A 72089-nucleotide genomic window follows, 5' to 3' on the forward strand; every position below is an offset into this window, starting at 1 on the left:
ATTGGTCATTTAGTTTATCTATTAAAGTACTCCAGGGGCTAAGTACTATACATGATGTTTTTCCATGTATTCGGATTGAAAAGTACCTAAGCGATGAGGCAACGAAAGTACTAGTAATGGAGGTACTCATAGAAAACATGCTTGATATCATAAATAATTCCGTATAGATAGTAGACGTGAAAACTAAACAGTTTGGACACACCAAGCTTTATTGATTAAGATTAAGTGGAATTCACAGCGAGGACCAGATTATACCTGGTAACGCGAGGGTGAATTCTGAAGGAAAAACCCCCACCTTTCTCTCGGAAGGGGATAGTGGGCGTGAAAAATTTCGAGGACGAAATTTCTTAACGGGAGGAGAATGTAACGATTCCGATGAAACCAGGCATACCCTAACCGGTAGACAATAGTTACGTTATATTTAATGTCGGGTACATGAATTACCATAGTAATTATACGAGAATACATGGTTCACTGTATTGATTGTACGTGAATATATAATTCATCGTATTGAATATGCGATTAATCGATCGATAGTTATTGAAACCCGAACGAATCGAGGGTTCAATTATAGACGATATCTATAATATTTAGTGATTTTACGAAGCATTAATGCTTCGGGATAAGTAAAATACGGCACAGAAAAAGAATTTCGATTTAATGGTACGTCGGTAAATTAAACGAAACCTTTAATACCAAACCGAGCAAGAGACGATCGATCAAGCCGAAAAAGATGCGCAACTATTAATAATATGATGTTCTAAGATAATAAATGTCATGGTTTAAGTTTTTAAAGTTTTTAAATCGGTTTTAAATAAACTTCTTTTTTTAAGCCGAAAACGACCGTTTTAGCCTCGTTTTAAGCCGAATTAAATATTTAACCGAAAAACAAACTGAACCAGATTATCCAAAACATTATCCAGATCTCTGATATCCAAATGTGTGGCTAGGAATGAAGAAGTGGGTCCCACCCCACCCCTTTCTTGATCCGATCGGAATAAGGGGGTGTATCCCCTTTTCCTTTGTTATTTTTTCACACAAACAAACCAACATTCATCACTTTCTCTCAACTCCATGAACTAAAAACCGAGAATTGTAGCAAGAACAACGAGGTAAAGATCGAGTATTTACGTGTTCATCTTCGTTTCTTGAGTTTAATTGCAAGAAAATGAGGTTTCAAAGATGAAAACCGATTCTTGCATGATCAAGTGATGTATACGGGTTATACAAGGGATCTTGGTCCAAGAAAGGAGTTAAACGAACCAAAAACGAATTTTTACGGTTAAATCTTTGTTTTTAAACCATAACCGAAACCATGAAAGAAATGGCTTGATTGTGAGTGTAACTTGCTTGGTGTGGTGTTATTGTGCTTGTAGGTGTTGTATCTAGTTGTTAGCAAAGGCTAGAAAGCGAGATCCTTGCGATTTGAAGCTAGAAACACAAGGTAGTTCGGTTTTTGTACGATGTTTGTGATTTGGACAGATTGTGGTATATTTAGAGTTAGGCTACGAAATTTCACAGAGATGATCTACACATTGAAATAAGAGATCTGTGAAATTTTGGTAATTTTTGGACAAAGGATGAATATTTGGTGAATTTAATGCTCGGTTTTGGCTAAAAATGGTGAAAAATAGTTAAATATCATGAATAATTCTGGAAAATTCCAGATAAGCTTTTTATAACATGTGAAAGTCACACACAAAATTTTAGGTCCGTTGGAGAAGTCTAAGTAGGCTTTTCGGTTATACGAGTTCTAGGGTTTCCTAGCTCGGTTTTAGTGAAAATGGCATGTAAAAAGATATTTTGGTTCTGGAAAAATTACAGGGGACTATGGGGATGGCAGGGGTCATCCAGGAAAAATTTGGGATTTTTCTAAGATCGTTTGGTATTTACGACATATTTAGTGTTTAAATGGTGTTTAAAAATAGATAAATAAATTTTAAATATAAAAATTAATTCTGGAAATATTTTTATAAAATTCCCCACTGTCAAAAAGTGATTTGTGAAAAATTTCAAGATCCGAGATTAAACGGATAATTATTTGTGCTAAAAAGAAGATAAAAACAAACTTTTAAAGCTTAAAACGCGTAAACCGGTAAAGTTCGCCTAAGCGTGCTGACTGGTGTATAAAAACCCTAAAAATGAACTATTTTCATATAATTGAGTTAAACAAGTAAAAATGAATCATCCGAAAATAATTCGGATGATTTGAGTAATTTTTACCCGATTTAACAGTTCCGGTGCACTAAAGACGGAAACGGGCCCCGCGGCCAAACTGGGCGTCTAAACCGAGCTCTAATTTCACAACTTTAATTAAATTATCAGTCAACAACTATTTTCGGTTCGTATGTGACCAAACTCATTTTTGAAACGTAAAAACGGATAACCGTGCTAGGCACGCAAAACGGGAAAAACGACTAATAGTAATTTTAACTAGTGAACTCTAAACGATATCACAATCTGAGTCCGGAGAAGTCTTTCTGGGTTAACATTGCCCCCGGAACGGTTACAGTACTGGGTTAACAGTGTCCCCAGATGTACCGGTTAACACGGTTAAAGATTATATAAACTATAATTGTATAATAACGATCGTAGGGATCATATTACAGATTGGACGTGTTAACTGATAATGATTGTTGTTACCTGCTTGCATGTGCTAAGGTGAGTTTCACGAGCCCCTTTTTTTCTGAATGGTTTTTAAATATTTTCTCGGGGCGGAAGCATGTTACTACTGAAATGTTTAAGTACATACTGAACGCATGGATTTGCGTGGATTTATATATATTTTATTGTACGGGAATCGTACGGAAATGTACTAAGATGGTAATTGTCTGAGTTGCTAACATTCTAAGGCCCCGGAACACGAGTGATTAACTGAAAGCCGGTAGAGTGTGGATAGTACTATTGGTCTGACAAACCCAACTGGTCCGGCATGGATTTGCTGATGTTTCCCAGCCAGTTGCACATGTCTATTTTGTTGTTCTATATATTTTGCTATGTAATGTTAGGCATAGCGGTTTGGGGCAGGTCCGTGGGCGGAGTATGCCACGGGGTTGTGTGTGGATAGTCAGAGGTTTCACTTGTGGGCTCAGCATAATTACATCGATAATATTATATTATGATATGGATTTATCATGGTTTACACGAATTGTGAAACTCACCAACTATTCGTAGTTGACCCATTTTCTCACATGCTTTTCAGGTACAATTAAGATGAAGTGATTGCTTACGTGCTAAGTGCTTGATATGTGTAAGATTTGCGTGTGGGATGTTAGGATACATTATAATAAATAGAATTATGTATCGTATTGTATGATGTGTGTATCACCTAGACGGTAATGAAATACGAGATAATGTAATTTGAAGTATATTAATGTATTCAGTTTTCTTTATAAACAATGTGGTTGATATCAGAGGTGTCTGTGGCGCCCCGTTTACGTTTCCGCTGCGGTTACGGGGTGTTACACCAGCTGTGATTAGCTGATCACGTTACTTTCCGTGTCTTATACACTCCCCTTTATGAGTCTATTTGTGTTGGTTCTACTTAAACAGTTAGTCAATCAAGATGATCAATTAATCCTATCCCTATCATTCACATATTCTTTTCTTTCTCATTAACATATATCATTTAATCATACACTTTACATTTACTGATCTTGCTTGAGCGACACATGACATTCTTGAACTGGCATCTTCTTTCTTTTCTTACTTAAATCCCATTCTCTATTTGAGTCTAAGCATGTAGGATGCTTAAATCTCTCGAACTTTGCTCTGATACCAACTTGTAAGGCCCCGTTACCGGTAGCCCTACTTTCCTGTTGGATTTACTCATAAACGCAGTTCTAAATATCATAGTTAATTAAAACATTCGCGTAATATAAAAGCTTTCATAAAACATTTCATAACAAAACACATCTTGTCTTAAAACGTCATCTTGTCTTTCAAAATAAACAAAACATTAAACTTAAACGTCTTGAGTCTTCCGATGCCAGCCTCTTATTCAATGCCACGTGTCTCCTCAAGCGAGCTGCCTCATCCTACTCACCTGCGTGCATACTAAAAGTCAGCTACGCTGAGTGAGTTCTAGTTAATCATACATTATACAATACACATAAACTTATATTCTTTCATTCATACTTTCATACTTTCTTTTGTATTAACTTACTTTCATATCTTACGTTATAAAGAGCATTACGCCCTACATTCCTCGAGTATTATTAGGGCTAGGTACCCTCCTTCCTCGAGTATTATTAGGGCTCGGTACCCTCCTTCCTCGAGTATTATTAGGGCTCGGTACCCTCTTTCCTCGAGTATTATTAGGGCTCGGTACCCTCTTTCCTCGAATATTAGTAGGGTTCGGTTCCCTAGTTCTCGAATATTAGTAGGGTTCGATTCCCTCTTCGTTACCATACAACCATACATCATACCTCGAGCATTATTAGGGCTCGGTACCCTTTTCGTAACCATACAACCATACAGCCATCATTTCCTTCTTTTATTAACTTTATCACGTTCATACATATAAGCATACATATCATACTTACCTCATACATAGCGTTACAACCCGACAGTACGTGCAATATCCGAAGATCGTTCACGTACCATCAAGCAATCATTCATACATTTCACATTATTCACATAAGACATACACTTATCTCTTAGGATAAGCGTATTAACAAACATATTGAGTATGCACACAGCCCCGAAAAGATAACACATAAATGGGGCTAGAAACTCACCTGAATCCTGTTACGCTCTCCGTTAATCGTTATTCCCTTCTTGAGCTGTGCACGGCTAACTGTATAATATTTACATGTATCAATTAACTACTACTACTCATGTTGTATATCTATCTTTATATAACCCACAACGAACGGGGGTCCGGGGGCAGCGCCCCTGGCAGCGGGGTCTAGGGGCGGCAGCCCCTAGCAGGGTCCAAGGGGCAGAGCCCCTGGCTGGGGACGAGCTGCCAGGTCAGCTTGGAAAAATTTTATTTCCAATAACTGTCTTAACACATTTTCCATTAGCATTTTGAATCATTGAATAATATGTTACTTAAAAGTTCAAGGGATGAATTGTAATTAATTCATTCTTTTTCTAAGTCCAGGGACTGTTCTGTCATTTTATTAAACTTTCTAGTTCGTTATTCAGTCTTTAACGAATTGACTTATCTTAGCGAACTGGTCATTTGTAACGAACTGAACCCTCTAACGAACTGGACCTCTGACGAATCCGTCCTTGTACGAACCAGTCCACATAGCGAATCAGTTCAAGTAACGAATTGGACCTTCTAATTCGTTATCTCCTTTAACGAATGGCTATAACGAAATGGGGGGGTTAATTCGTTATCTTTTCCTTAACGAATCAGGACACGAACTAAGGCTAGTTCGTTATCTTTCCTCAGCGAATCTACTTAACGAATCAGGACACGAACTAAGACTAGTTCGTTATCTTTCCTCAGCGAATCTACTTAACGAATCAGGACACGAACTAAGGCTAGTTCGTTATCTTTCCTCAGCGAATCTACTTAACGAATCACCCTTAATTCGCTAAATTCCCGTTAGCGAACTAGGGTTAGGTCAGGGAATGTCAGAACATTCCCTGACATACCCTTAACCTCGTATTACTTTTCCGGCGCCGCCTTTCCGGCGCCGTCATTGCCGGAAAGCCGCCGGAAAAACGCGAACTCACCGGAAAAACGATTCTTAACTCGTTTTTCACCGTTTTTCGCCCCGTTCGATCCAGATCTGAGCTAGGGTGATCCCTAAGCTCATCATAGGTTCGGTTTATACCCGATTCCACCCGGATCTCGTGATTTAAACGGTTTAACGGTGTTGGCTCGTTGTTTCGCAACTTTATCTAACGGGTTAAGCTCATACAATATTAAACTATCGTTACCTCGGATCGGTGCTCGGTTTCCTTCTTGATTTCGGATAGAGATAAGGAAGAACTAGAGAGAAATCTTAAGTGTGTGTTTTGGGTGGTGTATGGAATATGTGTGAATGAGGATTAAATGGATATTAAGGGTTTATATATTTATGGATCATGGGCTTAAGCCCATGGTCTTTCCTTCTTTCTTTCCTAACCCAAGTCCATAACCCATATTCATTTACCCAGCACTGGCCCAACTCGTATTCTATTTATCTAAACCGATAACGACCCACTATGAAATAACGAAATTTATTTTTATTATAATAACTGAAAGTAGGATGTTACACGTAGTCCTTCTTTTCAGAGCAGTCTTTCACATCAGCAACTGTCTCAACCTTAGTTTCTGTCTTAGGTTTCCAAAGGAAACCTTGTGGTTCATAACCATGTTTTAATAAGAACTTTTCATCACCTGTCAGTTCTGTTGATTTCTTTCTTGAAAAGACACCTTTGTTTCTTATCTTTTCATTTCTAGGTGAACCTTGAGATTCTTCAGATTTGACTGATTGAGTATCTTGTTTGATTCTTAAAGGCTGAAAGTTCTTTTTGGTCAAATTTTCATGTTTCTTAGGAGACATACTTCTTCTTACTGATTTAGTCACTTGTTTCTTTGATTTAACTTCAGTTTTCTTCTCACTTCTTGTCTCTTCAGCTGATTTCAACTCATCTTTCTTTGTGGTGTCATTTTCACATACCTTTCCTTTTCCCATGTACGCTTCATACTTTTGCTTGTACTGAACAAAGTCTTGGCCATACTTAGTTTCATCTGGGACATGAAAGGGTTTGAATTTGAATCTTTCATTACATGAATCTGTGTGATGACCATATTCATCACATTTTTTGCACCAAACCTTACCTTTGAATATTTCATGCTCTTTTGGTTTCTTGAACCTTTCACTTGGTTTAGGTGACTTGACTCCAAGAGTCTTCTGAGTCTTCAGACTATCAAAATCAATAGAGAAGGGAACAAACTCCTCAATTTTGATATCTTGTCTTTCAACTTTGCTTTTAACAAAGACAATTTTCTCCATAATCATAGGTTCCTCATCACTGCTCTCTTTATGTCTTGACTGTCTTTTCTCATATTCTTCCATGGTTTCCACTTCACCAACATCTAACACTTCATGACTAGAAAAGATTGTATAAACAGGGATAAAATTTTTTGAATCAACTTCTTCAGCTACTTTATTCTTTTTATTTTGTTTTATCCTTTCCAACACATCCTTGCTTGGTAGCTTGACAGCATTGTAGCTTACCTTTCTCTTTTCATAACTGTCATAAGACACATGCTCTCTTCTCATTTTCACATTTTGTTTCTTCATTCTAGGTGTTACAGGTGGATACTTAGGAAGTTTGTCAATGGATTCTGGTTTTTTGTATCTTCTTCCTCTTTCAGCTTCTTTGATCTGTTCATATGTGATCTGATCACTCAAATCACTCAAATCATCTTGAGTGAGATCATTAGAATCAAAGTCATCCTCAGATACTTGAACTCCAATTGACTTATCTTCTTTCATTTCTTCTTTCACAACAAATTCACCTTCTTCATTTACTTCAACATTTTTGTATAGATCAACAAAATCTTCTTTATCTTGAAAGACATCTCTGAACTGTTGCAGGTATGCATCTCTTTTCTCTTTGTCAACTTTGGGCATAAAATTGTTGTTGAATGGAGGTGGAACTGCTTTGTATTTGTCTTGGTCCTTTACTTGGTTTAGTATACCACATATGTTTCCTGTTGAGACCAAGTTCTTCAAAAATTCAGTTTCAACTTGCAGTTTAGTGTTCTGCACCTTTTCTTCAACTAACATCTTCTTTAATCCATCAATCTCAGTGATGTATCTGGATTGAGCTCTGTAACTGATCATGCAATCATCTTCCAAGCTTTTAATCTTTTCTTCACTGATCATCTCACTAGCCTCATACCCATTGATGATACTCTGTTTCCTAAAACACTCACTTTCCAGCTTGCCTACTTTTGTTTTCAATTCATTGATAATTTCATTTAAATCAACAGTAGGAGAAGAGTGTACCTGAGATGATGATCCAGATTCTTTCTCAATTATGGCCATGAATGCCACATTTTCTTTCTTGATATCATCTGCAATATCCTCTTCATGATTGCTCCAATCAAAATTTTCCTCATGCTGTGTAGTCACTGCCACATTTCCTTGATTTCTGATCTGATTTTGGTTGGCTGGAACAGTGTTGTTTGGAACATTTTGAACTGTTTGAAGGTTTTGATTGTTGTTCATTTGAAAACCTTGATTTTGTTGCATACTTTGTTGTTGATTTTTCATTTGAGGCTGAAAGTTGTTGAAGTTGGGGTTGTAATTGTTGTTGGGATTGAAGTTGTTGTTGTTGAATCTTGACTGATTTTGTTGGTATTGCTGCTGACCTCTTGACTGTTGATTCTGGAATTGATTCATCTGAAAGTTTCTTGGTTGATTGCATTCTCTTGCAAAATGACCAGGTTGCTGACAATTGTAGCAAATTGCTTTTGACTTGTCAAAACCAATCCTGTCATTAGGACCAGAGACCTACCAGTTCTGTTGTACAGCCTTTTACTTCTCAAAGCTAACATGGCAACTTGCCATTTCAAATCCATGTCTTCCAAATCATCTGCATCAATTTGCTCCAAATCATCTTGTACCCCACTCGTGTGAATTAAATTCTTTGCAACAAAGGCATTATATGACTCAGTGAACATAGACAGCAAGGCCTGTGTTTCACTGCCTTGACCATTTCCACCACTAGAATGAGGTAAATTCCCACTTGCCATAGAGGCAGAATCAGTGTCATCAATCAGTTGCACATTGAACATCTGCTGATTTCCTTGATTACTTGTGCTACCACCAATGAAAGATTTTGGTGTATCAGCATTATGTTCAACTGGTTCTTCAACAATGGGAATTTGTTGTTGATTCTTGGTAGTTAGATTTCCCATGGGTGCAATTAATGCACTTGAAACATTGAAGCAGGGTTTTTCTTCCTTAATCATTTCATTCTCTATCATTTCAAGTTCTGCAGCCTGAAGGAAGCACACTACATCATCCAATTTCAATTCATTGAAATTATGCTTCTGAAGGATGAACTTGCAAGCAGTATACCATTCCTTTGGCATTGAATTGAGTAACTTTGTATTTAAATCAAAGTCATTCATTACATAATCAGTTGTCATCAACTCATTCACAATAGCTAGAAAACGTTCTAGAATTTATTTTAACCTTTCTCCCTCCTTATAATTGAACCTTTCCAACTGTTGCTTCAATCTTTGCTTCTTTATATTCTTCAACTCAGTATTCCCTTCATACATTTCAAGGATGGCATCATACATTTTCTTGGTAGTTATGTGATGTGCCACCTTGGTTAAAATATCCCAAGACATACCTAGCTTAATCATAGCTAAGGCCTTGTCATCCACCTTTCTCATTCTTTCTCTCACAGCAGCAGTTCCAGCTGTATTTGCACCTTCCTCAACCGCAGCTTGTGGACCATTCTTGATGGAGTTCCACATATCAACATCATTATAGCATACGGCTGCTTCAAAAAGCACTTTCCATTTGGTAAAGTTTTCCTGTCCATACAATCTTGGTATCTTGTTAGTAGACACCTCTTGTTCCTCATATCCAGACATTTTCAAAGATTTAAAGTCAGTTTCTTTGTAGAAAGCAAAGTTTTAAAATAATCAGATCTGAAAACAGGTTGTCCAGATCTGATGTGTCTGATATGATTAGAGCAAGATTTATATATAAAGATTAAAGCTTTAATTGAAATAAGGAAGAGAAAACACCGATAGATTGTAGATCTGGAAGAAAAATGAAGAACAGAGCTGCTGACATCACAAATCAATGGAGCAGTGGTCTGCTTCCGTCATCTTTCTTCAAATCTTCAATCAGCAATAAGAATCTTTCCAAAATAGCAGTAACTAGCTCTGATACCACTTGTCAGGTCCCCGATTTCAGCTGGATCTTACTCAAATCATGCCATAACTCACACAAATAGATGTGTCGACAAGGGAGTTAATGACGGGTTGCTATTTAGAAAGATTACTGTTTATTAAAGGCGGAATCAATAATAAATAGGGTAGTTGCAATCAATAATCAAAGGTAACTAACACAAACAAGATTCACTCAAAAGATTTCTATTTATTTAATGTTCATCATACAAAGGGTAATCGATTTAGGGTTTCTTGAAGGAAAGTTTTATCCGTACTATACTAAAACAGCCGTCACACACAAAAATATTCTCTCTGAATTAATGTGTCTGTCTTCCTTGGCCGCCGCTTTTCAGGTGTGCCCTAATTATTCCTTTTATAGGCCTGACACCCTTAGACAGCTGTCATTCCTTCTAGAAACCCTAAATGATAAGATATACTCAAATTACATATTCAGAATTAATCCTAAGTGTAAAACAAGTCTTCCGGGTAGGCTTTGCATCAATTTTGTCTTTCCGAGTATGCTCTGTCATCCTTCATAACTTGGTAACATAGAGGTGTGCTTGGAATCAGTTTCCGGGTAGACTTTACTTGAAGAGTATTTTACCAAGTAAAATACTCACCGGGTAGACTTCAATCTTCTTGACTTTGCCAGACTTTGCCCGACAAACCCTTACGAGCAACCTTGCTCTTCAATGGTCCCTTCAACTCTTTGTTAGAAAATAACTTAATAGCAAAGTGTGCTCTGTAGCACAGTTCCTTGCTTGAGTTAAACCTTGCCCGATGATACTTAGAGATATATCATTAAAATATCAAGCATACTTGGACCAACTTATTTATCAATACCTTGCCCGGTCTTCCAATTACTTGGCTTCATGAGCTTGGTTAGCCAAAAGCTTACTCGGGAGTGAGCTTTACTTGGCTATGAAGAACAAACATGCTTGATAAAGTGCTCCATGCCCGGACTTGCATAAACTAGTGAACCTTGCCCAGTAATACACTAATTTGCAAACCCTGCCCGGATTTCCACTAAAGAAGACTTCAAGAAGATAACCCTGCCCGATAGACAGAATATAGTACTCGGCTAAGTAAAAGCTTGCTCGGAAGTCTAAGGTGTGCCCGGATCCATACTTAGCGAATTCTGAGGAGGTTGAGAAGATTCCAATCTTCCATATGTTCCATAGAACCAGTCTTTGACTTAACAATCTCCCCCTTAGGTCAATTGCATGACTCAACACTTTTGTCCTATTATGAATTCCTTAAAATTTCCTTCCATTTCTCTTATAGAACTTGTTTGTTCTGATTGCCAACAAAGCCAATACATGAGTTCAAAATCTCCAGATCCACTAGATCTAATACTGCAAACCATCCATGATGAAGGATAAATTGTCAGACATATTTTGAGAGTTCTCATGAGCAACAAATGCTTGATTGTCAAACACTGAACCAATACCATTAGTTATGTCTATACGATAGCCATAAGATTGGTCAGTAGTTTGATTGGACTGAGTTTGTAGGTAATTTTTTTGTAACATTAAATTAATGTTAATGAATGTAATTTTATTTATATTTAATTCTTGAGTTAAGCTATATCAAATTAACTTTAGTTGTATAAACATTATTATTTTATTTAAAAAGGGGAGGGGAGTGATAAATTGATGACCATTTTTTATAGTATTATAGAAAGAATGGATTAAAATGAGTATAATGTAAAGTAGAAAATAAAATGACATCCATATCCTTTAGTCGAATGATACCCGTAATCTGATGTTCAGAGAAATTAAACAAAATGATTTAATTTAAAGGTAGATTTAGACCCAACTTTAGAGGAAAAAGAAATTTGATATATAAATAATGAGTAATATAATAATTCAATAACTTTTTGGGTCGTCTTTTAAAAATGATTTGAAGTAAAGTCAAGTGCTTTAAGATATCTTAGTGAGGGCGACAAACATAAAAACTTGCAACGCTAAGGAAGCAACACCGTCAGATTCTAACATTTGACTTTACATAGAACATATACATAGAATCATCCTCCACTTTCTGTCGTGTGTAATGTCTGTCTGTCTATAAAGTCCATCTTCATACATCTTCCATTTTGTATCTATATATATCCTCTCCATTATATATAGTCAGATCCAACCTCGTTACTTAAGTCCACTTTATTTTAAGACCAAAAATATATATATATATATACTTAACCACTAAGCTATCTGACACCTATATATAGAGTCACAGCAAGTAAGTCGATGATCATATTATGAGAAGTCGGTTGTCGTGAAATAATAATATGGAAAGTGGGGATTTACCAGAAGGGTTTGTAGCCCAGGCTTTGTCGTTGACAAGTCCTCAAGATGCTTCAAGGTTGTCTTTGGTGTGTTCGGTTTTTCGGTCGGCGGCGGATTGGGATGCTGTTTGGGAGAGTTTCTTGCCCGAGGATTACCGCAAGATTGTGTCGCAGGCGGATGGCGGGTGTTCGTTGAGCTTGTGTTCCATTTCCAAGAAGCAGTTGTATCTTTGGCTTTGTGATCATCCGGTTATTATAGACGCTGGAAATAAGGTAAATTAAGTTACTTTTAACAAATTATATATAAGAAAAGAAACAAATTAATTGTTGAATTGAACAGAGCTTCTCACTTGAGAAACAAAGTGGCAAGAAATGTTACATGTTGGCCGCAAGGGACTTATCGATCGTTTGGGGCGACACTCCAAGGTATTGGAGATGGATTTCATTACCAGAATCAAGGTAATTAACCTTTAATCTCATTCTAATTAATTTCCTTCCAGTATAATAACCAAACGCAAATTAATTGTATATATGTATAGGTTTAACAAGGTGGCAGAGCTCATAAGTGTTTGCTGGTTTGAAGTCCATCAGTACTTCAATGCTATCACCAAACACTCTTTACGTAGCATATATCGTGTTTAAATCGACACCAGAAACCCACGGGTTCGATTACCAACCCGCTGAGGTTTCAGTTGGGATAAGCGGGGGGGCTCCAGACCCAGACTGTGTTTCTTGGCCCTGAACCAGCAGGAAGGCCTTACCCTGTGGTCCCCAGAAGACGAAGAAACCACAGGGGATGTCCGAACCCGAATGTGATCCCACCAGTGGGCCCGAGGCCCAGGCCGGAGCAAAGGGAAGACGGGTGGATGGAGATTGAGCTTGGTGAGTATTTTATCAAGGGAGGGCCTGATCAGGAAGGTGAATTGGAAATGAGTTTGACAGAAGTCAAAGGAGGGAATTGGAAAGGTGGCCTTGTCATCAAAGGGATTGAGATTAGGCCTAAACATTATTATTATTATTATTCTAAAACTTAAAGTTGAGACTAGTAGTTTACTCCTTTTTTTTATTTTAATGATTCATTTTCTTTTTCAGTTTGGTGGAAAATTAATATCAACTAACTTAAGTTATTATGTGCCAACCTATTTATGTTCTTGATTTGCTTCACTAACAATGGTAAGTTTGTAACCAAACCATGATGACATCTTACATACTAGACAAAGATTAATCATTGTCTAGTAGGTATTTTTACAATCATACATACAAATAATAAAATATAATAAGAGAGGTCTAGTACGTAAGTATTCTAAGAAAATCAAAATGATTTTATATATGAGGTGAAGTGGACTAATCATACAATCAATTATGATGTCACATGGAGTCACAATTACGTAGTGTGTACCTAGATTAACAGAGAATCACATACATGTATAACATACTAGATGATTGTCCGCGCGATACAGCGGGAAGTACAGACCTTGGTAGTTACATACTTACATAGATTTATAGGTGTCTATTGTTTTGTTTGTAACCGTGAAACCATTTATTGTTATAAGTAGATTCATAGTTTCTATTTTAAACTGAAGAAACACTAACCGGACCCCGGGCAGATTACGGGTAACCTGGGGGTTAGATAGATGTTTCCCACGAGGGGTTAGACCCAGCAAAGATGGTTCTTCTGATAACCTGCAAAACAGACACCGTGAGCTTGTCACTGAGAAGGGGGGTTCCTCCTTGTGACCACCCTCCGGCGTGAGAATCAGACTAGATTGCTCTTTAAATATAAATGTATATTAAGAGATTGCTAGAGCAGATATCAGGTATAATATGATAATATGATAGGATGAGATGATCATACCATTTGGGGTATTTATAGCCGAAGGTAGGTTTCCAAGGAGGTGTGGCCGGCTGAATAGTATTCCTGTTCCACCAACTGTGGCCTACGCACGTGCCTGCTGGTAGTTGGTGGGTAGGCAGCGGCTGACAGTGACCAGGCCTGCTGTGTACTATTCCTTTCCACAAACTGCCGGCTATGCACGTGGTATGACAGGAGTTGGTGAGTAGGCAGTGGCTAATAGTGACATACAGTACAGGAGCATGCTGCTCGCCATACTGTTGTCAATAAGCTGTCGTATCTTTAGTCAGATCTTTTGCCCATACCTCGTCAGGTACAGTACAGAAGATCTTCCCGTATCGTACGGACTGGCTTAGTTGGGCGGGAGTATTCCCCCTCCCGCCTTTGTGCGGGATTGTTCCCGGCTTTGCTCATTCCTTCAGGTGACACTGAATGATTGAGAGCTAAGTGCCTTGTGCGTGTAGCCTTGCTGCGCGGGTGGCCTTCTCTGATGGCTTGTATCCGCATCTGCGGGAACAGGCAGAGTCCTTCACCATTGGGAGGCATTTCCTGCGGGAACAGCTTGCGTACTGCGCGTAAGGACGTCACGTCTCTGAGCATGGTGGGTCCTGCGTATCCAGTTGGTTTCTGCGCAGACGTCTCTTTTGAAGGTGAGTCTTGCGGGTCCAACTGGGCTCTGCTGGGACCTACCTCTTCAAGTCCCCCCAGTCCAATGTTCTTCTCATGAATGTTTAAGTGAGGTGAACTTTTGGACTTTAAGCAAAGGGTTTTGAAAAGGGTTTTTTAAGGTTTTCCATGGGGATTCTTCCCGCGGAAGTCCTTGTCACTTGCAGAAATTCCCGACTTTCCTGCTTGATCTTTGGGTATGATGCGGGTAGGTCTGTAACCTCCTCGCAAGTCAGGAGCGTTGAGTCCCACTTGTGTGGATTCTCCATGAGGTTTTGGTAGTTTTGAACATAGTGATCAATTATGTTAAAACCACCAATTCCATCCTGGAGCTTCAAACAATGTAGTTCTCGACGTTCCCGCTATGCGGGGATGTTATTTCCGTTTCCGCAAGCATTGCCCAGAAGATCCTTCTTGGTTTCAATTCCCTGCGGAGCGCTAGGTATGTGAAGGGTTTTGCCTTAACACTGTACCCGCGCTCGTCTTACGGTTACTTTACTTCCCAAGGTATTCCTGGCGTCAATTCCCTGCGGGTGCTAGGTATGTGAAGGGTTTTGCCTTAACACTGTACCCGCACCCGTCTTATAGTTACTTGGTTGCCGAGGTATTCTTGGCTTCAATTCCCTGCGGGTGCTAGGTATGTGAAGGGTTTTGCCTTTACACTGTACCCGCACCCGTCTTATGGTTACTTGGTTGCCAAGGTATTCTTGTCTTCAATTCCCTGCGGGTGCTAGGTATGTGAAGGGTTTTGCCTTTACACTGTACCCGCACCCGTCTTATGGTTACTTGGTTGCCAAGGTATTCTTGGCTTCAATTCCCTGCAGGTGCTAAGTATGTGAAGGGTTTTGCCTTAACACTGTACCCGCACCCGTCTTATGGTTACTTGGTTGCCAAGGTAAAGGGTATTTTCCCGCTTACTTTTGAATCTTTTTGAATTTTTTTTTTTGAAATTCGAAGAGTTGATGAAAGGTAAGAACAGTCCAAACCTCTGAAACGTCGTGCGACGGTTTCTTCTGACTGTGTCAGGACGTGCAGGAAGTTATGGTGACGTGACAGTACATGGTCATTCCAGACGCTTTTTCAGGCGCGTGGGCGCGATTTTTCGGGCGCGTGGCCGCGAAATTAATGGTACGCGTCCTTTCAACAGCTGTTGCCAGCTTGCTTTTCGCCACATATCATAGTTTCATTGCACCTTCGATTTCTCTCTCCTCCGCATTAAATTCATCTCATTAATTGCGATTAGTATATAAAGGGGGAGAGGGTTCTTTGTAATTCACACTTTTCACTTTTCTCTTCATCTTCTAAACGATTTCCGGCGAATACTCACCTTTCCAGGCAAGCATTCTCTTGAAATCGTTTTCTTCTTTCATCTGTAAGATGTCTTCTCATGATCTCGAATCTACAGCCGATGACAAGAGTACTGCTGGCGAGTGCCAGTGTGCTCTGCCCGTCGATCTGTATCAGTACGTCGTCAGGAAGTTCATGCTCGAGTCTCTCGAGCCTGAGTTTCCTGAACCCCACCAGACGGTGTATGATGCCCCCAGAGGCAAGATCGGGGTATATGCTGCATTCTTTGTTTATGGGAATCTTAGGTTCCCATTGACAAAGTTTGTGTACCGTGTCCTGGAGAGGCACGGCGTGCACCTGACAGAGGTGCATCCGATGGCGATCGCCAAGATTCGCCACTTCGAGTGGGTGTGCCGGATTCTGGGCATTGAGCCCTATGTCGACCGCCTGATGACCTTCTACACTTGGAGGTGCATCCAGGGGTGGTATACCCTGATAACCCGGATTAAGGGTTTGAAGATTTGCGCAACCGAGCGCAGTCTTCGCTCGTGGAAGCGGGAGTTCTTCTACATTTCCGCTCGCGCCATCCCCCTTGCCATGAAATTCAAGAATGGGCAAGCACTTCCCAGCCTTCACGCCTCCAACTACCAGGAGGCGGAATGGTTTTCGAAGATATCCCGAGTCCAATCTCCGGTTTACCGGTTTGCGGAGTCCGGGATGGTGATGCTGGGGATGAGCCGGGTGTGGAAGGATGCGGATGCGCAAAAGATCCCAATCGTCCTTGAATACGGTTCGAACTCTGTTCCTTACGGTATGCTCTGTTTCTTTTTGTTGATTTAGAATTTCTTCTAACTTCTTTCCTGTTTATTTCAGAGGGGAACGACTTGCAGTCGCTCATGTACCCGCGGGAGGCTGACGGTCCCGCTCGGATGGGTACTCGCGCTCTAGACGAGAACGAGTTGCCCATCCTAGAACAAACGGCGGATCGGTTCGTGGAGGTCTACCCACTAGGCCACGAGATCCTTAGCGCCAGGCGGCCAGGTAAGGCGCTATTCAACCCTCGACCCCTCAATGTTGAAACCTCTGCTGGAATTCCTCTAATCGTATGTTCTGATGAGGAATCCGCAGATGGTCCTCCGTTGGTGCGGAAGAAGAAGGCTGCCGGCGGGAAGGGGAAGGAGAAGGTGGCCTCCACTGCCGATCCGGTGCCTCGGTCTGACTCGGAGACCGAGAGCGAAGAGGTGGCGGGGAATCCCGGTGGTGATAAGACCACCATTCCGGAGGCTGTGACAACTGTCACCGGAGAGCCCAGGATGACAATGGTGAGCGGCGTGAAGAGGCCGGCTCCATCGGGTTCATCCCCGCCAGTCCGTACATTTAGGCTCAAGAAAACCCGTAAGTACAAACTTCCTTTATCTTTAACTTCATAGCTTAATATCATTAACACTTATCTTCTTTGTGCAGGCGTGGATGTTGACGCATTCCAGGGTGGAGCGCAGAGGAGTACCCCTCCGCCCATGACGGTAGGCTTGGTCAGCCTACCTGAGGCGACGACCCAGGCGGCTGCGCCTGCGCCTGCTTCCACTGGTTCAGTTGCTCACTCCGTTGAGCCGACTGTTCCAGCTGTGATGACCTCACCGCCGGCTGTCAGTGCCATTTTTACCGCATCTTTCACTGAGCCGGCGGTTACTTTTGCTGCGGATTCCGCGGCGGCGACCGCGGCGGCTGTTACCATGCCTCCTCCGTCATCGGCAACGACGGCCGAACCTTCAGGTATGCATGGGGCTTATCGCCAACCTCTGCCTCCTTCCCATCTGCCTGACCTCTTGGATGGATTTCCCTTGGGTTCAGGTGATGGGTTTGGCGGCTATCGGCCTGTTATTGACCCTACAGGTGCGTAGGGTTCTTTTGGCCCATTTTATATATTTTTTTATCATCTTTTCCTAACTGCTTTTTGTTTTTTGCAGTGTCGGATTCTAATGAAGTGTATGTTCCACGATGGAACATCCGCCGTGGAACAACCCTTCGCACCCCTGTGGAGTGCGTGGAGTGGGCTCGTCACGCTGCTCCCAGTGGTGCGTTGGGGGAAGCCATGGCTAGCTACCAGGAGGGTAGGCTAACCAATGAGCTTCGGGTTCTCCTGGCCCGGATGCAGCCGAGCGTCGAGCTGCTTGGTCGTGAAAACGACAAGTTAAAAGCAGCTCGCCTTCAGGAAGTAGCTCGGGCGCGGGCTGTCCGGGAGGAGAACGTAAAGCTTACCGCAGCTGCTGCGGAAAAGGAGAAGGCCTTCAAGGCCCTCGAGGTTGAAGTTCAGGCCCGACTCGAGGCCCGTTCCAAGGCTGCCCAAGCTGTTAACGAACAGCTTCGGCTGGCTAAGGAAACTGCAAGGAAAGCAACCGAGAGGGCCACCAAGGCTGAAGCTGTTGCTGAGCCTCTACGCGTGGAGAATGAAGAGCTTAAAGCCAAATTAGAGGCTCTCCAGCAGGCTCATGATGCCTTGGCGATGGAAGACGCCAAAAAGCTCCAAGAGATCTTGGACCAGAGGGGGGTGCTTGACCACACTGAGCGGAAGCTAAAGGGCGTCGAAGAGGCTGCGGCTAAAGAAGTGTTGCTTGCCAACCTTAACAAGAGTGAAGCCGAACGCGCCCGTAACGAAGCTCAAGCTGCCCTCCAGGAGGCTCTGGTTGCCAAGGAATGGCTTCTTCGAGAAGCGTTGTCTCAGGTATGCTTTTCATGTCTTTACGCTTTTCTTTGTAAATAGAAAAGGTTCTGATACTTGTATATTTTCTTGTAGATTATGCATCGGGTCTTCACGGAGACATCTTATGACGATGCTATGAGCGCAGCCCTCAACGCTTCTCATGAGGATGGGGAAAAGGCCGGCTTCCTGCTTGGTCTAGGGTTCGTTGAGAAAGGCATCCCGCCTTCCAACTTCCCTTTGTATAATGTTGATACTGAAGCTGTTTACGACCAAGCAGTGAATCAGTATGCCGCATTCCCGCATCCGGTGGTGGAGAAGGTGAACCAAGTTGCTGCTGATGATGATGGGCTAGCTATCCTTAAAGCTTTCCTTGAACCGCCACGTTCTACTGATGGTGCGGGTCCAAGTGGAAGTGGCCCTGAAGCCTGATCCTGAAGATCCCTTCCCACTGCTAGGATAGATTTAGCTTGTATAGATTTATTTTCTTGTAGGCGGGTAGTTACCCGGCCATTCTTGTAATGAATCATTTTGAAATATAAATCTTTGTGCGGGTAAGACCGCTACTTTCTCTGGATTCCTTGCTTTATAAACGTTATATGACTTGCATACTTTAGTTTAAATTAGCAATTTTCCAAGTGTAGAATAAGTTAACCTTTGAACGTGGTAGATAATAGGTTGAAGTTTTGCTTCCTCTTTCGTGATTGTGCGGGTAGGACCGTCAGTTGCACTTAGTAGGATGGCTAAACTTTACCTACATCTGACCTGCGTGGAGGTTTTCCTCATCTTTTTTGAAATTTCTAAGTGTTTAGGATAAGTTAACCTTTGAACGTGGTAGATAATAGGTTGAAGTTTTGCTTCCTCTTTCGTGATTGTGCGGGTAGGACCGTCACTTGCACTTAGCAGGATGGCTAAACTTTACCTACATCTGACCTGCGTGGAGGTTTTCCTCATCCTTTTGTTAGAAATTCTAAGTTTTGAATAAGTTAACCGTTCGACGCGCGGTTGTCAATAGGTTAGTGTTCAGTTTCCTCTATCATGATTCATGCGGATAGACCAGCACTTTTATTTAGTGGGATGACTGAACTTTTCCCCTTCAACTGACCTGCGTGAAGGTTTGCCGTTTTTTGGGTTTATGCGGGTTTTGCCGCCTTCCCCACGCAACGACTTTCCACGTAATTATGCGGTGAAAACCGGCATATCTGTGTTGAATAAATTAACCGTTCGACGCGCGGTTGTTAATAGGTTAGTGTTCAGTTTCCTCTTATCATGATTCATGCGGATATACCGGCACTTTCATTTAGTGGGATGACTGAACTTTTCCCCTTCAACTGACCTGCGTGAAGGTTTTCCTCATCCTTTTGTTAGAAATTCTCTGTTTTGAATAAGTTAACCGTTCGACGCGCGGTTGTCAATAGGTTAGTGTTCAGTTTCCTCTATCATGATTCATGCGGATAGACCGGCACTTTCATTTAGTGGGATGACTGAACTTTTCCCCTTCAACTGACCTGCGTGAAGGTTTGCCGTTTTTTGGGTTTATGCGGGTTTTGCCGCCTTCCCCACGCAACGACTTTCCACGTAATTATACGGTGAAAACCGGCATATCCGTGTTGAATAAATTAACCGTTCGACGCGCGGTTGTTAATAGGTTAGTGTTCAGTTTCCTCTATCATGATTCATGCGGATATACCGGCACTTTCATTTAGTGGGATGACTGAACTTTTCCCCTTCAACTGACCTGCGTGAAGGTTTGCCGTTTTTTGGGTTTATGCGGGTTTTGCCGCCTTCCCCACGCAACGACTTTCCACGTAATTATGCGGTGAAAACCGGCATATCCGTGTTGAAAGTTCATAAAGTATAAATGTAAAATCATCAGCGTCGATGTTCTAAGGAGAATCATTTCCATTAGAAGTGGCTCTGGGCCGGCCTTTTCTTTACAAATTTGGAATTGATCTACACGCAAACTGTGTAATTGAGCTCCCTTCCATGTTGTTGGGATGGGAGTGCCATCGAGCCGATATGCACCTGGTTCGGGATCTCGTTCTTTACGTAGCATGTAGTCTCCACATTGAAGCTGTAATTTTATTCGTGTTTTCCCCAGCTGGGGTTCTACACGCATCAGCCTGCTCAGCGTTCATTGCGCCACGAGGTGCGCGAGCGTCCCATCTCTGACAAATGCTTCGACCATGTCCTTTACGTCTATGCATTCTTCAGTGTTGTGGCCTTTTGTCCTGTGAAAGTCACAGTATTTGCTCCGATCAGCATTGTGACGATGTCGGATTATTGGAGCCTTTGGCCATGGGAGCTCTTCAGTGGCGAATATCTCGGTGACGCTTTTGGTGAGCGGCGTCCATCTGGAGTTCTGGTTTGACTGTACGTTATCTCTTCCGCCTAACCGATGTTGCAAGCCGGATGAGGTGTCAAAGTTTACCCTTGACTGCCAAATGCCTAGCTTCCGCTTTTTGTTTAATCGGGCGGTAAGGACGTTGTCTTCTCTTGTTTTCTGGGTGTAGAGGTTTGTGCTCTGTGGGAGATCTCTACCCAGTTGCTTCTCCGTTTCCGCAAAGCGTTTTGCTGCTGTCATGATGGCATCCCATGTGGATGGCATGCCATCTTTACCCGTTAAGGTGCGGATGAGCTCTGGGTCGTTCGCGCCCTGGATGAAGGCAGCGCGAACAAGATCTTCGCTGATATTACCCAGACTTAGCTTCTTTGAGTTGAAGCGAGTGATGAAGTTTAGCAAAGATTCATCTTTCTCTCTAATGCATTTGAGGATTGTCCATTGCTCCTCGGTATACTTTCGTTGTTGGCTGAAGTGTTGGCTAAACTTCTGTTGGAAGTCTGCCCAGTCGTAGATGTGGTTGACCGGTAGACGATCGAACCACGCTCTAGCTGGCCCAACAAGCGTCATTTGGAACATGTAACACCACGTAGGTTCCGTCCAATTGCTGACGGTTGCCCCCGCTATGAATCTGTTCAAATGATCATCTGGGTCAGATATACCATCATAAGTGCCGATGTTGGACATCTGTTTGGCACTTTTTGGGGCGATTGCTTCCGCAATGTCCCTTGCAAATTTGGACGTTCCCGCATTTGCCACAGTTGGTCTGAATGTTTTGGAGAAGTCACGTGGACTTCCACCTGTGTTTTTTGGTTTGAAGGCTTCTCCAAAACGCCTTCTCGGTTGGGAGTCCGTTTCCTTACGCTTCCCTTTTGCCCTATGGCGAGGGTTCGCGTCGGTGTCGGATTCCTCCGAGTCATCGTCCAAGTATTCTTCGAATTCGTCAGCCTGTTGGACGGAACGCAAGCGTTCGTCCAACTCAGCTTGGAATTCCTTCTGACGTGCCTCCGCCCATGCCTTAACTTCATCGAGTGTTTGGCGGGGGAGTCTTGTTCGTTTCTCTAACTGAGTATCGGTGAATCCCAGTGAGCGATTATTTACTGCACTTGCCCCAGCTTGGGTAACTGGGGTAGTGTTCGTAAAATTTACTTCACTTGCCCCGGCTTGGGTAACCGGGGTAGTGTTTGTAAATACTGTGTAGTCGCCGGTATTCCCCCCAGTAGCTGGGGTTGTGGTTACCGGAGTTTCTTTAACCATCTTTCCAGAAGTTTGAAAAAACTGAAAAGAAATGAAGTTCTAGCTTTTATGCACGGATGGCGCCAATGAAGAAACACTAACCGGACCCCGGGCAGATTACGGGTAACCTGGGGGTTAGATAGATGTTTCCCACGAGGGGTTAGACCCAGCAAAGATGGTTCTTCTGATAACCTGCAAAACAGACACCGTGAGCTTGTCACTGAGAAGGGGGGGTTCCTCCTTGTGACCACCCTCCGGCGTGAGAATCAGACTAGATTGCTCTTTAAATATAAATGTATATTAAGAGATTGCTAGAGCAGATATCAGGTATAATATGATAATATGATAGGATGAGATGATCATACCATTTGGGGTATTTATAGCCGAAGGTAGGTTTCAAAGGAGGTGTGGCCGGCTGAATAGTATTCTTGTTCCACCAACTGTGGCCTACGCACGTGCCCTGCTGGTAGTTGGTGGGTAGGCAGCGGCTGACAGTGACCAGGCCTGCTGTGTACTATTCCTTTTCCACCAACTGCCGGCTATGCACGTGGTATGACAGGAGTTGGTGAGTAGGCAGCGGCTAATAATGACATACAGTACAGGAGCATGCTGCTCGCCATACTGTTGTCAATAAGCTGTCGTATCTTTAGTCAGATCTTTTGCCCATACCTCGTCAGGTACAGTACAGAAGATCTTCCCGTATCGTACGGACTGGCTTAGTTGGGCGGGAGTATTCCCCCTCCCGCCTTTGTGCGGGATTGTTCCCGGCTTTGCTCATTCCTTCAGGTGACACTGAATGATTGAGAGCTAAGTGCCTTGTGCGTGTAGCCTTGCTGCGCGGGTGGCCTTCCCTGATGGCTTGTATCCGCATCTGCGGGAACAGGCAGAGTCCTTCACCATTGGGAGGCATTTCCTGCGGGAACAGCTTGCGTACTGCGCGTAAGGACGTCACGTCTCTGAGCATGGTGGGTCCTGCGTATCCAGTTGGTTTCTGCGCAGACGTCTATTTTGAAGGTGAGTCTTGCGGGTCCAACTGGGCTCTGCTGGGACCTACCTCTTCATAAACTCAATTTAATATCAAAGTGCAAACAAAAACGAAACCTAAATATTGTTAATGGTTTTGTTTTGTTGGGCTTCAATTTTCAACGGTCTAGTTTCAGTTTTCGGTGACAAAAAACCCTTAATAATGGCTTGGCTCATAGTTTAATTTAAAACCATAAAAAACGTACTGCAAATGCTTATATGCAAAATTTTATTTTTTTAACTGAAAAGAAACTACGACAGTATCATACTCAAATTAAATAGAATTAAATGCTCGTTTTTATGATACATTTAAAAAAAATTAACGTACGAAAAAGTTATGACCGTTTAAAAATCGTGGGGGTATTTGGGTTAAAAATGAAATTATAGAGAATATATGGTGAAAAGACGAAGGACCAAATTTATAATTATTCTTTAAATTTACAAAAGTTGATTTTAAGCCGAGGGGGCAAGTTTGTAACTATTTTGAAAGAAATTAGAAAACAAGTGAGATTTAATGTTAGAATTACCAGTTTGTCCTCATTTTAGGTTGTACAATTTGTTTAAACAATTGTAAATCACTTAAAATCTATCGTCTTAATTTGCCCATAACTAGATTATATATAGTACTAGTCAGATGCCTGCACGATGTAGCGTGAAACAACACTTAAAAGGTTTTTAGCGAGTCAAGCCTAGCTCGAGTCGAACATCATACCGAGCCGACTCAGGTCAACTCGAAATTAAAGATAAAATCTTAAAGTCAAGTTCACCTTGATTATTTTGATATTTATATGATTTGAGTACCTTTAATCATATTTTTTGTAAAACATATCAAAAGAAAATAATATTTATATAAACATGAGGGGTCAAAGTTATAAGTAATTCTTAAAATAATAAAATTTGAGTAAAGTTGAGGTACTATACTTGTAATTAATTTTTAGTTGTTAAACTAACTTGTACATTCATGCTTATATCCATGCATTAATGACTTGTACATTTTAAAACGTTTATCTATTTTAAAATTTTTTTATATTGACACGTCTATAAAAATAAGCTCGTTAAATTGGTATGTTCATATTTAGTTTTAATCAAGTTTTTATAAAAGATACAACAAGAACACCAAAAAGAACAAAGTTAGTAGGAAAACTTGGGTAAACATGAGGGATGAAACTTGTAATTATTTCTTAAATTAACAAAATTGGATTATAGTTGAGGTACCAAACTTGTAATTATATTTGTTGAAATCAAATAGGTAAATTGTGTTTAAAAGAGCACTTTGTCATTTGTTATACTTGTACCTTATACATTGAAAATTGTAAATTCTTTAAAACAAAGTCTTAATTTGCCCTTGTTTGATATATTATATATAGTAAATTTACTTATTATATATAGTAAATTCTCTCTCTCTCTCTCTCTCTCTCTCTCATACTTACATACTTTCACGGATGATATGTAACAATAGCAGCTGTAGTACTCCACATATAAAGAATCATAAGCATACAAATAATAAAATATGTTATCTCCTTGTACGCACCAAACTGTATGCATGTATGTCAGTGATCATCACGAAAATCATGTGAAAAGCTATTTATTCATACAATGGTTAAGTAAAGAAATAGTGTGAGTCAAATTGATGATTTGATTCTAGTCAACCTTATTGAAAATAGTGTGAGTCAAATTGATGATTTGATTCTAGTCAACCTTATTGTAAAAATCATAAAGCAAAATGCATTGGAGTTTGAGTAGAGACAGAATTAAACCAAAATAATGGAGCGTCGCCTAGAGGAAAATATGACACATGAATGGAAAACAGAAGAAACCCTTAAATGAACTAAACTTAATGAATTGCACGTTCTTTAACTTTTTTATCAAACAAATTTAACAAAATAATGAACAAAACTTACTATTAATGACTTCAAAGCAATCAATTTAATTGAAATATTATTACTATAGTATGTAAAATCTATTTTATCATTTTAGTTTAAAACCTAATAACTGTACAACCACACTAACTTGAAAGTTGTCTCTCATCAACTGTTGGTCAGATGTAACAATAGCTAAACCCCCTTTTTATCACAGACATACACTTGCAGATTGGTTCCATACATAAACATGGCTTAAATCTTGGAATCATTTTCAAACCCTTAATTTAGAGGGTGAGAGAAATACAACCCATAAAGATAAACCTTAATCAATCAAGATTTAAGTACTGTACAAAAAAAACCCAAACATCTGATATACTACTACACCCCATCACCTAACTCCTAACACTATGATCATCTGATACAGTCTCTTCAGAAGACACATCACTCTCTATGACAATCACTTCATTCGCTTTACTAACAGGACGGGCTGGCGCCAACGCTTCAGCCCAATAGGCCGCACCAGAAGTTGGCTGTCCTCTATTAGAGCCGCAGAAGGGTTGGTTAATCCATTGCATCAAACCAGATTGACCCGTGTATGAAACCCAAGGAACCCCGGTCTTTTCAACAGGTCTAGAACAAGGGAGCCAAGGGGGTAAGTTTAAGTTCCCCTTGGGAACATTCACCAGATCCGGGTCAACGGTTGACCTTCCTCTAAATCCAAGGGAGAGTTGAGGTTCTTCGATTGGACTGTGTTTCTTGGCAGGTTTCGGCGGTTTTGCCCTTAGAAGATTTGACTCTTCTTCCTCCCACCGCTCGGCTAACTCACGTGGCGATCTCCATGATGAAAAGTGTAACCGTGGGTCCCGTAAAATGGCATCCCAACTGCCAATCCCGTGTCGTCTTACACCAATCCAAAGAAAGTCAAGTTCCTCCTCTGACCATACATTTGGATGGTCAAAACCGTCAACAAATTTACCTTTTCTAACATTAACGGCCCTTGCTTTACTTAATATGTTGTCAAGCATGATCTTGTGTCTTATTAAGGATAGCGAGTCAGACGGGTATTGCGACCCGATCATGTCTTCAAAGTTTCTAGATTCAAGTGACCGAAAGGGTGCTGAACATGTAGAGCTCCTAAAATGTAGGGGTTTCCTGTTTGATGGCAGAATATTGTCTTCTGGAAAAAGCTGCAACAGCCATATAATAATAAGTGCATGAAACAGGTGGTCTTATTTAAAATCTATGTACCTGAAGAAAGTTCTGTTTTGATGTTTGACTTTGACCAATGGAAGATGACGGCAAGTCTGGGCCCCATGGATGGCTGCTACTAGAGAGGGTTGGAGGAACACAGTGTAATTGAGATAATGAAGTCTCCCCAATTCTGTCATCAAGCAAATCCAGTACCCTGCTTCTAGAAGGGAACTCATGCAATACTACAGGGTGACTTCTGCTAGTAGAATCGGTTGATTCTCGGTGATTTTCTGATACATCATTGTGGAGCTGTACATTAGAGCTAGACTCCAGTGCTAAGTTGCAGTCCACAAAACCACTTGATTCTGATAAATCACAACTAGAATGAGTGAGAAATAATGTGTGCTTACCTATACATTAATTTTAGTGGTATATTCTGCCTTACTAATATTTGAACACCCGATAGTGTAAAATAAGCTCTATGTACAACCGAAGAAGCTCGACTCCAAGTGCAACCCAAAAGGCACTATGTACAATTCAAACCTGGAACTGGAATGCAGATTACTTCTACCTTGATGTTTGAATTCTACCACTTTTTTTTAGGAATTGAAAAAGATTCTTCGCTTTGTAAAATGTTTTATTAATATGGCAGCATAAGCACACGAGGGGTAAAATGGTTGGGCTAACCCATGAACACACTTTCTTATTCTTTTCTTTGAATTTTATTAATAAATTTGGCTAAATATGATATGCAAAAACCATACTAGATGTATATCCTTTTTAAGTAAAGGGATTGAAGAGGCTTCTATAAATTTGAGTGCACTTCCGATGACTTTTTTATTCTTTCAACCCATTTGACACATTTCCTATTTGGTTAAACCCTTTAGCACCTATTGGACTCGCTAATGAAAACATCACCCAAATCAAAGCATTTAAAAGTAAATTCTTATTATTGTTATAGGTAATTATTTAAGCAATATACTAACCAGGTGGAGGCTTTGTTAAATCAAAAGAAGCTAGTGAGCCTTCATCTCGTTTCTTGTGAACAGTTGTTTTAGCACTTTCTACATCATCACCTGATATGACCCGTGATTCATCTTTTGCGAAAACAAGGCTCTGTGATACCTCCAGACTTCTATCTGCATCCATTTGTGACTTTCCTGAAGGTTTGCAACATAGTATATTGTAGCGGTACCAAACCAGGCGGGTCAGACGGTTTGGATGAAAGGTCAAAATGAGCTTGGGTCAAAACACATTATAACAATTTAATATGTAAAAATAAATTTGAATATATGTTCAACAAATTTTGACCTGTTATCACTCAAAAACATCAGGAAATGACCTGTTTCCAAATGGGAGGGTTGAATTGTGAGCTCTTACCTGATGAGTCAGCTATTGGTGGGGTGTCCTTTAGAATGCAGCTTGCAGTGGTAAACTCTTCATTAGTTGACTTCTCACTGCTAAAGTCAGCTAAAACGGAAATGAGAACATGGCGTGACAGAGGTAATGCATAAAAACGATGTAAACATTCAAGATAAAGAATACATACATCTCAATTTTAGGTTCAGAAAGTGAAGCAGCATCACAGATATCAACATCTTCAATGGTCTTCTGTCATGAAAAAGTGTACACAAAAATTAGTTGTCTTTCTCTTAAAACAGTTTTATGAGAGAATAATTAAAAATGAACCACAACAGCTAAGGACAAACACAAATGCAGAAGATTTATATTACAGTGACTGCTCTGTGGTGCTCCCTCTAGCTCAAAAAACGCAGCGTTATGCACACAAGAAAATTATCCGTCATGCTAATAACAGCTAGATCCAAGGATAAATCACTGGTATATTGTAATTTTGTTAGGAAACAAGATTCTCTGCAGTGACTTCCAACAAGATTTTTAAGGGATACCATAAGGAACCAACGTACTTTCTGTTTTTTCTCGTAAAAGTCCTTTAACAAATTTTTGCACATGAAAAACCAACATACTTTCTGATCTTTCTTGTAATTATTCTTTAATATTTTATACATAAAAAACCAACATATATTTTGTTTTAATCATAAAAGTCCCTAAACATGTTAGGTTTGAAAAAAGAAAATATCTCTTATTTATGATTGGATAAGATCATATAAACATTATTCGAAAAATGGCATTATAATAGCAAATAAAATCACATGCTTGTAACTTTTTCACAACTTTAAATGTAAATTTATTTTATTTTGAGTTAGGTCATCCTCACTCATGTATTATTATTATCATTATCATTATCATTATCATTATCAGTATCAGTATCAGTATCAGTATCAGTATCAGTATCAGTATCAGTATCAGTATCAGTACCAGTATCAGTATTATTATTATTATTATTATTATTATTTTATTGCTTTTAATAGATTATTTGTTATTATCAACTTATTGAAATAAAAATGGAAAAGAAAGATGAACATTGAACAGACTTTGCCTTGTCACATGTCCGATTTAAAACATTAATTCATCTCAATTATTTCCTAATGTAGCATCAATAATAAAAAGGAAATCACAATTTTGTTCAAGTTTAACATGTGGAGCGACTTTTATGTGTAAAAAAATGTTACTTTTATGTTGGTTGGTTTCTTACGTGCAAATATTGTTAAGGAACCTTTTTGAGAAAATAATATACATAAAGTATGTTTGTATTCTATAGTATTTGTCCTATTTGTCTTTCGACATCAACTCAAATATGGATCCAACCACATGATTAACCAAGAAGCAGAACAAGAAAAACAATAAAAAACAACGTGGATTACATGTTTAGGCAAAATGGATGCATACCTTTTCTTGACTTGCAGTGCAATATCGAGAATTGGAATCGTATCCTGTTAAATCTGTTGAAACATCTACAAGGCAGCCATTATCCATTGTAGAATTATTGCTTTTAACCGCCACTAAATCATATTTCTCCACAAAAGTTGACTTTTCTTGCACAACAGTCTCGTCCGTAGTTTTTTTCTGTTTTACTCTGCGACTGAATGTTATCAATGGGAAACCTGGTTTTTTAACTTTCATTGTGTCTTCACATGAGTTTCCAACTTTTTGTAATGTTGATAATGTATCTTGTTGTTTGACACATCTAGAACATAGCTTTTTCCCATCAAGATCCTTTAGTGCACAACAAAACTGATGTTAATAGAATAAACTTTGAGAACATTAAGACATGACATTCTACTCATGTTAATAGAATTAAACTTTGAGACCATTAAGACATCGCATTCTACGTATATTCACAACGTTGAAAGTAAAACTGACTTCACTGGAATGACAATATTCAGACTTTTGTAATGTGTTGCCGCCGCCACCATTATATAGAGCACACTGATTCAATGTCTGCACAGAAGTCCAACAACTTGTTGAGAAAGAAGTATTTAAAAAGGAATACATCGTTAACTTGAATTTAGAAGTATCACTAAGCTTTAGATCAATCCGAGATCAAGATACCAAAAAAAAAACAACTATAATCTAGTACCAGAGTATAAATCTTTTAATTTTCAGATAGAGGTGGCTGATTGGTAGTCAAATCAATAAAAGTAGCTAAAAGAGATAAGGGTTCAAAGTCTAGCAAATACTATTTAGTAATCAATACAAATCCTAAATCGTTTTATACGAAAACTCACATTACAAAGTACTAATATTTTTCTTCGAACCATAAATAACAAATTAGCTATTGGCGAAACATGGACAAAAAAATCATTTGAGGGTTATGTTAGATATAGCCTAATTTGTTGTCTTGCTGGTGAACCTATAGTTTTAGATCCACTATCATTTTATTTGAATGATGCTTATGTATTCTTAAAATCACTATACAATGGCACAATAAAGAGGAAGGATATGAAATATGTTGCAAGCCAACATTAAAATTACCTATTTCTAGAAAAATCCAGAATTTGCTAAACAGAACAGACATGGGGGAAAAGAATGGAAGAAAAGTAGAACAAAATAGCTGAATATATAGATATAAAAATGTCGAGACCAATTAACCAAGACCCACTATTATCACTAACTGGCCCAAATTTCAGCTTAATCTCCTTTTAGGCTGAACTCCCGAGCCAATAATTTAGATTCTCACCAACATCAGCACTTAATGACTTGAATGGAGTGTGCTAAAAGTAATCACCAACAATGAGTCTTATAACCAAGATTAAAATTCATTCAAAATCATGATTGTAAGAAGGAACCTAACAAGATGCATCAAGTAGATCACAGTAAATTATTTTTGAAGATATGATCAAAGTGCAAAATCACTTACCAATATTTTAACACCAAAAACTGCAAAACAATGGAATAGTTAACAAACAAACAAAAATAGTCTTATACAGTTGACTAACCACAAAATGGACAATGGTAAATGTGTAAACGAAAAGGAAGATCTTTAATGCAGTAGGTCAGTATTTATATAATGCAAACGAAAGAAAGGTTCAGCACAGACAAGTAAATATGTAATAATCGCCCATGACCAGAGAGCTTTATGAAATGGATTGAAAAGAATTTGTTTAAAAGGAGAAGTGAGCTGCTGCTGTTCAAACAGAAAGTAGAGAACAGGCTGAAGAAGCAGAAATCTTTTTTTATGGCCGAAATGCCAAACGGTGAATTCACTTAAGTTAAATCCCAAAGCTCCCATAAAATTTTCTTTACTAAAAGTTTGCTAAAAAATAGTAGTAACTTTCGGATGAGGTACTGATTACTCGTTAGTGAATATTAATATATTAAAGATTCATTGGTGTGGAATCAATACAACAATGATTCTTTTGTTTAGCTGATAGAGCATTACCGCTAACCAAACCATAGACTAACCGCAAACTGAAGTATACCGCTAAAATTAAAATGAGGTTAGGTTAAGCTCTAGATTTCCGTATACGAGGAGAGAATTGAGATTTTTTGAAGATTTAGAAATTAGGTCTCATTCTTTTCTTTGTTATTCTTCAACTCTTTTTCTTTCATTGCAATTGCGTGTTAGATTGGAAGGATTTATCAGCTCAATAGCTTAAAGTTAAAACTTACAATTCAAGTCAAACAGAGAGGATGATTTATGATCTTGTAACCTCAATAACAATCAGGTACATTTATTCAGAAACGAAACAGTGATATGATCATCATCAAGCTGTTCCTCATCAGGAAATCAATACAGCTTGACTATATATATAATCAAGATGGCAATAAATAGTAACTTGAATTATAAACCAGCTCAGGATAATTTACCTTAGCATCTTTTCTCTCAGAATCATGTGTTGAAACTTGTTGTTTATTGGCTGGTGCTTTCAGTAGCTCTAAAGTTTGAGATCCATGAGTTTGATCAGGGCCGAACCCAAGGCCGGGCCGCTTCCTCTTATACGTTAACACAACTTTACTACCAATCATTGATGCTTTCAGAAGGCGATTGATTAATATGGTAAAAAAACTAAATCCATGAAGCATACATCATGAAAACTTGGAACAAATGTAGATAAGTATGGGATCGTGTGATGATGGAAACACTAGATTTGTTGTTTCAAGCCAAACGGAAAACTGAAAATAATAGTATTAAGTTACAAGTTTATTTGATTAAATTCATTATAGCTAATGAAACTGACAACCACTCTAGTATTGGTGTATAACAAATTACAAACATAACAACACTTGTTGTATCAGCAATTAAACAAAATCATTGGGAAACACCTAAATAACAAACCATATATAACATCAACAATCCAAAACTTGATACATGATTATATATATATATATATATATAGCATTCAACATAAAAATAAAAAAATCTAGAGGAATTGAAATTGATAGTAAGCAACAACCTAATTCAGAAGAAATTACGTTGAATTTGGAAACATGCATTCAGCAAATAGAATAAAATTAGGAGATGAATTAAGAAAGAAAAGAAAAGGCTGAAAACTGACCTGACCTGACCTGACCATGCTGTATACAAGTTGAGCATGAAAGGAACGGAATGGAAGATAGATTAGAGAAATTGAAACTCTCTGTGTGTGTTTGTGTTTGTGTTTGTGTCTCTTCTTTCTTTTCTTTTCTTTTCTTTTCTTTTTATGAGGGGATGGATGGATGGGCCCCACTAAAGAATTGAATTCTGTTGGTGGCACGTGTTTAGAGGAGAGCGCGTGACGTGAGAAGAGCTGCAGAGCAGAGTGTTGTCATTTTTTATTTATTTATGGTCAAAAGTAAGACTTACTAATCAGATATCTATCTTCTGCATTAACTATGCTTGGATTCCCTATTTTTTTATTCATTTACTTTTTAAATTTATTATTTAATTTGAACTTATCACATATTTACCTTTTTCTTATTGGTTTTTAATACTTCTATCACCCGCCGGTTAATATCACTTCCAACTTTCTATCTGTTAATCACCACTCCCAACTTTCATTTTATGTGGCCGGTTTTGAAAAAAATGCGGGCCCACCCACCATCTCATCTTTCTTTTTCACACGTAACACCATCAGCCACCAGCCATCTCCATCATTACCATTAAGCAATAACCTGCTACCTACAACTAATTAATTTCAAACCAGATAACTATAACATAAAGTTGAATTAGCCACCTGGATCTGAATTAGTTCTTCAAATTCCAGCACCCATCGCCATTAACATCAAACCTCCTATCATTGTCATACAACCGTTCATGGTGGTCGATCTCTCGTTGATTTCATGAAATACATTGCAAACGCCCTCTAAATTCCTTCTCCTCGTCTTCCTTCGTCATCTTCCCAAAATACCCATCTTCTCCTCGTCTTCCTTCGTCATCGCAAACTCCGTTCTTGTCAAAGTAATTTTAAAACCTATACAATCGGAACAACCGGAATCTCCAATAACTAACTGGCACAAGTTCCAACACATCCCTAAAACCATCTCTCCACCTTGTTCATCGCATGAAACCAACCAGCACCATATTCTCCGATTAGGGGTTTTTGCCGGAGGAGAAGTAGAACCGAATGGAAATCGTCAGAGCTTAGGGTTTCGTAATTTGATGATGTATGTTATATGGTGAAGAAGAATTAGAGGATTTATTGCTTGATTTGGGGGATTTGTGATGGGATTTAAGATATTGTGTAATTTAGGGTTTACACCCTGCAATGTTGCTCAACTCATGTTTGATCATGATACAAATATAATCTTGCTAAAAAAAGTAATTTCCAAATCAACATGCCAAGTCAATTAAAAAAAAGCCACGTCAGTTTATCACTAACGTCGTTAGTCTTCAGTTAGTGAGGGAGTGATAAAAACAAATAGGATGAAAGTTGGGAGTGGTAGGTAACAAATCGAAAGTTGGGAGTGGTATTAACCAACGGTTGAAAGTTAAGAGTATTAAAAACCAATATCCTTTTTCTTAAACCTGTGCTAATTGCTAAATTTATAACACACTCATTTTTTCTATTAGGGAAAAACCCTCACTGCCCGTAACCACTCGCCTAAAGACATGACATTGCGGTGAGATAAAACTCGTTCAATTCAAGTATTCAACTAGTGCGAGCCAAGCTCAAGACTTGTACATTGAAGAAAACCTTTACTTGGATTTTGATAGTTACATATAACAAACTAGGTTATAACATCGTGTACTACACGGGACTGAGCACAAAAAAAAATCTGAATTTAAACTAATGTATTCAATATCGTTCTAAAAAAAATATAAGTGACAAGTGTAAGAGTGATGTCAAACAATAACAATTGATGCCAAAAGTATCAATTCTTAGATTGATGTCCCAAAAGGAATGAGCTTGTCAGTCAAAAAACCAAGAAAGCCACTGGTATGGTTACATTTTTGAAATGTTTAACGATGATATCATAATTTGGGTTGCACATTATTCATTCATGATAAATAAGAATGAGTGATGCTTCGATTAACATGATAAAGTACTAAGAACTTGTAAAATTTGTAAATGACCAAAAGACGACAACTATTGGTTGATGTTCAAATCATTTACTTCCCCCAAATCCAAAAAAATAAAAGATTGTCATTAGATATATATCTTCCATACATACATTGTCCAAAACATTAAACATTGTGACAAGATGAAAAAAAAAGAACCAAAATACATAGGGTAATAATGGAGTTTAGTCGTAAGGGTCAAATTATTCTATAAAGGGGAACAAAAATGAGAAGAAACAAAAATGAGGTCAAATTAAGCAAAATTTAAATAAAAATCATAACTCAAAATTTAAATAAAAATAAAAAAAAAGTAAAAACACAAAATGTTTCCACCGTCATTTTCGTTCTCGTAAAAAAAACAAAAACAAAAAAAAACACAATGGTAAGTGAAAAAGTCGTGTCGTTTGGTTTATCATTATGTTTTGTGTTTATTTTCATTGTTGATTGTGTCTTTTTTCCTTGACATTGTGTCCTTTTTTCTTTATATATATATATACATATATACATATATATATATCTCCAATTAACTCGTTTTTCCGGTCATCAGCGCCACAGCACCACGCCGCCTGTCTTTGGAATGAACGCCGGAGTTAATTGAACGGAGTGATGATTACAAGTGCTAGGGTTACAAATTCGTTGAAATTAATTGTGCAAAATTATGTAAATCGATAATTGATAGAGATATATATATATATATATATATAGATTGAAAATTACTAACCTAATTTTGGTGAATTGAATCAAGTGATTGCTGCAAGGTGTAAGTGAAATGGAAGATTATGTAATAAATCTAAAAAATGATGGTGGTGGTGTTGAGTTCAAATATCAACGATGTTATTATTATCTTTATATTTATTATTTATTAGAAGAAGATTACTAAAATACCCTTAATATGTTGGGATTATTACTAAAATACCAACAGTCAACTCATGGTCAACTGACGCCAGGAGTCAGAAGAACCCGCCGGAGAAACACAGTGGCGCAAAGTTCGCAAAATCTTTTTCCAGTGGCTAATCCATCCAGCGACGATATAAACCAGGGAGGCAAATTGCAGATTTCTCTAAAAATAAATAACAAATGCAAAAAGGTTTATCTAGTCAAATAAGTGGGAAAATCAGTTTGAAAAAAATACAGTGTCATACATTACACTGTTTTGTTAAAATAATAAAATATTCAAATTATCACTGTAATAATATTTGTATCTGCAACTAACAAAAAAAATGATCGTTTTAACCTGAATCTTTTTGAACCATTATCGAATTTGCCCATCTTGACCCAGCTCATTCAACCTATACCCAATGTTATTGTTTTAGTTAAAACTGGTTTTGACTCATTATCCAACCCGTCCATATTGACAGCGAACCTAACCCATTCAGCCCGTACCCAAAATGATCGTTTTAACCCGAACTCCATTTTCACTCATTATCCAACCAGCCAATCTAGACCCAACCCGTTCACCTATACTAAAAATTTATCATTTTAACCCGGATTCCGTTTCGACCCGTTATCCAACATGCGCATCTTGGCCCAACCTATTAAACCTATACTCAAAATGATCATTTTTACCCGAACTTCGTTTTGACCCATGATCCAACCTGTCCATCTTGACCCAACCCAATCAACCTATCTTAAATAGATTGTTTTTAACCCGAACCCATTTTGACCAATTACCGAATTTGCCCATCTTGGCTATTCTAAGCCAAACAAAACCATCAAAATGACATCGAGATCTAACCACATAAACTTCAGGCGGGGTTAGAGAGTGACTGAACTACACCCAACTGTCTTAACAACCCTTTTACTAGACATAACAATCCTTAAACTTTCAGCTTTTTCCCATCTATCAGAAGCAGCATATATATTTGACATAAGCACATAAGAAGTATCACAAGAATCTTGCAATTTGATCCTTCCAATCACACAATTTGCCATGTTTAAATCAGAGTGAACTCTACATGCTCCAAGAAGAGCCCCCAAAATCATATCGTTTGGTCTCATCGGCATCTTTGTCACGATTTCATATGCATCTTTTAATCTCCCCGCACGTCCTAAAAGATCAACCAAACAACCATAATGTTTAACATTAGCCGATAAACCATGTTTCTCCATCTTTTTAAACGCTTTTAACCCATCTTCAACAAACCCTGCATGTGCACACGCAGATAAAACCGAGAGAAAAGTGATCTCATTCGGTTTCACATGTGAATTCTCCATATTATTAAAAAACTCCAACGCTTCACGACAATAGCCGTGAATAGAAAAGCCTGAAATTATGGCATTCCAACACGAAGCATTCTTTTCAGTTTCTAAACCGTTTTCAAATATTAATCTCGCACTTGTTAAATCGCCACATTTTGCATACATGTCAACTAAAGCATTAAAAACAAACCGATTGAATTTGACTCTTTTTTGAATTATCATGCCATGAAGCTGTTTACCAGTTTCTAACAAGCCCAACTGAGCACAAGCAGATAAAGCACTAGTAAAGGACACCTCATCCGGTTCAAACCCGTCTAATTGCATTTTTCCAAATGCATCCAGGGCTTCTTCGCAAAGCCCGTTTTGACAATAACCCGAAATCAACGAGTTCCAGATCACCAAATTCCTAACCTCAATCCTCTCAAAAACAGCTTTACCTTCTTCAGCCTCACCTTTCTTGAAATACCCTGAAACCATTGATGACCAAACATAAAAGCTTCGTTCGGGCATAACCCCAAACACGTCCTTAGCAGCCTCCATCTGCCCGTTACTCGCGTACCCATCAACCATAACCGACCAAGTAACCACATTTTTCAAAAAAAACGGAACCTGATCAAAAAAATATCTGGCCGTCTTCGTATCTCCGGTTTTAGCATACCCTGCAATCATTTCAATCCACGAAACGGGTGTTCTGTAACCCATGTCCCGAAACACTCCTAACGCCGTCTCGGTTTCTCCAATGTGCATATACACGCTGATCAATGCATTATAAGTAACAGCATTCTTGACAGGCATTTCATCGAACACCTTGCGGGCATCGATTACGTCTCCGCATTTGCCGTACATTGTTGCCGTTGAGGTACCCACGACCACATCTGAATCCACCCCAGCTTTGATTGATTCGCAATGCACAGCTTTGCCGTAATTGATCATGCAACAAGAAGCACAGGCTTTGAGAATCAAAGGGGATATGGTGAGGATATTACACGGCGGGTTATGGCGAATTTGGGTGTAGATTAGAAGGGCTTGTTTGGGTGTGCCATTGGAGATGTGGTTTCGAATAACTGAATACCAGTTTGATGGTTGATTGATCATGAATATTATCTACCCACAATTTTCTTTCAAGCATCTTATCTTATAATTATAAAACCCTTGTTTGAACCAAATTAATATATATATTAAAAAGAGATTCTTTACTCCTCTCACGTCACTATTCAATTTACTATTCACATTTTTATTTTAATTTTCTTTTTTACTTTTAATTTTCAACTTTTAACTCCATTACATTTACATATATTCTGTTTTTCTAATTTTATATTACTTAAGTTTACTTTATTATTTGATATTTTATATGTTTTTATAAAAATACAGTAAAGGTCGGTACACTATCAGATGATTTTTATTCCCTTTTACTTTTTGTTTCAACTAATTATAATATTTAACAAACTATATTTCTAAACCTTAAACTTGGCAATAGTCGGCTTTACATGTTTTATTTGTCCGGTTAAACGATTTTCTTAAACTTTGTTTTCGTATTTGTTATAGTTGGTTTTTAAAATGACCGAAACTTTTTTCATTATTTAAAATTATCCCGTAACTTGATACATGTTGATTTCAAGTAGACTTACAACGCGTTCCTGGTTTAACATAACGCGTGTCTTTTGTTCGGTTTAATGGCTCCGTCGCGAAGCGCGGGGTTCTAAATCCTAGTTTGGGTTTAAAATGGGGAAAAATTCCTGAAAAATAAAAATTTAAGTTTTAGGTGTGAAATTCTAAATTAGGTATTGTAAACTAGCTGTGACGAAGAAGTTTATAGAACCAATTTTAAAACTTGCCATGTGTCCTTATACTAACCGTAACGGGCACGTTCACTAATCATTTAGTCGACACGACCAAATAAGTTTCATACCTCGTAATCAACGCCCACGAGTAATTTATAAGTCTTTTAGTCGCGGCGAGTAGATTGTGAACCCATGATCTTTCCTCGTCGCTACCTTTACATGAGAAAGGATTATATTCCGTTTAAATTTAACTCTAAACCTTAATGACATGTTTTCCCACCAATTTTCGAGCGTCTTAAGAGAGAGGGTGTAAAAGATGAAGAGCCTCATATATGTATTATAATGTAATAATGTAGATTTATAAGACTTCGGATAGATTATATAAATAGATTTATTTTAAACTAAAAGATTTTTTTTAAATTAAACAGTATAAATAATGGTTAATAGATGATAAATAATATATATATAACTAAAAACTTATACTTACTAATTATGTAAAGTAATAAGGTTTGATATATATTTTAATTACGTATTTTAAATAAACAAAACCTTTTAAATCTTTAATGTTTATAAAACATTTATCCAATTTATACAAATTACTAGGTTATAACACGTATACTACACGGGGTTAAGTATCAAACATTTTAAAGTTAAGCATAATTTACAATAAATAAATACAAATTAAATTTAATAATTTTTCATTTACAATTACATGTTAATAGTAGCCAAATATAGTTCCATCCATAATGCATAGCGCATACATAAAATTGAACATGTGGCCATGGTATAAAGAAACAAAACAAAATCTAGAAAATTTTCTCGTTTGGGACGATAATGCCCGTTATGAGGCCACATTGCCTGTAAAATAATCACAAATTAGATATATATAAAAAAATTGATTTAATATACCATTATGTTAATTAGATTAAAATTACCTTCATAGCTCCTTTATCAGAAACCAATATCCTAGATGCTAATGTGGCACCACCAGCTAAAACACTTGAATGTTGAAAAATTTTCAACAACTTTCACCTACAATAATGCGTTAAGATTCAAATAAATCAAGAAACAAATTGGAAGAGAAAAAATATAAAATTAAACAATGAACACTTATAACAAATCCCAACTTGTTCAATTAGAACTGCACAGTCGAATAGGTTTCGCCTTGTTCGAAAACTTTCAAAAAATTTGTGCAGCTTTGTGGCTGCTTCCTACTTGGGACTCCTTGATTCAAGATCACCAGGAGCTTTATCAGAATCTTGGAGATTACAACTGATTATGTAATTCAAATTATTAAAATTCCTATTAAATTAATAATCACCACGTACCACCAGAAATCCAGAATCACAACATTTCAAATTGTATATATTTCAAAATGGAAGAAGGCTTTGTATAGATGTCCATCTCTTTCAAGCATGTGTACTTACGCATGGTTGCGGTTTTGAACTCAATGTAGTCCATTGTTCCATTTCCGTCCACATCGGCATGAAAAGTAGAATAACTATCAGACTGTAGAAAATTAAGAAAAAGACATAAATCATAAAAAGGGAAAAAAAAACTTACGCAAATAATATAATCACATAGAAAAAAGAGATCTCACCACTTCCATGAGTTGCTTAACTCCAGCTTCTAATAGCTTGGAACCGAGCCTGGAAAGTTACGTCTTTAATTCTTCATAAGTGATTGACCGCTTTTATCGGTGTCCATATTCACAAACATTGCTTTCAGACCTTTGATTTCTTCTTCAGACATACTTTATGCAATTACCTGAAGGCATTACAAAATCAAAATGCATACTTTCAGACATATTTTCTGCAATTAGAGGTGCACAAAAAAACCGTACCCGGAACCGGACCCAAAAAAAATACCCGGAACCGGTTTTTTTATACCCGGGTATTCTATACTCGAAACCGGAACCGACCCTACCCGTAGGGTATGGATAGGGTATGCATTTTGAGGTCAATACCCGTACCCGGAATCGTACCCGATTTATACCCGTAAATACCTGGACCCGGTCATACCCTATACCCGATACCAATTTTCTAATACCCGAAACAATACATGAGTTTTTATAGTATATTTTTATGTTTACTTCACAACTTTTATGTTTAAGTTTTTGTAAAATGCATATTACTAAGCAAATAATTTGTAATTAAGTGAATTTATGGTTATTGTAATATAGTTTAATTATTTTTATAAATTACAAAGCAAATTTAAATTTTAAACAAATTAAAAATGTATAAAAAATTTACAAATTCAAAACCGGGTATTATTACCCGGTTCCAATACCCGAACCTGATCATACCCTACCCGGGTACATAGGGTTGAGTTTTTCTCCTCAATACCTACCCGAACCCTACCCGATTTCTCTCAATACCCAATTTTCCAATACCCGATCATACCTGAAACCGGTTTTATACCCGGACCCGAGTATTAGAAAAACCCGATTTATGCGCCTCTACCTTCGGGATTAGTATGAAGTAGAGGTGCACTAAAAACCCGAACCCGGAACCGGACCCGAAAAAAAACCCGGAACCAGTTTTTCTAAACCCGGGTTTTTAATACCCGAACCCGACCCTACCCGTAGGGTAGGGATAGGGTATGACTTTCAATGTTGAAACCCGAACACGTACCCGATCTAAACCCGATAATACCCGAAACCCGGTTCTAAGTATACCCGAAACCCGATACCTGGTTTAAACTATACCCGAAACCCGGGTTTTTTGCATACTCGAACCAGATTTTTTGCATGCTAGGATATTAGTGTTTATGCACATGTTTATGTGTGGCTGTCCACAGATCTATAGTCGTTCTCCAACGGATCTTTTTGGAGCACGTATATGATATAAATACTTGTTTAGAGCAACACCTTTTTGATGTAACAAACAACTGAAAACACATAAAATATATGTTTTTGAAACATTGTTTAGTTGTTTATGTATGTTTGAATGAACTTTGAAGTTTATATGCAAAAAAATGGAGTTAGGATAAAAAAATGAAGCAGACCCGTTAATAGAAGAAAACTGTAGAAAATGGTTTTTTTTTTAATACCCGGAAAATAGGGTATTCAAAACCCATAAAACGGGTTTTTTTTCAATACCCGAAAATAGGGTCTTCAATTACCCGGGTATTGAAGACCCGGTTCAATACCCTACCCGAATCCGGTACACAGGGTATGGTTTTCAAGCCAATACCCTACCCTAACCCGACCCGATTATTGTTAATACCCGATTTTTCAATACCCGATCATACCTGAACCCGGTTCCATACCCGAACCGGGTTTTTCATAATATCCGATTTGTGCACCTCCATCTGCAATTACCTGAAGACATTACAAAATGCATACTTTCAGGTGTTTTAATAATTTTATTTTACTCGTCACATTTAAATGACAAACATTAATATTAATGTTTACTTTCAAAGCGAGTTTCTTGAGCTTATTCATTGCTCTAAATTGCTTCATTCTGGATAATACAACACTATATTGGCTTGTAGTGCTTCTCCACCTTCTCTGAGGCACAAATGCTCTAGATAACATATTTTAATTAAAAAACAAATATTAATCAAAAGTGTAGATGCATAATTGCAAGACAATAACAAAAAATAAATCCAACCGTTTTCTTATAATTTGCATCCAAAATTACTTCTTTGGTCTATTTTCGAAGTTAATTTGTTGACATTGAATATATGTTTTGTGACATAGTTTGTGAGAAACACCCCTGTAATGGCTTTGTAAAATTAGCGTGGGCATATGCATAACGTGATTTCAAATGGGAAGATTTATTTTGAAAAATAACATTGGAAAACAAATAATTTGTAATAGTCCAACTTTCAAATAAAACGAATTTAGGAGGCTGTGTGCATATATAACACAATTTTGGCTACTTTTGCGCCATTAGAAACAAACCATACCCCAAATCAACTTGTTCTTTAGTTAACATGTCAAAATTGCCAACTCTAAAACATATCAGCCCGTTTACCTTTTCAATGAGTAACATAGTACTGTCTCGGGCATCTGAAAAAAGCTCTTTGACAGCTAAACTTCTTATAAAATGGTATAACGCAAGGAAATCGCCACCAATATATCTTGCCAACAGTGCCAACTGCAAAATAGCTCAATGATTTACAATTTTTAATTTATAATTATAACAAATATAAGGATTATTGGATTAAAATAATCCCACCTTTAATGAGTTGGCCAATAACAATTCCACCTGAGTTATTTCTCTCTGGCAGTCCCACCTTTTCCATGTTTTTTGTTTTATGATCCCCCATTAAAAATATTTAACGGGTTAACTTTTTACTGATGTGGCTAGATGAGTTGGCACACACACCCCAAAAATCCTACATGGCTTTTCAGATTGCACACACACACACACCCCCCAAAACACATGGCTGCTACGACGTCGTTTTGCACCTCACCGTTTCACACCGGAACATCCTCTAACCACCATCGGACAACTCTATCGTCTTCAACCTCTATCCTGACCTTCACCAGCCGCTCACCTACCTCTCTCTGGCTATCAATACACCGTTCGGCGGTGGTTGCGGCAGCTTCCAACGCCGTAGAAATCGAAAAACCGGCGGTTTCGAATTAGGGTTCAGATGACATCAATTTGTTGATCGTCTTCTTCGAATTAGGGTTTAAAAGATACCATCTTCAACCTATATCCTGACCTTCACCAGCAGCTCACCTACCTCTCTCTGGTCATCAATACACCGTCCGGCGGTGGTTGCGTCAGCTTCCAACTCCGTAAAAGTCAAGAAACCAAAGGTTTTGAATTGTGGGTTAATAAAATCAAAGAAAGAAAAAGCCATGTAGGATTTTTAAAATGCCAACTCATCTAGCCACATCAGCAAAAAGTTAAACCCGTTAATTATTTTTAACGGTGGATCATAAAACAAAAAACATGAAAAATGTGGGACTGCTAAAGGGAAATAACTCAGATGAGATTATTATTGGCCAACTCATCAAAGGTGGGATTATTTTAATCCAATAATCCAAAATATAATATAGCAAACACCTTATTTTGAGGGTTTCCACTACAGGACCAAACTATTGTTGCTTCTAAGTAGTAAGTAGCTGCAAGAACTCATATTTGAATATCGGTTTTTTTTTTTACAAAACTTCGGCCATGTCTTGAATATAAAATTTTTTACAAACTCCTCAGTACCAATACTCCAATCCAGCCTTTTTATTTTCTCTGATGAAAACACTAACCTAAAGTATACATAAAAAAATTGAAAAATGACATAGTGGGCTATAATCAGAACTCATATGGTGATTCGGTGAATCGGTAATCCTAAATAGAGATTAAAAAAGCTATAAAAGAAAATTACCGATTAATGGCATCATTGGCGTCCGCTTCCCCCATAGTGTGGGGGTTATGAATTCACAACTGGTAATTGATTCACTCATGATGTTATCAACTTCATAAAAAAAAAAAAAAAAAAAAAAAACACAACCGCTTCCACCTCTGCTGCTATTCCAGTAATTCCATCACCACAACCGGCGCTTCCAACTAAGAACCTTAATTTGTGTATGCACAGATAATGCCTAAAATTAAGATCTTAACTTGAATCAAGAAGATAAATCACAATAACAGTAACTATATATATATATATACCCAAATCGACCATAACCTAATCAATTTCAATTTATTGTACACAAAAACCCTAAATTACCTGCAATCGCGAGACCTCTGGCTTCAAATCAAAATCACGCGAGGGAGATGATGATTGATCAGCGACAAATTAGAGTGAGGCTGTAGGAAGGATTGATGGGGTGTGAAGATGTGGGAGTTAAGGATTACAATGAAACCGTAATTTGGAACCGTCAATTTCCTAATTGTGGTAAAACCGTGTGTCACCTTAACATGAAGTGAAAATACAAGGCCGGGCTCATGTGAATAAGACACATACGTTGAAAAACCTTATTTTATTATAATAGATATGATATATACCTATATATATATACACACACATAAAGGTTGGGTAAAATACTAGTTAATGTGACGGTTCTAACAAAATAATAATTAATTACAATATTTATATTATTTATAACTATATTGACTATTAAATACAATGAATTAAGCTTTCAAGAAAAACATAAAAGTCTGGACTCGAACCTGCGCCAGTGGTCTGCCCAACGAGCTAAACGCACACCAGCCAAACCAACTGGTCTAGACTGATCAGTTGTTCATAATTTGTAACTAATAATACATAATTAGAGGATACAGGAACCCGAAAATTTGCTATAAACCCTAGATCATCAATCCGCCAAAACGTTAATCGCTTGGCCGATTAAATCCCTACCACAAGATGAACCGAAACACTACCTTAATTACTTACAATGATGAATCAACGGGGTTAATTTTGATTGCAAAAGGGCCGGCCAAGACTAGATTAAGAACGCGGGCCACAGATTATTATAGTGTAGTTAAGCATAGGGTTAAGGACGGCGATGGTTATAGGATGCTATCTGTACCTTTAATTGACTTACAATGCTCGCTATGATATCGATTGATAAATAAGATGTGTCGGCTAGGTATAATAGGAAGAATGGATTAATAAATATCGAATTAGCTTAATTAGATTGACGGTTAGGCCTATTTTAGAAGCTATAATCATAAGCACGATTTAATTCCAAGTTTACTTGAAGATTAAGGTGCAAGATACGTAAACGGGTCACGAGTAGGGTTACTGGATCATGGATACGGGTTAATGGGTAATTGGGTTAGATGGTTATAACATTCAAGTTTTGCAAAGAGACCCCTGAACTATGAAGATGGAAACGGAAATGGGTTAACGTAAAATTTTGGGTTAGATTTGAGTATAAATAAAAGTCATTTTATATATTTTACTTAACTAGTATGAAACTCGCGCGATGTTGCGGCGACAACAATTTGAAATGCGATACTTGTTTATGTTAGTTTGTCAATCCTCTCGTAACATAGTGTACAGTACATATGTTAGTTTTCTTAATTGTGTAATATTTTACAAAAGTGTATTACGTTAATTGTGTAATTGGTTCGGTTGATGCATGTATATAGAGCTGTGAACGAGCCGAGCCAATCTAGGCGAAGCTCGAGCTCGACTCGAATGCATGTTAAGTTAGCTCAACTCAAGCTCGAAACTTTAAGCGAGCTGAACATGGGAGCTTGATCTTGGCTCATTCATAAATCGAGCCAACTAGGCTTAACTCGAAATGGCTCAAACTCTTTTCTTTTGAGTTGTTTTTGGCTTTTTCATTAGTTTGAACTTAGCCATAAGATCTTACTTTGAATTAATTGTTATGACAATTATTTATAGAGACCATTCAAGGATGCAAAGGTTAGAGGTAGAAAAATATATTTGAGAGTCAACTGATGGGGATGCAAAAGAAGCGTGAAAAATAATTTGGGAGAAACATGTTTCGAACTCGGGAAGGGAAACGGTATTGCGTGAACCAGTGTTGAGAAGTAACAAGCCAAATGTGCTGAAATAGTTTAATATTAAAATGTTGGATATATAAACTAAATACTCTACATGAGCAAATTAATCGAGCCGAGCCATCCCTGGCTCAGCTCGGAAAAGCTCGATTACAAAACAAGCCGACTCGGCTCGATTTCTATACGAGCTTTTTCGAGCGAGACGTGGGCTTTATAGACCCCCATATACCACCAAAAGAATTACAACTCATATCCAAAATAATATTAGTTGAAGTTGATTTTATTCTTTTGATTTTATATGCGCTTAAACATTTTATTGGTTTGTAGTTTCATATCTAAGTTGTACTTTAATATTTTATTGACTTGTAAATTATAATCTACACATCGGTTTGAAAATTTGTTATATCTAAACGTCGACAAAAATAAAGGTGTCGTAATGGTAGGTTCGGTTTCTTAAAAACATAAAGTATTTAGAGTTATAAAGGGAAACAAAAAACAATGTCATATTTTGGATAAAGATGAGGGGTTAAATAAGTAGCAATTCTTTGATATTACAAAAGTTATCAAAAGTTTAAGGGCAATTATTGTAAATATATAATGAGAATGAAAATGTATTTATATAGTTGCATATCTAAGTTGTACTTTAATGCTTCATTGACTTATACATTATAATCTACACATCCGTTTTGAAAAAATTTTATATCAAAACGTCGACAAAAATAAGCACGGCGTAATGGTAGGTTCGGTTTTTAAAAAAGACATTATATTTAAAGATATAGACAAAAACAAGCAAATAAATCAATTTGTCAATGGACCGTGGGTTTGTTGTGGGTCAGGCTGCGCTGAAGGCTGAATCGGACAAAGTTGTTAAACACGAGAAAGCTTGTTTAGATAATCAACATGTCTTTCTCCCATTTGCCTTTGATACATTTGGTTTTCTGGTCCCAGAGGCTGTGAATTTTTTGAGTAGGGTCCAGCGTGTCGTACACGGAACCTCTTTAGCTCCTAGGTCCCAAAGCTTCGTTTTTAGTAGGATTGCTTTACTATTCAAAAGGGGATGTGATGGTTATCTCATGAGCAGTGGTCTGGGATTTTGCTTCCTGTTCGTCGTTTTCGGCTGCTTTGCCGTCCATGGTCGCTAGCGGCCATGTTTGACTGTTGCCGGGTTCCATTTAGAAACCCTTGGCGACAGTGGGCTTTGCTTGCTGTCCACTTTAAGGGGACTCGATTTCCCGATGACTTTTACTAGAGGTATCGGGGTCTATGTTGGGTGCATGTTTGTTGATGAATCTGTCATTTTTCTCTATGGTTTATGGCCGTGATGGTGTTTCGGTTTCTATGTTGCAGCCTGTAGCAGATCTGAACCTCGGTTAACAACCCCACTTCAACTTTTTTAGTTTGGGTTACGATGTTTGTTTTGAGTCAAGATGTTGCAAGGTTTAGTGTACATTTGATTTGGTATGACTATTCTTTGTGTGCTGTCGGTTGATTTAGTGATATATGATTTGCTTTGGCTCTACTTTTGTGTGTTTCTCTTTTTGTATGTGATTTGTTCGTGCAGCCATGTGAATCTCAAAGACGTACTTTGTTCGATCGTTGGGTTTTTGGTTTTCATTATACATCAGTTTTGGATGATAGGCTATAATGATTACGTATAGAGAGCCTGTTTGTGTTGATTCTTGGTTATATAAAGATCAGTTTTTGTAACACCGCCCCTGCAGCCGCAAACGCGGGTGTGTCAATTAGATTATACATGTTTGCTTATTTGTCACATTAAGCTTAACTAACAAAAATTTCAGGTGATAAGTGACATTTGGTTGCAAGGTTATTAAAGTGTCAATTGAGTTGCAAGGGCTATGTTTTAAACATCAAAAGTTGTTTCTGGTTTTTCAATGCTTAAGAGCTTGAATTTGCAGATTTGGTGCTCTACTAAGAGGATGCAAATACATAATTTGCTTTCACTTGGGCTTTATTGCATTCAATGGAGTATATTGGAATGATCGACTTTTATAGGTCAAAAGTTTAGTTAGTTTGTTTGCTAACAAGATTGTGATTTGGTTAATACTTTGGTTGCAGGACATGACTTGAAACAAACCGTAATCTGGTACGATTTAAAATGCACTTTGAACAATACAAGGTATAGTCCTAAATATAATGGTTGTGTATTTGTGCATGCTAAGAGAGAGTAATGGAGTAATGAAATTATTTATTGGGTGCAGAGTTCAGAACAAAAATCATGGCTAAAAATGTCGCTGCAAATGGGCTATTTGGGTTAGGCAATACTTTTTGGCAAGAGTAGGCCATATTTTTTTGTAAAAGGTCCTTGCATATACTATGTAGTAGTTTCATATGTTGATATGTAAATCCAAAAAGAAAAAATCCCAATAGACCATAAACAATAACTTGGATATTATGGGTATTAGCATGTAGAAGTCAACTGTTTTGGATATTATCTAGCACCTGTCATCATGTAAGACTCAAACATGCAACATATATTAGCAACAATAACATGGACTAAACCTGATATATATGCCCCAACATCTGGTTGGCAGCTTAGGTATGCCGCAACGCGGCGGGTGAGCCAACCAGTTTTTTAGATAAAAGTGAGTGGTTAATGTGTAACTATTCTTAAATATTACAAAAATTATCTAAAGTTTTAGGGTAATTATTGTAACTATAAAAGGGTAATTATTGTAAGTATATAATGAAAATAAAATATTACGGTTAGTGAGTGTTGTGTAAATACCAAAATGCCCTCTAAATTTTAAAATTATAAGCATTCAAGGGTGTACATGTTGCATAATAGTTTGGACCTCTTAAAAATTAAGAGGTCATTGGGATTCTCTTTATAGTATAGATATAATAAACAAATATTTATAAAATAAGATTAATTCGGATAACGTAAATATTTACTTAGTAAAGATTCTCGAATATAAAAAAACGGGTCGGGTTATGATTAATAAATATTAATTTAGAAAAAACCCGAGTTGTTAGAGAAATTAGTTTGCATATAATTATTCTTTAATAATGTAAAATGCATGCAACAGATTAAAAGATATGTCATGGGCGATTATGATACACATCATTGTATATTCCAAAATCAGAATTAAGCCGATTATCCAAGAAAGACTGAAGAATTATAAAATAATAATGATGTAAGCATCCAGGTTTTACAATATGAATAAGTATTATGTTAAAGAATATACCTTTCACCAACATAGATGTAGAAATAACGATACCCACGTCCAGCTAAAGGGCAACGCTTTGTTGTCTCAGCATAACAAAAGGCTGAAAAATCAGCTATAATTCCAACTATTATGAAAGAAGAGCCGAGAGCAGGTACATAATGCTCTCGCACTACCGTTCCCACAAGAATGCAGACCCCAACTCATTTGTTGAACGAAAATCTAATTCCTGTCATATACCTATATCAATCAGTTTTAACATCAAAATACTAAAATATTTATTTTTATAATGGGTGCTTATCCTCACCCTTACATTCTTATAAAAATGTGAAATATCATTCAAGTTCAGTTTTTTTTTCTAAAAATGCTACAATTTTAATTTACAAAACGTCTCAAAGTATATTGGTTGCTACAAAGATGATGATTTCTTACCAAATGGAAAAACCTTTCTAGAGCACTTTAACCACTTTAATCGACCTAAAAAAATTAGCAAGCTGTAGAAGACTAGAAGACTAAGGGTACATATGTTATTGTCCAATCATAACAACATTTTATTTATAAAAAATAAAAAAAATGTTAAAAGTATAACATGAATTCAAATGGTGCAATTTAAATGCACAAATAAACATTTACCTTTTCTTATACAAAATACATTCAATTACCTGAACATCATTGTTCCTATAAACATTACACACTTACTGTATATGTATAAATGTATTCACCCAAATTGAAAAAAAAAACCAATAATGACACAAAATTATAATGGAAAAATCCCAAACCTTGAGAACAGTTTCCATGTAATTGGGGATTCCAAACAATCAATCATTACTCTGTTTTGTAGTAATGCATGTTCGTAGTGAAAACAAAGTCAGGAATAGTTGCAACAACATCAACAATAGTATAAATAAGCCCTTTAGCTCTATCGATCAAGTTTCTCAATTTCTATGGGTCAAAAAACTGAACATGGTTCGGCCTGATAAAAAAACGATAACAGTTAGACCCAAAATCAATTAAGGAAAAACAAAATTAAAATTCAATTGCTTGATTGCTTCTAAAGAAATCGAACACAAAACAATAACAGTACATACCGATCTTGATCAGATAACAGTAAATATAATAATTGAGACAATGAAGACGCAAACAGAATGGTCTATGGCAAGTTCAATAAGCTTTTTGATGAGCTCTAGATCAAAAGAGGTCTGGATATATATATTTGGTACTTGAAGTCTTATTACATTTCATAATATTACACTCCAAAGAACCATAATTGACATTTAATGGACAAAATGGTTAACTTACCAACTTGTTTATATCACTTGGATCTATAAAGCCCATAAAAGGATATCATAATGATATGAAGCTGGTTTTTAAAACTAAATTCCTTTATTGAGAAAGTTTGAACCATAGCCACGTTCGAATTACTCAACACTCTTCATTTATTTGCCCAAAATCGAAACCCTGTTGATTTTTGACAATCTGCACAATTTTTTAAATCACGTTACCAACCAGAATTGTAACAATCCAAAGTTTATTTGATTAATTATGACACAGAGTTAGATAAACAGGTTAAAGTTTGATGAATTTAAACCATTGCATCATCGTATCGACTGAGACAAACTTAGGCCATGTTGTACAAAGTTATATAGAAATCTGAATATAACTTTTTAATTAAAGTTATAAAATTTGAGAAGTCCCATTTCATAAATTGGATTTAATCAAAGAACCAAAATGATATAATTAATTTATCGAAACTCATGTTTTTACCAACGAATCTCCTATGAATGTTTTAGTTTTGTGTTGCATTCGATAAATTGATACCCATGTTGATGAATATCGATTGAAACACATGTAAAAAGAAGAAATCAAACAAGTAAAAAAATAACAATGACGATTGTTGATTGAATATGTATAGTGTAATCGCATTTATACTTTGAATATGATATAATCATTATACAATTAGAAATTAGAATTGAGGATTACACACAATTGTTAATCTAGACTGGATAGCCATAATATACAGCCAGCCAAGTCATTTAAATTTCCTCCTTGTTCCAACATGTCTTCCTTCCATATTATTATTATTATTATTATTATTATTATTCCTTGTTTGTTTGTTTCTTTCATCGGTAACCAAACCAAACCAAACCAAACCCTTTGTTTTCTGCAACCGATTCCTGTATTTTGTTTAAAGTTTGAAGTGACACCATGAATTCAAACCCTAACTCTGCCGATCATCTTCAGAGGTCATCATCTTCAAGTGTCACTTCACCGGAATTCGATCATGATGTCATTGAGATAACCACTGACGACGCTCAATCTTCAGGTCTCAGTTTCATTTATTCATCATTCTTACTTTCCAACTGCCCAAATTATAATAGATAGATGAATTCAACTGCACTGCATTGCTCTCTCTAGAACCAATACTTGCTTATTATGTTTCCTAATTGCTAATGTCTGTCTATATGAAGTATAACCCAACGATTTACAACACAGTATATTCAGAGTCATATCAATTCGTCCTTAAAGTTTGTTATATTTGTTGAGTTTTCAATTGACAGCTTGCTTTCAAATGTCAGAGTCTGTTGAAAATAATAATAATAATAATAATAATAATGTGAAGCAGCCTGGGAGGAACAAAATTCATGGATTCATTGGAGCTAAGTTTTTCGACACTAAAGTTCCTGCCAAAAAGAAGGTTTTCATTTTCTATCTGCTGTGCTGTCTTCCTTTTCTCTTTCTCAAAATTGTTGGAAAATTCTTCTTCATACAACAACTCATAGATTCTGCAATCGTCAACTGCCTAAAATGTACCAAACCTTGATGATAACTGAACCAGGATAGCAAGAGCAATCTTTTAACTCTCATTCATGGTTTTTTTTTAACTCGTTCAGGATTGATACCTATTTGAAAAATTGAATTATGATTATGTATGTTGTTCTCTTACTATTGTCTATTGTAACTACTATTTAGAGGTGGCAATTTTGACAACGGACTTATAGATATATCATATGAGTTTTTCATTATCTCAAATGGATTAATTTAAACAATTTAACTAAAAGGGGAATCAATCAAAAGTCTATTTTTTTTATCATAGTATCTATCCGATAACTAGGCCAATTCAGTTTCAAGTATTGTAATAATATTATTATTTCATAATCATAACACATTGGTCTATTTGAAAATTTAAGAAACATGTATTTTCTGCAGCTTAAGTGGTTGAATCGGTTAGCTAGTGTACAAGATGATGGTACGGTGCAATTTGAAATTCCTGAAGAAATTAAGCCACAAAACCTGGATTTTGGTACCAAAGTTATTGCTAGAGGAGCTAGTGAAGATCATGATTTTGATACATCAACTATTCCAAATTTCCCACCATTGCAAATTGTTATGCTTATTGTTGGAACACGGGGAGATGTACAACCATTTGTTGTCATTGGAAAATGTTTACAGGTTATAGATATACTTCTTTAAAACTGAAACCAAATGCTTCATTTTAAGTAGGTATTTGAAGATTGATTAAATTTTGTGTTATCCTTTACAGGAATATGGTCATAGGGTGAGATTAGCAACTCATTCAAATTTCAAAGAGTTTGTTAAGACTTCTGGTATGGAGTTTTTCCCTCTAGGTGGTGATCCTAAAGTCCTTGCTGGATGTAAGGGACCCACACACCTTTGTGATATTCTATATTATATAATTTGGAATTTAGGGGCTTTTTGGATGTGTGTTTTGAAACTGATTATCTGATTATTGCTATATTAAGTAGCAATATGCAGTTATTAGTGTTTGGATACACATATTCTGCCTTGTGATTATCTGATTATTTAGGGGTATATATCGGCTTTGTAACCGCTGTAACAATAATTATTATATTAAACTAAAATTACTTATTTACCACTTCATTCAAATGAATTTTGTGACATGTTTTTAGGGGCGTGCATGGGTTGGTTTTGGGCTCAAACCCAACCAAAAACCGCAAATTCAGTTTTTGAAAACCGTTTGCTTTTGGTTTCTTTGGTTTTCGGTATGTGTACGGTTTCGGATTTTTTGGTTTCACCATTTAGGATTTAAATTTTGGGCCAAAATAAAATTGGCAAAAATAATGAATTTGGGTAAAACTTTGGGACTAAATCTTTTTGTTAATTAATAAATAATTGATTATTATATGTTTTGGTTAAAATATTTGGGTAAAACTAATTATTAATTTCTTATACATTACTTAAAAGTTTCAAAATAAAAAAGAAAATCCATAAGTTCATTTTTGTTTTTTCGGTTCTATTACATGCACGTCGAAACCAAACTGAAAGTTCGATTCTTGAGAAAACATAAAACCAAATTGTCTGTTATTATTTGGGTTCGGTTTTTTCGGTTACGTGTCGGTTTAGGTTTTATGAGCACCCCTAGATTTTTCCTCCTATTTTGCAAAGTTATCCTTTAATGTCAATTTGATCTTTTTTAGCTGTGACTTTATTAAATAGTCAGAATTTGTGTAAGTTTTTTTGCCTTACCAAAATAAAAAAACCCTAATAAAACTTCAAACAGCTAAATCACATTTAAAGAATATCTTCTACCGCCCGTCGTATTATAGTTGATTATTTGATTCGAACTATACAGTATTACATAATCACTTTAAAACGGCAAAACACACATCCAAACACTGTCTATATTGCTTGTAATGATGAGGTAACTTGTGTCTATATGTATCCCTTATGTAGATATGGTGAAGAACAAAGGGTTTTTGCCATCAGAACCTTCAGAAATACATATTCGGTGTAGTCAGATAAAGGATATTGTATTTTCTTTGCTTCCAGCTTGCATTAATCGTGATCCTGATACAAATGTTCCATTCAATGTAGATGCTATAATTGCTAACCCACCTGCATACGTAGGACCCATTATTTCTTTTTTGTTTCTTGTAATTCATAACTCATTACCCGTTTCAGTTTAAACTTCCTGATTTGTTGATCCCTTGTTTGTCTAAAACAATATGACCTCAAGAATCCAAGTATTCAGTTTATTTACTAACGTCCAAGGATGACGTGGACTTATGTTTGATCAGGTCATACCCATGTTGCAGAGGCACTTAAAGTTCCACTGCACATCTTTTAATTTCACTATGCCATGGACGTATGTACATCCTGTTGCTTCTTATATCAGTTTTTGAGTTAGGGTGGGGCCCATTCTTTTACTAATGTTTATTTATTTATTTATTTTAAGGCCTACAAGCGAATTTCCACATCCTCTTTCGCGTGTTAGGCAACCTGTTGCAAATAGAGTAAGTATCTACAATGTTTCATTTTCAACTATCTATACTTATTATCACTGTTAAGACCTTTTACTAATAACACGATCCTTGCAGCTGTCGTATCAGATTGTTGATGCGTTAATTTGGATGGGGATGCGCGATATAATTAACGGGTTTAGAAAGAAAGCTGAAGCTAAGACCCGTGACATATTTAAGTGGTTCAAATCATTCTCCCCATGATTTGCCATATGGTTATATTTGGAGTCCACATCTTGTCCCCAAGCCAAAAGGTCTGTTTATATTTATACCCACTTACTTATGAATGGGTCGATTGGAGTTTCGTTTGATCCTTAACAATGCGTGAAATACAACAAAGAAGCTTAAATGACAGTGGTTTAAATGGGTTTGATGACACCCAAAGGGTATTTTTAGTGCACAATACATCGAAATCATGTGATAATATTATTAAGTCGTTACTGAAATAAAATACTTTTGTGGTCATATTTGATACGCCAACTCCATATATAAAGTAAGTTTTAAGCTTTGGACAAAACTACCCTTTTGCTCGAAGTAACAGAAAGAAAAGCAACGACTGGAGTGGGAGAGTTAGAGTCGAAAAGAGGATTCCTCACTTCTTTCTCTCATTCAAAAACGTGCATGAGACTTTCATCTCACACGGCTCTTAAGTGCCAAACCTGTTTAGTCCGTTTTCCCAACTTTTCTATTTCAGTCCTTAATCAATAATTCATATTAGCAGCATAAAACCTCTTAATATTAAGTGGACCACATAGTTTCTTAAAATGAAAAAAAGAAACAAAATTAGCGTGCCAATAGAGCCTATACACGCTTATGGTATACTAATGTTCTGTATTCTTGATTTCTTATAGATTGGGGTCCTCATATTGATGTGGTAGGGTTCTGTTTCTTGGACCTTGCATCAAGTTATGTTCCTCCGGATTCGCTAGTGGAATGGCTTGAAAAGGGTGAAAAGCCCATCAACATTGGATTTGGTAGCCTTGTGAGTTATTTTCCATGGATTTACTTCATTTCACTGCAATAATTAGTTACTTTTCCTCTAAATAGTGCAACTACAAAGAAGTAAATTTGCATCAGTCCTGAAAACACCGATTGACTAGTCAACTGTGAATCCTTTTAAGTAAGCAAGGAATCAACACAAAAATATGGTGACTTTTTTTCTGATTGGATGACTCAGCCTGTTCAAGATCCAGATGGAATGACAGAGATAATAGTTAAAACGTTGGAAACTACTAAACAGCGGGGTATCATTAACAAAGGCTGGGGTGGCTTGGGAAACCGTAATATGTTATTACTCTTTTAATTTTCTACCACTAGAGATCACTCGATTGGTCGGAAGAACCAATTCCATACGCCTTTTAATCTCCAAATATACTGATAGTTTTATATTATAATTACAGGGGCAAAGTCAAAGGGTTTTGTCTACTTATTGGATAATGTTCCACACGATTGGTTATTCCTACAATGTGTTGCTGTGGTAAATCTTCTTTACTTTAAGATATAAGTTTGAAGAATCAAGAATGCTTTCATTTGATTATCATATCTATATTCTAGGAGTGACAAGATTGCGAGTCGGGTCATTTTTACTATGGGTCAAAAGCATCAAAATAGTTTATTTGTCATCCGGTTCAAATAAAATTAACCTATTAAACATACAAATAACATAGTGTAATTACAGTGTTCAACTAGTGTAATTATGTTATAAAAAGTAAAATATAGTGTAATAATAATTACTCTAGTTCAGAAGTTATAGTTTAATAATAATTACTCTAATGTTAACATAATTACTCTAGTTATTTATGTACTTCTCATGTTAGAAGACATTTGTATTTGATCCACACGCTTGTCAGGCATTACAAAAAATTTGTTAATAGTTACTGTTAATCATGATTGCAAATACATGCAATCATTTAATAATTTTGATTTTCTTGATTTTTGAAAAGAAACATAAATGATATTAAAAAAGATTGTTTATATTTACTGTTAATCATGATTACAAATACATGCATCATTTAATAATTTTGATTTTTGAAAAGAAACACACATTGAGCCGTTCATTGCTAACTTTTTTATTTGATCCGTTTGAGAATTGAGATCAACACCCTATCATTAATAAATGGCTCGAAACTTCCCTAAGTGTTTATTAATTTCAAAACAACAGATATTATATCTTTTATGTTCAAAAATCAAAGAAGCAACTTCAATTTCATGACAGCTGTCTAAATCTAAAGTAATATGTAACTGGAGACCACTTTTAATACCAGCTAAAGCACCTCATTTCTCACTTTTGAAGGTTCATCATGGTGGTGCTGGAACAACTGCCGCTGGTCTTAAAGCTGCGGTAAACTTTTCTTTTGGGTATATTATTTTAATTATTATTATTATTAAATTTTAATGATCTTGAATTAATTTCAGTGTCCAAAAACTGTTGTTCCTTTCTTGGAGACCAACCATTTTGGGGGAGGCAGGTGCATGCCAGGGGAGTGGGCCCCCCTCCAATTCAGATTGAGGAGTTTTCGCTAAAGAAATTGGTTTCTGCAATAAATTTCATGCTAAAACCAGAAATAAGTTCATATAACTTCAATGTTAAATTGGTTAATGATGTTTTCATTCCATTAATGCACCGGTATATTCATGTAATTGTAGGTGAAAATAAGTGCTACTGAATTGGCAAAGGCCATGGCTGACGAGGATGGTGTTAAAGGGGCGGTGGATGCATTCCATAAGCATTATGGTCGGTGGAAAGTCAAGTCCGAGGATGATATGATGCCTCGACCACCAACTCACTTTTCAATGAGACGGTGTCTGGGTTGCACTTGATATTCAAGTTTCATGCCTTATGTGACAATTGTTCATACCAAACTTTAGGCCTGTAAACGAACCGAACGTTCGGTGAACTGTTCGTGAACTGTTCGGCGGGAAGTTCGTTTATGTTCGTTTATTTAATAAACGAACGAACATGAACACAAAATTTGTGTTCGTTTAATTAAATGAACGAACGTGAACAAATGTTCTGTTCGTTCATTTATGTTCATGAACGTTCGTTTATGTATTAATAAAAAATAATTAAATATTATCTGAATATGTCATCTGTTTAAAGGTTTTATATTTGTTAATTTGTGTTCATTTATGTGTTTTCAGATTTAAGTTTGCTTATTTATGTTTATTTATGTATGTTTCTCTTTGTTTAGTTATGTTTGTTTAGATTTTAAACAAACGAACACAAATGTCCATTTTTAAATAAACACACATGAACATCAATATTTTTTCGATTAATTATTAAGTTAAATGAACGAACACGAATATCCCCTTGTTCGTGTTCATTCGATTCATTTACGGGCTTTCAATATTCACATTGATGAATACATCGGTCTTATTCTCTAGCATCTACCGATTTTATTTGTGTTCGTCTGTGTTCGTGAACCGTTCGTGAACACATTAATTTTCTTAATGAACGAACACGAACATAAAATCTCGTTCGGTAAGTGTTCGTGAACCGTTCGTGAACACAATATTTTCTAAACGAACGAACATGAACAAGGCCTTGTTCGTGTTCGATCGGTTCGTTTACAGCCCTACCCAACTTTACTAACATGTAACTGTTCTTTCATTCTTTTTTTGTTTATGTGAAGTGTTTCTTGTTTTTTGACATATGTTATAAAGATTTGCGTTAGATCAATCATCGAATAACTTGTTTTCAGCAACAGGTTTCTTTCCATCAGTAGTAATTAAGATTGCTTTTTATTGTCAGTTTCAAGGACCATAGGCTTAACAAGCTATGAGATGGGTTTCTTAAATTTTTTGTTCGTTTCCGGAATTACATGTTGGATGCACATTCTACTTTAATTGTGCCATAGTTCTACATGTTGACGATACATATTTCGTTTAGGATTTTCGTAGAACCATCATTATGATTCGAAACGCCAATAAGGTTAAAACATTCTATCACCGTATAAAGATTTTCTAATACAAAAAAAACCATGTTATTCAAGTGAACCTTAGAAACTAAGCAAAGGATTAAAGGGAAATTCAAAAGATTCGCAGTGAAATAAGAAGTTAAACAACAATTAGACTTTTGTGATCACCAAGGGTAAAAAGGAAAATTAAAGGGTAAAGTTCATACGGATGTATCAATCATGGAGTAGTAACTTCTTTGAATGAGTCAAAATGGAGGGGGTCAAACTTATATCACTATAGTATCAACTAAAAGTTTACAGGTCTAATGCGTGTTTGGGACGACGTAAGGGAGGCCTCGGAGAGGCTTAACTCTGAGTTTGTAGAACTGCAATGTGCTCGTTTTAACAGGCCAACGGACTTAGCACTTGCAACCAAACTTTGGTGGCTAAAGAACCGAATCAAGGGCTGGTTGGAAGCAAATAAGAGGGATAGAGACGATTGCGGAACAAAGGCCGTTGTCACAACATGAAGCTGAAAATCGTTTGGCTTTGGGGGAGGTGTTTTGAGTTGGAAAAGCAAAAGGATTTGCGCCAAAAGGCACATGTTAGATGGGTGGCCTCAACGCTAACTTGTCATCTGTAAATGACTTGTCATCTATAAATGAGATTGTGTTTATTGAATGAATCAATTTTACAAAGAGGGAACCCCTATATATACAAGTGGGAAGCCCTAAACTGAGCCCATAGGCTTTTAGCAAACCACTAAACAAAACATTGGCCAAAACCCTAATATAACTAACACTCTTCCTCAAGTTGGAGCATAGATATTAATCATGCCCAACTTGTTATAAATAAAATATATTTGAGTTTTCCGGAGAGGTTTAATGAAAATATTTGCAAGTTGAAAGTTTGTCTTAACATGAACCGGCTGAATGGATGGAGGATTTGCTTGTGTGCTAACTACTCGATCTCTAATAAGGTGGCAGTCAACCTCAATGTGTTTCGTCCTCTCATGAAATACTTAATTCTTAGCTATATGAATAGCTGATTGACTATCACAATATAACCGCATCAACTCATTAGAAACTACCCCGATTTCTACGAGAAGACGGCGAATCCATGTCATCTCTGATGTAACATCTTCCATGGCTCTATATTCTGATTCAGCGCTAGATCTAGATACTGTGTGTTGTTTCTTACTTTTCCATGATACAAGATTTCCTCCAACGAACACACAATACCCAGTGGTAGATCATCGTGAAATCGGACAACCTGCCCAATCTGCGTCTGAGAAACCCGATATCCAACCATCTCCTTCTTCCGTGAAAACACCTACATAACAATGACCCTGATCAGAATATAGGATGCCATGACCCAGTGTGGCCTTGAGATATCTTAAGACACGAAGAGAAACATCCCAGTGACTGGTGTATGGTGTAGCCATGAATTGGCTTATAACACTAACAGTAAAGGAAATATTCGGTTGGGTAACAGTTAAATAATTAAGTTTACCAATCAATCGTCTGTATCGTTCAAGATCCTTCATCAGATCCCCTTCTTCCGGGAGGAGTTTCTTTATAGGAAGCATAGGGGTGTCAACTAGCTTGCAACCTAATAAACCGCATTCGGTCAACATATCAAGGGCATACTTTCATTGAGAGAGAAGTATTCCTTGTGGAGAACGAGACACCACTATGCCAAGGAAGTACCTTAGTCGACCTAAGTCGCTAACCTGAAACTGAGACTGAAGAAACTATTTGAGTTCTGTAATCCCGACCTCATCGTCTCCTGTAATTATAATGTCATCCACATAAACTACTAAAATGTTCCTTTTCCCGTTTCGGTGTCTGAAAAAGACAGAGTGATCATATTGATATAATGCTAAATATTTATGTTTCCCTTGTATATTTTATTTAATATTTTAATAGTTTATGTTCGTTTTTAGTCGAGATTTGTATACTACTAACACTTTTATGTTTCGTAGGCAATGGAAGTTGATCGTAATTAAAAGGGCGAAAAACGAGCTAAAAAGAGCCAAAACGGAGATCCAGAACGCGCCAGGAAGGAACCAGAACAGAGAACCGACCAGACCGGGCAGGTCTGACCGGCATCCTTGGTGGGACACGCCGCGCCGCGCGGCCAAGTACCCACACCCTGGTCGCGCGGCGCCTAGGAATTCCTGATGGGATTTTTAATTCGTTTTTGTTACATGTTGGGCCTTGTTTTGGGTATTTAAACATCTTTAATTTAAACCTAACAATACCCTGCTGCCACCAGACAAATTTGGAGTTCTTGAGAGCACATTTTCGAGTTTCGTGGTGATTTTGAAGGCAAGAGAACAGCCGGTGAAGAGTTACACGTTCACGTTTGGAGATTACGGGTTTTATCGCCTTTAATCTTTCGTTCTTTAGATTTTCACCATGTTTTCAGTTTTATTTGTTTTGTTTGATTTATACTTTATGATGCTAGGCTAAACTCCATAAACTACCTAGGTCGTGATGAACCTTAGTTCGGTTTGATTTTTTTTTGGATTTATTTTCGTTATGGATTTTATGTTCTAAGTAAATTGTTAAGTTTTAGTTAATTGATACTGTCAGGTCCCCGATTTCAGCTGGATCTTACTAAAATCATGTCATAACTCACACAAATAAATGTGCCGACAAGAGAGTTAATGACGGGTTGCTATATTTAGAAAGATTACTGTTTATTAAAGGCGGAATCAATAATAAACAGAGTAGTTGCAATCAATAATCAAAGATAACTAACACAAACAAGATTCACTCAAAAGATTTCCATTTATATGAAGTTCATCATACAAAGGGTAATCGATTTAGGGTTTCTTGAAGGAAAGTTTATCCTAAGACAGCCGTCACACACAAAAATATTCTCTCTCAATCAATGTTCAGCCGCTAATTTTTCCGTGTTGTCTGCTGTCCTCAGGTGTGCCCTAAATATTTCTTTTATATTCCTGACACCTGTGGACAGCTGTCATTCCTTCTAGAAACCCTAAATGATAAGAAATATTCAAGTTACATATTCAGAAATAATCCTAAGTGTAAAACAAGTCTTTCGGGTAGGCTTTGCATCAATCTTGTCTTTCCGAGTATTCTCTGCCATCCTTCATAACTTGGTAACATAGAAGTATGCTTGGAATCAGTTTCCGGGTAGACTTTTCTTGAAGAGTATTTTACCAAGTAAAATACTCACCAGGTTGACTTCAATCATCTTGACTTTGCCAGACTTTGCCCGACAAACCCTTACGAGCAACCTTGTTCTTCAATGGTTCTTTCAACCCTTTGTTAGAGAATAGCTTATTAGCAAAGTGTGCTTGGTAGCACTGTTCCTTGCTTGAGTTGAACCTTGCTTGGCGATACTTGATATATATCATTAAATCCTCAAGCTTACTTGGACCATACATATTAATGAATACCTTGCCCGGTCTTCCAATTACTTGGCTTCATGAGCTTGGTTAGCCTAAAGCTTACTCGGAAGTGAACTTTACTTGGCTATGAAGAACAAACCTGCTTGATACAGTGCACCATGCCCGGACTTGCATAAACTAGTGAACCTTGCCCGGTAATACACTAATTTACAAACCCTGCCCGGATTTCCACTAAAGAAGACTTCAAGAAGATAACCCTGCCCGATAGACAAAATATCATACCCGGCTAAGCAAAAGCTTGCTCGGAAGTCTAAGGTGTGCCCGGATCCATACTTAGCAAATTCTAAGGAGGTTGAGAAGATTCCAATCTTCCATATGTTCCATAGAACAAGTCTTTGACTTAACAATCCCCCCCTTAGGTCAATTTCTTGACTCAACATATACGTTTGATTGCTTGGTTTTGTTTACTTGGATTTATTGTTTCAGATTGCCCTTGTTGATTGTTTCATAGGATAGGGTTTTGTTTGGTCATTTACTGTGTGTTCTTGACTAGTTTGTGATTAATATAGATTAAAATCATAGAAACAATAAAATTAATTAAACAGATAAAAGTGAGTTGCTAGCCTAGAAAGCTATAAGGTGATAGGCTATTGATTGATCTTTGTTTGTCAGGATTGCTAGATTTAGTTCTTCGTAAGGAGTCCGTCTAGGTTTGATTGTCAGTTTAGTCTATTAAGTTAATTGAGTCTGCTTTGCTATCTTTGATTTCCACGTTGTAAGGTAGGATTTCGTCATAAAGATACTTAGACATAAGTTATTAAATAACTGTAAGGAAGTTTAATTCATATAACTGGTGAGTCTTAAAACTTAGAAATCCATAGGCGTCTTCTTGAAGTTCAAGGGTCCTGTTCGGGTTTTCAGTCAAGGGTCTATTTTATGATCCCGGTTCCATAACTTGAGTTTTCCATTTAATTAATAACCGTAACTTTGGGGATTCCCGCATAGGTAGTTGCTTTTATCATCTGAATCAATCTAAGTGTTCTTAATAATTGTTTATTAGTTAATTTAATTAGGTTAAAGGTTTTATATTAAATTATCTAGTTTAAGAGTAATGATTACGTTTTATTATTATTATTATTATTATTATTATTATTATTATTATTATTATATTAATTCGGTTTAGGGTTTATTAGTTCATAATTAGTTTATTAAGTCATCATTAGTTAATCATCAGTAAGTTTTAATTATTAGTAATTTATATTTTAAGGTCTTAGTTAATTAGTTTAATAATTCCCCCTCAGATATTATTATTAAATAGTCGTGTCTTGTAGTTGAGTCTTGTTTGCTAGTTTCGTAATTTATAGAGTCTCGTGGGTTTGATATCCAGACTTACTTAGCTGTACTAGAGTCGACTGGTTCACTTGCCGGTTAGTAGTTTAAGTTCAGTTTAAGAGTCTAGAATTATTACTTAGTGTCTAGATTAGCATATTTTAGTTAATAAATTATTTGACTACTTTTAGCACATCAAGTTTTTGGCGCCGTTGCCGGGGACTCTTGGCGATTGCTTAATTTGCCTTAATTGGATTTATTTGCTACATATGTGCTATTTGTTTTATTTTGAGTCATAGGAGTCTAATTAAATTTTAATTTATTTTTGTTCTAGTTTTTAATTTTTAGTCTACTTACTTGGTTTGTTGCGTTTGACAGGTATATGCCACATCTTCTTTCGCAAGGACCACCGCTGGATAATCTGGAATTTTCTCCGTTCAAAACTGAAGCTAGCTTATCAGCAGAGAAACCACTGTCATAAGTTACTTCTACACCAAAATCGTCACCGCACAGTTCACCACCAGAAAGTCCGAGAAGTCAACTAGACGTCCAAATGGCTGACGATAGAACAGTTGCTGCTCAAGCCTTCGATGGCTTAACCGGAAACCGATCATGCATCGTTACCCCCCCGAGATCGACAATCCCAACTCGTGGCAGATTCCGTCATACGTCATGAACAATATCGTTCAAACTAATCAGTTTCATGGGCGTGATGATGAGGATGCACCGACACACAATAACTGGCTTTACCGCGTTTTAAAACTTTTAATTTACAAGGTGCAACTGACGATGCCATTTTCTTACATCTTTTTCCTTTTTCACTTGCAGGGAAAGCGGCTCTTTGGCTTGACACTCAGCCACCTGGCACATTCACTACTTGGGAAGCACTGTGCTCAGCTTTTATCAAAAGATACTTCCCACCTGCTAAAGCGACTATTCTTCGTTATTAGATTCACTCGTTTCACATGGAGCTGGATGAACAGTATTGTCATGCTTGGGAGCGTTTCCAGAACATGCTAGCTCGTTGCTCACAGAATGGTCTCACACCATGGGCTTTCGTGGAGAATTTTACAATGGGCTGAATTACGAAACCCAAGTTCATTTCGACATGGCTGCGGGAGGAAATTTAATCGCAAGGAAGAATGTTGTAACCATGGTTTAAAAAACCGGAATGAGGCGGCGCCTCAAGGCGCGCCTCGAGACGAGGCGGAAAAAAACAGATTATGAGGCGGCGCCTCTATGTCTGAGATTATACGTACACCTCTAAGGTCCGAGGCAACGGAAAAACGGTGAGGCGGCGGAAATGATTGAGGCGGAAAAACATCCAAAACGTTAATATGATGGCAAATTCCGGCGCCGAAAATCAAGAGGAAAGAAGATAACGGCTGGAAATCATGATGAAGGAAGTGACGACGACTATGGAACTTACGTTTTAGTGATTTAGGTTTAAATAAGTTTAAATGTTTTGACCTTGAACCCCCTCTGTTTCAATATTTTACCTTTACTCCCTGAAACTTGTAAATCTTTACACAAAAGTGTCATATTAGTTTGTGTATTTTAACTTTTAACCCCCTCTATCTTCAACAGTTTACATTTAATCCTTCAATTTATAAATTTATACATAAAAACCACAAACTTAACATTATAAATTTAAACATTGAATTGTAAAGTTTTGTTTCTTATTATTACTTGTTACATTTAGTTATGAAAGTTCTTTGTTTGATGTTTAGTATTTTATATCTTTTAAGATATATATAAAATATATATATTTTTAATTCCGCCTCTGGCTTACGCCTCGGTTCGCCTCGAGGCTTACGCCTCTTGAGGCTAAGGGAAAACGCCTTGAGGCACGATTCCGTACTTTTAAACTTTGGTTGTAACAATTCGGACTTTTCAAAATCGATATTTTCGTTAAATACCCAACCCTTTTCGTTGTTCGGGAAATTTTTATCGTGGAAATATATTATGATATTATTCTTATTTATTTATTTATTTATTTATTATATGTATTCAAAACTTTCATGTTTTGGCAAAATTGACCCTAAACTAAAGTTCTAGTCAAAAAGGTTTCCAACTTTATAGTGAAGCGACTAATATTGTAAATACTAAGTATTATGATTCATATCCAGTGATTCAGACCCGTATCCTGATCCAAACCCCGTATCCGTTACCCTTATTCACGAACCCGATTTCAATTTGGCATGTCTTGGACCTCAATTTTCGTCGTGTTTATGGAAATTGAATCAATTACTACGTTATACTTACCAATCGCGGCCAAACCGACAACATAATTATGTTATGTAGATCAATATGGATCCGTATTTCTTAATTCTTTAGCCGACAATAACAAGGATATGTTATACATATAATCGTTCATAATAACTCAATTAATCTCGCAGATACATTACCCTAACCTTTATCGGCATAACCCCCCTAAATAATTAAGTTATCATTAGCATCTGGTTGGCCGTTCATCACGAGTTTTGGCCGTCGCGTTTATATCATCCTTCACCATCGATTTGTGATCCAAACAGGTAATAAGTTCATGCTTTAAGTTAGTGATTTCATGATTAATAAAAGCCCCAACGTTAATTGAATCAAACCTTAACAGATTATCGGATTAAGAATCTTAGGGTTCATAAACTTTTGGTTTAATTCCGTTGCTGGTTATTATTGTTTCTGGTTGATTTTTATAACACCAGATCTGATAGCTCAGTTGGTTACGTTGTGTTGGTTAGGATCTGTGTGGCTGGGGGTCGCGGGTTCGAACCCCCTAGCCCGTATATTTTGGTGTTTTTTTTTGATTTAATTCATTTAAAGCATTTAATAACATATCTAATCAACTTAATTATATTACAGATATCATTAGTATTTTAATTAATCGATATTTTACGAAAACCAACCTTTTAACTCGTTTTTCCAAGTCGTTATTAAAAACCTTGTATATATATACGTATGTATAAATATAATAAAATTTGGGAGTTATATAAATAAAAACCGATACCATATGTATAAGATTTAAGTAACTTATATAAATATCACAAATATGAATATATATTATATATATATTTTAAAAGATTTAAATCGGCCTTTTCATATATTATAAACATATAAAAATTTTACATAATAATTTTATTTATAATATTAGATATTAAAAGTTTTATAAAAATAATAAAGGTTTAACAAATCTAAGTATTATGATTTTGTAATAATACTAATATTAATAATTAATCATCATCTTTTAAGTCCTATCATATCCGTCGATTTCGTATATTTATTTCCGAATTTACCTTCTTTATTAGGCCATATAGTCAACCCGAGATCACCGCTTTCATTGCTATTATTATCTTACTAATTCCGCTTGCTTAATCACTAAGGTGAGTATTGCACTCCCCTCTTTTACTTATTTTAACCGTTTTGGGGACATATGCGTTCGTATATATCTTTATATTATATAGTACTCAACCGCAACTGTTTATCCTTGTGTGTTTATCAGTTTGCCTAACTTGCTATTTTCTTACTTGCTTTGTTTGAATGCTACTTGCTTATTTCGGCAACCGATGTCCATTTTTATGGCACGGTTTAGTCCTTGCTTGGTAACCAATGTCCATTTATATGGATTGGTTGAGCCCTTTCTTCATGGTTAGCTTTCTTTATAATTGTTTGACTGTTATGTTCTATGGCTTATCTGTATATCTCACAGGAACAGTTTGCACTTTTACTTATTATTATATAGTGTCTCAAATCTGGTGATTTACTCACTCAACCTTGTGTTGACAAAACCTATTTGTATTTTTAACGCATATGCAGGTTATCGTGTGACGTGATTATCAAGATTGTTTAAAGCAACTTAGGATGTATGTTAGAGAAGAAGACACAAGAATTTAATGTTGGATGTTTGTTGTACTTGTTTATTTATATGTTTGATGTACTTGATTATTTAATTAAATTTAATGGATATTGTCACATTTAATATTGCATAATAGTACCTTGAGAGCTGTGACAATCAGTTCGCGCCCCGACATTTCCGCCGTAGGTTGGGGTGTGACAGATTGGTATCAGAGCCAGGTTTAAGATATGTCGTTAGAAATTGCCTTAGACACATGTTTAGGAGCCCCATACGTGCCTATCTGTTTACCTCTATGTGTTCAAATTAAATTGTTTACAGCTTTCTTAGATAATTATTTATTTATTGTCTATTGTATTGTTATGCACACACACACAAACTCCGAGGCTATGCCTCAACATTCAAATATAACTTTTCAAAAGATAGATTGCTTTTATTTGCGGGAAATTCCTTAAGAATTCCCACCTGTTGTTTTCGCTCGTTCACCTTAGGGCTAGGTTATGTGGCATGTCCCTATCACAAATGAAAAAGGGGAGAGAAACTGTGAGTTGGGCACTGGCAAAACGGTTCCAAGAACCAAAGGTAAGACGATATTCCTTACCTCGGTGATAAACTGACCACATTACTCGACCCTATGGACCCGAGCGAGACCCATAAACGCCATATGACCGACACCCTAAGCTGTCAACCGTAACCACGTTGTTGGTTGCATTCCATATAATGATTTTTAAATCGAATTCACGGTGATTTCGCGGCTTAAATTCGGTAACCTTCCGATTATGGTTTTACGATATTTTAAGTGGTTAGTCGGTAATCCCGACTATCCATTTCTTGACTTGTTTTGTATTTTTTTTGGAGTAATCAACGTGGTGATTCACAAGATACCCCGACTACCCATATTTATTTTCGATAGTTCGTTATTTAGTTTGGTCGGTTAAAACGCCGTGTAACGCTCACTGGACCGACAAACTTCATTGCACTGTTAATTCTTTAATTAGTTGGGACAATCAAATTGCCATGTAACGCTCATGGGCTGTCCAACTCAGTTGTTTTTTCGTTAGTTCGTTGGACCATTCAAATTGCCATGGAAAGCTCATGGGAGGCCAACACACAAACTTTGTTTCGTTAATTGTTTATTAAGTTAACTCGATAAACTAAATTTTAACTTATAAACTGACATCCTCTAATTATCACGCATTAAACTTTTACTACATCAACTCACAAATATCTACGCAATGTACCCCATTACTTTACAATCTTTTACTTTTGTTCCTCATGATATCACATATTCGTAAAAGAAAAGTTATCATAAAACAACTAGTCTCCTAGTAATGATTTCTTCAACTTACCCTTCTCCTTATAAATTCTCTTCTTTTGGTCCTTATAGAATGTCTCGCTAAGAAACCATCGTCGTCATCAACGTTCCTCTAGTTCTCATGATCGCCGCTTGGCTGCTAGAATCACGAAGGAGTTTGCTGCTGCTATGCCCACAATTATCGCTCAAATCCAAAGCCTCAACTCCAATGGATCTGCTACTTCTGTCGCACCGAACAATTCTGTTTCCGCAACTTCCTGAGCACTAAACCCCCATCCTTTCTTGGTGAGGAAAACGCCACCAAATTGCTGCAATGGTTTGAAGAGATGGAAAATATTTTCATCCACTGTGAATGTCCGGACGCCAAACGGACTAAGTTCGCCTCGAGCAAGTTCGAGGGTCGAGCTGTCATCTGGTGGAATGCCCTGAGGAATGACCAAGGGTCTGACTTGGTCGTATCCATGCATTGGGAGGAACTTAAGGAAGCAATGAAGAAAGAGTTTTGCCCGGAACATGAGCTGCAGAGACTTGAAGCCGAATTTTGGGAACTCAAGCAAGATAGCGGGGATAACTCTACCTACTCGAACCGCTTCCGTGAACTTAGCCGAATCGTACCCCACCTTGTAACCCCTGAACACCGCGGCATTCAGAAATACATTCACGGTTTACCAAACATTATCCGTGATGCTGTGGTGGGTCGTGACCCGTTAACTATTGGTGAGGCGATGGACCTAGCTGCCTCTCTCACCGACAGTCATGTTAGGGATGGAACCTTGTCTCGCAAGGATTCCAAGCCTAATCCCAACAAGACCAAAACTGACTCATCCATTGATGCTAAAGCCGAACCCAAGCCTGCTTCCAACAACAATCACCGCAACAACAACCATAACAAGCGTAAAGCTTATGCCGTTAACCAACCCAATAACCAACCTCCTCCTAACCAAAACCAAAATACCCTGAACAAGAAGGTCTATGCCGGGCCTTATCCCCTATGTGTCAAGTGTAACCATCACCACTCTGCTCAATCCTCTTGCCGCCTATGCACTAAATGCAATCGCTTTGGCCACCTTGCTAATACTTGTCGTTTCCCACTTAATGCACAAGCCGCCCCACATGCTCAACCCGGTGTCCCTTATACCCGTGCTTGTTACCAATGTGGAGACCCAAACCACCTCCGTAATACGTGTCCTCAACTTATCCATGCCCAACAAGCCCAAACTATGACTGCACCACACTACTTCACCCATGCTCACCAAATTCAAACCCATCTACCCTATATTCTCCAAGCTCATTCCACCAATCCAAGTCAACCTTACTTAACCCAACACTATCAAAACCCACACCCGCAAGCTCAAGTGTGCCAAGCCTACTCTACTCAAGCCCCTGTGATGCAATTCCAACCAATTCAAGCTATCCCAAGTCAATCTACCTCGACTGCTCCAATCCCAATGAATGCAGCTCCTCATGGCGCTCCAAGTCACAACAGTTAAGCTACTCAAAGACCGTGAAGACTTTTACCGTTCCTTTTATCTATCTTAAGTTATTTTTGTCTTTTTTAATTACGTATTGTAACGCCTCTTTATGGCCTTGGATTATTTCCCATTTGAACTATTTATCTTTTATCATTTATCTCATGAATAAAGTTCTTTTTGTTTAAATAGATGGTTATTAAAGCCTACTTCTATCTTATTTTCTTATCCTCGTTCATTACAACCCATTCACCTTAACTATTAATAAGTTATCTCTTTTTCCAACTTTATGAATTTATATTTCTATGTTTGAAAGACGTCTTAGAAATTTCCTTAATTTATTAAAACACACTACAACTTTTGAAATTGTTTTACACATATGGTGATTTTCTAGTGTTACAATTTAAAACTCCTTAAAAAATTTTGTTTCCTCAAAACCATGTTTTATCCAATAGTTTTGTAACCAACACAATAGGACGAGTTATGTGGACCATCCGACGATCTAAGTAATTATGGGTCGACACGTAATTACCAAAGTCCTCGCATGGAAATCATAATCCGGATAATTGTGTGACATAATATAGAACCGTAAGTAGTTGAGATAACGGTACAAATGTAAAGATGATAAGGACACGGTGGATACGCCGCTGGTACATCCTATATATAAGTGCTCTTATCAAATTTTCATTTGGAGCGTTACATCAACTATTCGAAGTTCTGTAATATGATTTAATTTATATTTAAAATTTTCTTTTATTTTTCTTAAAATTTTAATGCCGTTGTTATGGTGTTCTTTAATTTTGGGACGGAATTCCATAAAGTAGGGGAGACTGTAACAACTCGGACTTTTCGAAATTGATATTTTCGTTAAATACCCAATCCTTTTCGTTGTTCGGGAAATTTTTATCGCGGAAATATATTATGATATTATTCTTAATTATTTATTTATTATATGTATTCAAAACTTTCATGTTTTGGCAAAATTGACCCTAAACTAAAGTTCTAGTCAAAAAGGTTTCCAGCTTTATAGTGAAGGGACTAATATTGTAAATACTAAGTATTATGATTCATATCCAGTGATTCAGACCCGTATCCTGATCCAAACCCCGTACCCGTTACCCTTATTCACGAACCCGATTTCAATTTGGCATGTCTTGGACCTCAATTTTCGTCGTGTTTATGGAAATTGAATCAATTACTACGTTATACTTACCAATCGCGGCCAAACCGACAACATAATTATGTTATGTAGATTAATATGGATCCGTATTTCTTAATTCTTTAGCCGACAATAACAAGGATTTTTTATACATATAATCGTTCATAAAAACTCAATTAAACTCGCAGATACATTACCCTAACCTTAATCGGCATAACCCCCCTAAATAATTAAGTTATCATTAGCATCTGGTTGGCCGTTCATCACGAGTTCTAGCCGTCGTGTTTATATCATCCTTCACCATCGATTTGTGATCCAAACAGGTAATAAATTCATGCTTTAAGTTAGTGATTTCATGATTAATAAAAGCCCAACGTTAATTGAATCAAACCTTAACAGATTATCGGATTAAGAATCTTAGGGTTCATGAACTTTTGGTTTAATTCTGTTGCTGGTTATTATTGTTTCTGATTGATTTTTATAACACCAGATCTGATAGCTCAGTTGGTTACGTTGTGTTGGTTAGGATCTGTGTGGCTGGGGGTCGCGGGTTCGAACCCCTCAGCCCGTATATTTTGGCGTTTTTTTGATTTAATTCATTTAAAGCATTTAATAACATATCTAATCAATTTAATTATATTCTAGATATCATTAGTATTTTAATTAATCGATATTTTACTAAAACCAACCTTTTAATTCGTTTTTCCAAGTCTTTATTAAAAACCTTGTATATATATACGTATGTATAAATATAATAAAATTTGGGAGTTATATAAATAAAAACCGATACTATATGTATAAGATTTAAGTAACTTATATAAATATCACAAATATGAATATATATATTATATATATATATATTTTAAAAGATTTAAATCGGCCTTTTCATATATTATAAACATATAAAAATTTTACATAATAATTTTATTTATAATATTAGATATTAAAAGTTTTATAAAAATAATAAAGGTTTAAAATATCTAAGTATTACGATTTTGTAATAATACTAATAATAATAATTAATCATCATCTTTTAAGTCCTATCATACCCGTCGATTTCGTATATTTATTTCCGAATTTACCTTCTTTATTAGGCTATATCGTCAACCCGAGATCACCACTTTCATTGCTATTATTATCCTACTAATTCCGCTTGCTTAATCACTAAGGTGAGTATTTCACTCCCCTCTTTTACTTATTTTTACTGTTTTGGGGACATATGCGTTCGTATATATCTTTATATTATATAGTACTCAACCGCAACTGTTTATCCTTGTGTGTTTATCAGTTTGCCTAACTTGCTATTTGCTTACTTGCTTATTTCGGCAACCGATGTCTATTTTTATGGCACGGTTTAGTCCTTGCTTGGTAACCAATGTCCATTTATATGGATTGGTTGAGCCCTTTCTTCATGGTTAGCTTTCTTTATAATTGTTTGACTGTTATGTGCTATGGCTTATCTGTATATCTCACAGGAACAGTTTGCACTTTTACTTATTATTATATAGTGTCTCAAATCTGGTAATTTACTCACTCAACCTTGTGTTGGCAAAACCTATTTGTATTTTTAACGCATATGCAGGTTATCGTGTGACGTGATTATCAAGATT

The 72089-nt window shown here is 36.9% G+C and overlaps 1 protein-coding gene and 3 pseudogenes across 3 annotated transcripts; 2 read left to right on the forward strand and 2 right to left on the reverse strand.

Moving 5' to 3' along the window:
- The first annotated feature begins 12155 nt into the window (after positions 1-12155).
- Positions 12156-13186, forward strand: LOC143615072 (putative F-box protein PP2-B12 pseudogene; annotated as a pseudogene). The gene is made up of 3 exons (XR_013150402.1): positions 12156-12425; positions 12493-12611; positions 12692-13186. The product of XR_013150402.1 is annotated as a putative F-box protein PP2-B12 pseudogene (transcript).
- A 12291-nt stretch (positions 13187-25477) lies between these two features.
- Positions 25478-31703, reverse strand: LOC143615075 (uncharacterized). Its single transcript, XM_077088314.1, has 8 exons — positions 31538-31703; positions 29591-29668; positions 29117-29443; positions 27858-27919; positions 27689-27765; positions 27295-27468; positions 26366-26673; positions 25478-26304 (listed from the first exon to the last, which is right to left on the reverse strand). Exons 1-8 carry the CDS (start codon positions 31694-31696, stop codon positions 25510-25512), a joined length of 1980 nt encoding a protein of 659 aa, XP_076944429.1. The 5' UTR covers positions 31697-31703; the 3' UTR covers positions 25478-25509.
- Positions 31704-35915: 4212 nt separating this feature from the next.
- On the reverse strand, positions 35916-37502 carry LOC143615074 (pentatricopeptide repeat-containing protein At3g21470 pseudogene; annotated as a pseudogene).
- A 13506-nt stretch (positions 37503-51008) lies between these two features.
- Positions 51009-56943, forward strand: LOC143615073 (sterol 3-beta-glucosyltransferase UGT80A2-like; annotated as a pseudogene). The gene is made up of 14 exons (XR_013150403.1): positions 51009-51126; positions 51362-51498; positions 52011-52253; positions 52345-52456; positions 53517-53686; positions 53860-53928; positions 54019-54076; positions 54161-54336; positions 54934-55064; positions 55260-55362; positions 55483-55559; positions 56376-56423; positions 56498-56667; positions 56729-56943. The product of XR_013150403.1 is annotated as a sterol 3-beta-glucosyltransferase UGT80A2-like (transcript).
- The last annotated feature ends 15146 nt before the right edge of the window (positions 56944-72089 follow it).

This window comes from Bidens hawaiensis, unplaced genomic scaffold (assembly GCF_021521415.1).
Source record: "Bidens hawaiensis isolate Kalapana, Puna unplaced genomic scaffold, B.hawaiensis_p1.1 tig00041795_1, whole genome shotgun sequence".
Taxonomy (NCBI): domain Eukaryota; kingdom Viridiplantae; phylum Streptophyta; class Magnoliopsida; order Asterales; family Asteraceae; genus Bidens; species Bidens hawaiensis.

Excerpts from the sequence above, each read along its gene's own strand:
- LOC143615075 (XM_077088314.1), bottom strand. The coding sequence starts at position 31,696 with ATGATTGGTAGTAAAGTTGTGTTAACGTATAAGAGGAAGCGGCCCGGC. Across the intron at positions 29,669-31,537 it reads CTGAGAGAAAAGATGCTAAG|ACATTGAATCAGTGTGCTCT; the intron begins GTAAATTATCCT and ends ACTTCTGTGCAG. Across the intron at positions 27,766-27,857 it reads TCTGAACCTAAAATTGAGAT|TGAGAAGTCAACTAATGAAG; the intron begins GTATGTATTCTT and ends TGACTTTAGCAG.